Here is a 72,089-nt window from a genome sequence, read left to right as displayed (position 1 = left end):
GCCTCAGTCACCATCCTCAACAGGCCAAAGATACTGACAAGTAATAGCAAAAAGCAGAGAAAGACTTATTTAATGCACTCACTTTGGGAAGGTGACAAAGAAGATCAGTGGCTCCCTCTCCGTCTCCCCCATCCATCTTCGGGATCCTGACCTAGTGATTAAAGTCAAGAGGTATACATAATTAAAGCAGTTGTGGACAAGGTGTGCTTGTCCACTATGTGGGCTCCCGTCTCGCCTGAGAGGTGAGTGGACAAGTTGTCAGAACTGTGTGAAATCTCTTTCTGAGAGACCAAGTCTACCTCCACTGGCCCCAGGTTTCAGCCTTTTCCTTCCCCCAGTATGAGATTCCTGGGGAAATTTCAGTTTCCTGGAGGACCATTGTTTTAATTGTCTGACAGCCCAAGAGAAGGTGTCTCTATCTGCATTCCTGCCCAGAGAATGAAAAAGAAAGAAAGAAAGAAAGAAAGAAAGAAAGAAAGAAAGAAAGAAAGAAAGAAAGAAAGAAAGAAAGAAAGAAAGAAAGAAAGAAAGAAAGAAAGAAAAAGGAAAGATATGATTGGTCCTGGGCATGGTGGAGGAGAAGTTTGTTGATGTGTGGGCGATCATAGCCAGAGGCGGCAACATCTGGGAGAGTCCAGAGTGGACATGACCCTGAGCTGTGCCTTGTGGGGAGAGGGGAAGGGAGACAGAAGAGAAAAGGACCAGGTGGAGCAGCCAGGAGACCCAAAGGTACAAAGGTCGAGTAACCAAAATGGATGGATTATATAGCCAAGAGCAGCCTAGCCCCCTGGGCTGGAGAAGTTTGGTAAGGGAGGGATGACAGCCAGGAGAGCCTTGTAACAGGTAGGGGCTGAGGGATGTTGGGAGACCGTGTTGGCCAGGTCTGCTTTGATATACTAAATAAGCGTCTCAGCCCTTTGTCCCGGGTTTGAAACCTCACAAGTAGGACAGAGGCGGGGCACACACAAGCTGCTGCTGCCCAGGAGGAAACACATGGTATCAGTATCCGTGGAGCCCCGGGGGAGGAAGTCAAGCATGGGTCTCACCTCTCCTGAGGGGGCTCTGAAGCCCTGCTTGAAGACCCACTGGTTTAAGTAGCAAGGGGCTTTAAGTGAAAACTGTTGGGAGGCACTCTACCTTGTCTCGGAGTGCCGCGAGCGAGCCTCACACTTCTCCCTGCGCACTGTGCAGAAAGCTTAATTCCTAATTGACCGTGACCTTGACACTTAATTGACGATGATCAGAAGCACCTATCGTGGGGCTGCAGAGTCGGCTCAGCAGCAAAGAGCACTTGCTGCCCTGGCAGGGGACCTGGGTTCTGTTCCCAGCACCCCGGTTTGGGTCCCAACACCCACTGAGTGGCTCACAACTTTCTATAATTCGAGATGCAGGGGATCGGACACCTTCTGGCCTCTTCAGACACCATGCACATATATACATATAGACAAGCCCTCAACACATAAAAAATTAATTAAGTAAAAAAGCACCTGTCTGAGGGAGCCTGTGAATAAGTAAGCGCTTTTATCTTTGCTTTTGTTTTTGTTGCTTTTTTTTTTTCCTTTCCTAGCTGAGCTCAGGCAATTTACAGTATTAAATGTCCCCTTACACTTTGGAAAACTGGAATTGATTTTTTTTTCTCTTGAACTGCTCATTGAGTTGCTTATAAATTTCTCCAGATGTTCTTATCAAGTTGTAAATTACAGTTATGAGCAAAATTGCAGATCGATTGCATCATTCTGAGGAAGGGCCAGGCCTGCGTAGGAGCTTTGAACAATCATTCATGAATGTGTGAGGGCCTGGGTTCCATGCCCTGGTGAGACACATCAGTCAGCTACTACTGGTCCTCACCAGACAGCTCCTGGTTCCCTGCTTCGTTTCCATGCCTCTTTTAAACCCAAGCTAGGACACGGGACTTGTGGCAGTTGAAACTTAAGCATGAAAATCACATGTCAGAGGACTTGGTAGTAGTGTGTTAGCCTCATATGCACAAAGCCCTGGGTTCCATCCCGAGCACCTTATAAACCAGACATGATGATGTACGCCTATAACTTCAGTACTCAGAAAGTAGAAACACAAGGATCAGATGTTCAAGGTCATCCTCAGCTACATGGTGTGCTTGAGTCCAGCCTGGACAGCATGAGACGCTATCAGAAAGAATGGTAATAGTTGTGAAAGAACCAAGCAGACGCCATAACGGTCTTCTCTCAGAGATCAGGCCTCAATTTCAGTTTCCTGAGACTTGAGCAAGCAGTTTCTGGGAGGGCCATAAACAAAAGACATAGTCCTTGCAGTAGCTCCCTTTCTGCACTGCTCAGAGTTCAGCCAGTTGTTTACTGTCTGGGACCCCTCACCAACTTAGAGCTACATGCACGGGTCAGTATGAAAGCCTAGGCCACTGAGCCAGGCCCCACAGTCAGTATGTGCTAGGCCAGCCAGCCTCCATGACAGCTCAAGGACAAAGCCTGGGACTTGTCCAGGCCTGCCCCAAAATGGATAACTGTAACCCTCAATAACCCTAGCCAATTAAAAGTTACTGACATGATTGCCACTGGCATAAACCAATCCTGAGTCTGTTCCTATGTAGTCTGTAGACCCCCAAGCCCCCATTGCTACTCAGGGTCTCTCCTGCTCTGCTGCTGTGTCAGACAGATGGAGAGCCCCGAGTTAACATGCAATAAAATGACTCTTTGCTTTTGCATCGGATTTGGTCTCTTGATGGTCTTTGGGGACTCTGGGTACAACAGTTGGAGAGATGGTTCGGGAGTTAGGAGCACTCATTGCTTTTTCAAAGACCTGGGTTCAGTTCCCAGTACCCACATCAGATGGCATATAACCACCAGGAACTCTAGCTCCAGGGGATCTAATGTGTCCCCCCCCCCCCGGGCCTCCCTGGGCACCTTGCACATATCTCCCCACAGACACATGGGCACATAATAAAATAAGTATTTTTAAAGGAAAAGAAAGAAACACACGCTGTTTCCAGACAGCTGCTTTAAAGTAAGGTATCAGCAAATTTTCACTGAAAAGCCAGACATAAGCTTTGTGGGCCAGATGACCAGAGTCACAACTATTCAACCATGAGTCTCTGGCACCACAGTACCACAAATACCACAGAATCAAAAGTGTGACTACATCCTAATACAACCGCATCTATAGATGCTCAACTTGGGAATTTCATGCTCTTTTGATGACACAAAATACTATCCTTTTGATTTTTTTCTTAACCATTTCAAAATACAAACATTATTTCTGGTTAGAAAATGTACAAGAACTAGCGACAAGTCAGACTTGGCCCAAAGACCACAATTTGTGAACCTCTATTTTTAAATATATATATATATTTAAATTTATATATTAATATTATATATATATATATATATATATAGTGATTTTCTGTGCCCCTGTCCTTTGCACAGATGGCATAGACTTCTGTGGAGGTGATGGCCTCGGTCAGGCCAGGTCCCCAAGTCCTTTGATGACCTCAGGACTTTGCCAACAAATTCTCCATGTCAGCCGCTTTTCTCACTATGGAGGCAAACTCCCTCATAGAGGCAATTTACAGGACAAAGTGTCTATTGTGGCTCACAGTGTGTCAAGGAAGGCAAGGGTGGCTTGAAACTGCAACAATAAGAGCTTGAGGCTGTTGGTCACATCTCTACACACAGGAAGCAAGCTGAGCGACACACCTCAAGGCCCACCCCACCAAGAATCACACTTTCTCCAACTAGGTCCCATCACCTCACCACACAGCACATCAGTGGAGAGACCGAGTGTTCAAACAACTGACCCTATGGGGGCATTCTACAGTCAAATTGTCAAAGACCCTACCGCTCTCCACTGGCCATGCCGAGAAATAGAATTTCCTTTGTTTAAGCCCTTGAGACCTGGGGGTGGAGGTGTCCTTGTCCGCTTCTCTGTTCCTGTGATAAAACACTGACCAAAAGCAACGTGGAGAAGAAATGATTCATTTCATCTTAACACTTCCAGATCACAGTCCATCACTGAGGGAGTCCAAGGGAAGAACTCAAACAAGAACCCGGAGGCAGCAATTGAAGCAGAGACCATGGAGGGACATTGCTTACTGGTTTGCTCAGTCTTCTTTCTTACACAACACAGGACCGCATGCCCAGAGGTGTCACTACCACCGTGGGCTGGGCCCTCCCACATCAATCACTTACCAAGAAAGTGCCCCCCGAGACTTGCCTACAGGCCTATCTGCAGGAAGCAACTCCTCAGTTGAGGTTCCCTCTCCCCTAATGACTCCAGATCCTATCAAGTTGACAGGAACTAGCCAGCATGGAGAGCCGTTAACTGCAGGGCCCAGCTTCTAAAAATGGTCGAGGAAGTATTTCTCTAAGAGACTTAATGGAATAAACCAAAAAGAGTGATATTAAAGGTGTGTTAAGGAAAGAAATGATTTTAAACACCTTTTATACCACCATTTTCAATAAAGTCATAAATTATGCATAAGTGATTTTAATCTGCTCATTAAAGCAAATCCTTAATATGCGAAAACATGACAACATCTCCCAAGTCTGCTTAGCATCACAAAGGGCTGATTTCCAGCCGTGACTCTGCATTGCTTTGGCAAAGACGGTCCCCTTTGGACTGGCCTCTCTCCCACCCTGTCCCAGCAGTGAGGAGGTTCAGACCCGCCCAATCTTTCCATACAGGAGGAGGAGTTCAAGATGTTTCCAGACAGAATGAACACCCCCCCCCCATGTTTCGTTTGCTTCTGCATGTATATATGCGTGTGCTGTGTGCGTCCACAAGTTTGTAGGTGCACAGATGTGTGAAGGCATATGCTCGCATGTGTGAACATGTGTGTGGAGGTCAGAGGTTGGCATGGGTATCTTCCTCAATTGCTTTCTGTTTTGTGTGTGGAGGCGGCCTCTCTGGGGCTCGCAGCTGGTCTAGCTAGCCAGCTTCTCCGGGGATTATCTTGTCTCTGCCTGAGTGCTGGGGTGCCTGCAGCCTACACTCACCTGGTTTCTGTTTACGCGTGTATTGGAGATCCGAACTCCAGCTCTCACACCTGTGCAGCCAGAGCTGCACCCACCATCTCCCCAGCCCCAAATCCCACACTTTCACGACACGTTCATGAGGAAGCGAGTGGCAGACAGAGACAGGAGAGCACATCCTCCGACTTGAGGCCAGGAACCTTGATCTTTCTGGGCCTCAGTTTCCTGCCTGTCAAACTGAAAAATGGAACAAAGGCCTCTACAAGCTCTGGTTAGAGTTAGCAGTTCTGAGTCCAGGTGCAATTTCCAGGAGACAATTTTAAATAAACACTTCTGGGTTTGACTACAAAAAAAAAAACAGAAAGAGTCTTCATACAACTCGCTCTAGTTTGTACAGGAACCTTCGCCTGAAGTCAGGAACAGCCTCACTCGATTCTGCAGAACTGACCTAGACCGTGAAGCTAATGAAAACAGACCTACCAGGGACATACAAAGATGGGCAGCCTCAGCTAGAGGTAAAGTATCAAAACTGGTTTTTAATTTTTTTATTCATTTTACATACCAACCACAGGTCCCCCTCTCATTCCTCCTCCTCTCTACCCCTCATCCCCTCCTCCTAAAAGGTAAGTTCTCCCATGGGGGGACAGCTAAGCCTGGAACATTCAGTTGAGGCAGGACCAAGCCCCTTCCTGCTGCATCAAGGGTGAGCAAGGTGTCCCACCATAGGTAATGGGGTCCAAAAAGCCTGCTCATGCACCAGGGACAGATCCTGATCCCACTGCCAGGGGCCCCTCAAAGAGACCCAGCTACATCTCTCTCTCCCCTATGAAGAGGGTCTAATCCGGTCCCATGCAGGTTCCACAGCTGTCGATCTAATGTTCGTGAGTTCCCACGAGCTTGGTTCAGTTGTCTCTGTAGATTTCCCCATCATGATCTTGACACCCCACCCCCTGCTCATAGAATCCCTCTTCCCTCTCTCTGACTCTCTTTCCTCTCTTTGAGCCCGGCCTGGGGCTTGCCTGTGGATCTCTGCATCTAAAGCATCAAAACTTGAAGTTCTTTTCTATCTGCTTGCTTAGCAAAGACTTGTACCGTGAACCATGCCCAGTGTGGGTGAAAATGAAAATGAAGAGCCCCGTGCTCACGGGAAAGAGAGTCCCCTGTGGCTTCTCTAGAGCTTAATACACGGTGTGACTTGAAAGCCATAAACATGGACTCGCCCTTTTGTTAGCTTTTCCATTGCTGTGACTACATCCCTGAAGGGGATCCTCCTCCCTTAGGAGTTCCTCCCGGGAATGTCATCAGAGACACATGCACAGATGCACCTTCCACATCTGGATGACCCTCGAGCCAATCAAGTTGATTATTGAGGTAGACCAGCATACCCTTTGGCTGGCGCTTCTCCTGCCTTAACATTTTTTTCTGGAGAAAATAAAGCCTGCATTTGTGACACACACATACAGAGATACAAACGCTGGGTGAAACTCTGTTTCCAATGACAAAAAAAGAAAATTAGAAGCAACAAATGACCCACCATGAGGAGCCACATAAATAAAAGATGGCAGCTTGACACAGTTCCACGCCATCAGCCATTAAAACGCTGCCCTGTGTAGGTGCAGCCTAATAAAAAGTAAAAATTGTCTCTATGTGCCAAAGAAGCTGGGAATTATTTGCCACAAATAGAGGGACCATTTTAAGAGATGCTAATTTTCTGGTCTACATTTTTTACATTTTTCATGCTATTAGAGAATTTGAAAAAAAAAAACAGAAAATAGCACTAAAAATTTAAAAAGTATAAATTGGGGCTGGAGAGATGGCTCAGTGGTTAGGAACACTGGCTGCTCTTACGGAGGACTCAGGTTTGTTTCCCAGCACCCACAGGGCAGCTCACAACCATCTTTAACTCAGGGTCCAGGAGATGCAGGACCATCTTCTGGCCTCCACAGGTACTGCATGCATGTGGTGAACAGACCTTCATGCAGACAAACCACCCACACACATAAAATAAACTAAAAATGTTTACAAGTGTAAATATATGTATTTGCTGGTTTTAAAATATGCCCTTAATACAGTTAAGGGTATATTTTACCCTTGGCATTTAATTTACTCTCTACCTATATAATGGGTAGACCTTAACTAAATATTTCCTTCCTCCTGCACATCCTGAATGGCACATTTTCAACATTTTAGTTGAGAAACTAAAAAGCTATTAAATAATATGTGTTCATAGTCTGTTTTAGTCACCAAGAAAGCCAAAAGGAGTGTAGTTCTGCCTCAGGGTTAAGACCATGGGTGATTCGTCTCTTCCTGCTGGTCTCTTTCTTCTGAGTGCTCAATGCTGAACTTAACTTCAGAAACTTTTAAAAAATGAAATGAGAAAAAAAAATCCAGCTATTTCAAGTAGGTTTGCTCCCAGAACTAAGTCACCTAGACCAGCTCCTTGTACATACATATAACAACCTCAGTGGTCCTGGACTCGATCGTTACTGATTGGAAAAATGGTGTCACGGTTCATCTTACATTGCTATAACAAAATATCCAAGGCCGGATACTTGATAGAGAAAATGAAGTCTGTTTGCTCACAATTCTGGTGGCTGGAAAGTCTAAACAGCACGAGGCTGTTTCTGGTAAGGTCCCCCAACTGTATAACAACAGGGAGAGACGACTTCATGGTGGGCGCTTGGTGAACAGAATGAATAACATGTACAAAAAGAGAAGGAACGAAAGAGCCAGGTGCTAATAACCGCCTGTGCTGGAGAGTAACCCTGACAGCTGGGCCTGCCGCTACTTAGCATCAACCCATTCGTGAGGGGGCACCTCTGACCTAATTATCTCAAAACATCCACTGCCTAACACAACTGTATTGAGGAATTAGGCCTCCCTGTGAGTTTGGAGTGACAGACCATGTTCAAACCACATGAGGTAGACCACCTAGAGGAAGCCCAGGCTATTCAGGGGACTAAGGACACACCTTGGACTATTGCTATACTCTCTCAAGGGTCCTGATCCAGATGCTGGGCAGAGGCAGGGCGACATCTCACAGCCCATACCCAAAATAGATGCTTTCTTCCTGAAGTCGGTTTTGACAGATGTTCTGTCCCAGCGATATGGAAAGCACCTACTACGCCCCGCCCCAGGCTCGCTCAGCAGCTGGTTCTAGCCACCCCACAGCAAAGGAAACCTATTCCTCACTCTAGTCCACCCTTGTTCCATCCGGAAAGGCTAGTACTCACAAAGCAGAGTCCGCTAACTCCACAGTCCTACAAGATGTAAACTTCTATTGTGGGATGGCTCAGCAGGTAAGGGCGCTTGCCACCAAGCCTGACTGCCTGAGTTTGATCCCCGGGACCCACACAGCAGAAGGAGAGAACCAACTTCTGCAAGCTGTGCTCTGACTTTCCCATCCTACCCTCACTACATAAACATAAAACTTAGATTTATTTTTTTTCCTGATAATTTTATATATTATTTCTCTTCTTCCAGATTCATAATGCACATTATCATAAAGACTTTGAAAGTCCTACTACAAAGAACTTTAGCTTTGTTTCATGTTTTATGAGCTTATTTCATCATGGAAAGTGGGTCCAGGGAGTTATCTTTTTCTTAACTGGATACCAACTCCCATTATGTGAAAAAAAAAAAAATGTATAGAATGCTCTAACACGGCCCAGACGTCCTCAGATTGTTGCTCTCATCACAGCTCTTGTGGGACTACACACTGAGTTGTGCACAATAAAGCATTCTGCTTCAAATTGCCTTCTGGGCGCTAGGTCATGGCCCACCACCCTCTCTTGCTGAGCAGGGTACGTTTCTGAGTCTCCCAAAGCAATGCTGGGCCATGTTCCATTTTCCAAATTAGACTGATGGACGCATCAACCTTCTCTACCTGCCAGTAACACAACAGGAAGTTTTTTAAAAGGCTTTTGTTTACTGTCTGCCAATACCCATGGGGCCATTAGCCAGTTGGCAGGCCTCGAATGTGCTGTGTGTCTGCCAGCCTGCAGTGGGCTGCCCACCCCCTTGTGAAAGCCACGATCAATGCCCCTCTGATGTTAAAGGATTGCAGGGGGGGATGGGAGGAGCCAGGTGATTGGATGAAGGGGAGAGAGACAAAGTCCCCCTTCTCACCTCCTACTCAAGGCCCTCCGCAGGCCTTGCTGCCTGTCTGCTCTACCAATCTCTTGATAATTCGGATGGGCTTTCCCATTGAGCACTGTGTTGTTTAATAAAGCAAAGACAATCGACTCTTCCCTGCGCTATAATAGCCGCTCCGTGTGTTTACTTGAGAACAAATGCCGTTATAATTTCTTTGGGGAATCAATATCTTCCCATGCATACGCACTGCCCTATTGCAGGTTCAGATTGTGAAAGGAGAGAAAGGGAAATTTATTGCCTTGTAAATGCTGGCAGAAGGTAGTCGGTTTAGTGAGAGCTGTAATTAAAGTTTTGCTGATAATAAAAAATAGAGGCGATAAACAATCACCCAGAGTTTCCGGTGTTCAGCCCCAGAATGGCTGAGCCATCTCAGGGCCCCAGATCCTTGATAAACTCTGATCAATTAATTTATGAAGATGACAGTCTTAGGGTCCCCAAAGGCTGACAACCGCTAGGCCCTTGAGATGCCCTCCATGTGCTCCAGGGCCCAGGCACCCACAGCCGTTCCCTCTTCCATCTGCTTCCTTCAACACCAAGGGCAGCAGGCAGGAGAGCCAACTTCTACTTCACTGACTGCTTCTAAAGATGGCTCTCCACAGCGGGCGGCTGTCAAGTCAGAAGTGTACTCCAAACAGACCCTGGAAATGGAGACTCCATCGTGGAGGTAAGGAATTGGACTCCAAAATGTCAATTCTCCTCTTCCTGCATGGGCTCACACATCTCCTAAACCTCCTAGAACAGCACCTTCAACTAGTGACCAAGTGTTCAAATGAACGAGTCCTGGGGGACAGTCTCACACAAACCACAGCGGAAAGGAAGGGGATAGGAGGGGAAAAGGCCTTCCGGTGCTCACAGGAGGCTAAGAAAGGCAGGCTGTGGCCTTGGGCACTAAGACTCCCTGCCGCAGCAAAGGATTGCCTTCTCTCCCAGAGAGCCCTGGCCACATCCCATCTCTAGGGTTTCCTTGGCACTGGGAAGCAGAATGAGATTAAGTGTGCTGAAGACCAGACGCCCTCTCCACCAGACCCACCCCCTAAGTGTAGGACTAAGCATTTATTGAGCACCTACTGTTTGACTCACATGATACTGCTAACACACAGCACCAGATGCCTGCAGAAAGAGCAACTCAAAAACTGACCTCCTTATATGCCAGGAAGTTTTTCTGAGAGTCAGAAAATGCTTTCAAGAATTCGTAGTGTGCCCTATACTGAGTGCGCCCCATATGCAGAGATGAAACCCCTTTATGTGCATTCATTCATTCATTCATTCACTTTCTTTGGGTCCTTACTGCTTTGTCCCTGTGAGTTAGAAACGGTGGTCAACACTAGCCGCTGAGGGCCGTAAGGCTTACAGATGTCAGTCATCCATCTAAGGTGGACATCACGAGGCCAGCACAGTGGAGGGCTGAAGGGCAGCCCAGGTAGTCGTGTCCCCAAGCCCACATTCTTTCTCTTCATTACCTGTGCCCCAGAAGCTCTTCTCCTCCCAGAATGTTCTATCTGGCCTGCTGAGAGGGAGCTAGAGGTGCAAAGAGATCACCCCCAAGTCCGTGGGAAGACCAGGAAGAGGCAGGGTTAAGTAGGATGCTGAGTAGAACCTCCCCAGAAGCAGGGAAAGGATCTGCAGCAGAGCAGTGTAAGTGCTCAAGTGTCTGTCTGTCTGTCCAGAAGCAGGCCTGGCTCCCACTGCTGCTGCCAGCCCTCGGGGGTTCTGTCTGTCTTCTTTGTCATGGTGCTAGGATCAAACCCTACTGTGCAGGGCAGGCAAGTACTCTACCCCCGAGCTACACACATCCTCAGTCCTCCCCACCCCCACCCACCCACCGCCCCCCACCCCCCCCACCCTCACCCCTATCCCCCCACCCCCCCACCCCCCACCCCGTCTCATAACCTAGCCTCTAAATTGGTCAGAGGACGAACAGCTTGCTGGGATCTTAACTATTGGTCCTTTGCCAGAGGCATGCTGTACTCCAGAAAGCCAATGAAACTCTGCCACCCAAGGCCCCTCCCGCTCAGGGGCCCCTCCTCTCCAGATGCCCTTTGCTCCAGGGTTCCTCCAGCCAGTGCCAGGTGCACCCATCCCTCAGCAAAACTGGGAACCTGAGCTGGGCGGTGGTGGCGCACGCCTTTAATCCCAGCACTCGGGAGGCAGAGGCAGGCGGATTTCTGTGAGTTCGAGGCCAGCCTGATCTACCAAGTGAGTTCCAGGAAAGGCGCAAAGCTACACAAAGAAACCCTGCCTCGAAAAACCAAAAAAAAAAAAAAACTGGGAACCTGGATCCATTAGGCCCTGGACAAGACCAAGCACGGATGAAGTGTCCAGTCTGGCTGTCCCCACAATATAAGGATCCTCTAGGTGTCTAGCCTCCTTGGAGAAACCAAGTACTTGCAGGCATGTCCAGCTTTCTGACATGGTGACACCATGTTGCCATCCACAAAGTTCACACTAGAGAACTACACAATAGAGTTACAAAAATAAATAAATAAATAAATAAATAAAATTAAAAAAAAAAGCAAGGAAGATCTCAGAATGGCAACAAGATGAAGTACTTGCTACACACGCATCAAGACCTGAGTTCGGATCCCAGAATTCATGTAAAAAGTCAGGCATGATGGCATGAATCTTTAACCCCAGCCCACAGAGACAGGTGGATCCCTAAAGTTTATTAGCCAGCCAACCTAGTCAGGTCCAGCGAGAGATGTTACCTCAAAAAAATTAAGGTGAAGGGCAGTGCCAGAGGCCATTCTGACTGAGACACACACACACACACACACACACACACACACACACACACGTTGATGGACTTTGTGTTGGCCACATTCAAGCTGTCCTGGGCACACGCAGCCCATAGGCTATGGGTTAGACACACCTGTGAGTGAGTCCCAAGTCATCACTACACCATTCTAACAATGGCTCAACAGGCTCTCTCTTCAGACACCCCAGGACACCCACTGGCTTTGCCTTCCTCCCGTCTAGGCAGACAAGGACTCACCATGTCTCTTGCCAAGGACCCACCCACAGGAAACTCAGGGAGGTTGGGGGAGGGGTATCAAGTAAGTACCAGGTCTCTATGACTTTTCCAGGAACCCCAGATGAGAGGGTTTGGGCTCAGACTGCTGTGGGAATCATGGGCTGCTGATCGTTCAATAAAATTACCAGCAGGCCTTAAATCTATCCTCAGTTAACACAGTGTCTTTAATAATAAAAAGGATTTTGCACTGGGGATAAATACCATGTCTCATTTTCTCACTCTCCTTGGTCTTCTGTCACTGTGCACTTATTAATACAGTTGCTAATATACGGGTCCCAATCAGCCACTAAAACGCCGCTGTTATTCCTGCTAATTCAACAATAAAATGTGGCTGTGCTGGACATAAAAGTGAACTGTCATGTGACTCTCAGTAGCTCTGTGCCACAAGACCACAGGGAGCTGAGGCACCATGGCCACCAGGCAAGTCACATCCTGGCCATGGCCCTGCAGTTCCCAACTGCCATAAGCCCAAGTACCATCTAAGCCGACAAGTGTGACCACCCCTGTAGTCAATGTCTATTCCAACTAACAAATGATCACGAACCCAGCAGTTTCAAGTCACTCCTGTGAGATATCTCGCAGTTCTGTAGCTTCCTGGGTTCTCCGCTCCAGAACACTATAGACTACAGACACTGGAGGCCGCAGACCAAAGTGGTTGTGGACTGTGTTCTCAGCTGCAGACTCAACAGTAAACCTCACTTCTGGGCTTACTCCCACTGTTTGCAAATTCAGTTACTTGAACCCCACCCTGCTGGCTGACAATAAGCGGGGTTCGGTTTCAGCCCCATGGCAGCCCTCGGGCCCCTTACCTCTCCAAAGCCAGCAGAGAATCTCCCTCCAGTTTTGCACCTCATGTCCAGGGAGTGCTGCCTCTCACTCCTTCATCTTCCTCTGTACAGTTCCTAGTCAGCAGCTGAACCTTAATCTAAATTCAGTCCCCTCTCCCCACACCAGAGAAGAACCTAGACGGTCTGCCAGCTGCTCCCCACACCAGGCCTGGGCTCCCGGCCCAGGGGAGAGCAGATCGGAGAACTGTCAGTGTGAGTCACAGAATGTATGAGGGAGGTATTGAAGCACACAGAGGAATCCATCACTGAGGAGCTCAGCATGGCTGGGACATTTCCCCATGCGGCTTCTTCACTTGAGTGGCTATGATTCACATTCAACCAGAAGGAAGTCCTTCCTCAGACCTCTCAGCTCAAAAGATCTCCAGGATGACGGAGGGGATACAAACCCCACCAACCACGGGTCATGTCCTTGCCTGGTCCTAGACTCTCCGGAGCAGTTCTTCATAAGGAAGGTAGCAAGGTTGATGGCTAGTCCCAAAGCACTGGGGAACAGTGGGGACATACGGGTTCCCAGGACCTCAGATCCCGGACCGCCTTAGCAAATCCCCCAGCAAGAGTGTTCCCAGGGCTCTGAGGGAGAAGTCCTGTCTGCTGTCAGCTGCTGTCAACGGGCCCTGCAAGCCCAGAGAGTGGCAGAAGCTAGTTGGCTCTAGGTTCTAAGGAGCCGGTCTGTATGGAAATGAGTCCATGAGAATTCAAACGTAGACCCAGATGGCGTTTAGAGCAATACATCCCCATTCCTACCCACTGATGCCCAGGTCTGCACAGGAACCTCTCACTGGCCTTATCATCACCCAGGGCCCATACCCTTCTGACCCTTTGTCCTCCACACCCCTCCAGCTAGAATGCCCTGCCCACCTTCTCTCCTTCACTATGCATTCTCCACCTACCCTGCTTGTCTTCTGTCATTGAATTTGCACCAGCAAGTCTGCAGGTTTCCCCACACCCTCCCATTAGAGAGGTGACCTACCTGCTTCCATGTGAGTTGGTGCGTGCGACCTGTAAATCTTCACGGTCAACTTGACTGGACTTTAGAATCACATCAGAGACACATCTCTGGGTGTGCCTGTGAGGGTATTTCTAGAGAGGTTTAACAGAGGAGAGGGAGAGCCACCCCGAATGTGGACAGCACCAGGAATCAAGTCCTAGGCTGAGAAAAGAGGAGAAAGTGAGCTGAGCACCAGCATCCATTTCTTTCTGCATCCTGACTGTGGATGTAACGTAATCTTCACATCATTCTCCTGCATCCATCATGATGGACTGTACCCTCAAACTATAAGCCAAAATAAGCCTTTCATGTTTCTGGTCACAATAATGAGACTGTAACTAATACAGCTGGTCAGTGAGTCGCTTCTGATGAATGCAGGATGGGAAGAAAGGGAAAGAAGATGAGGAGAGAGGCCCTGTAGGGTAGCCTACCGTTGGACCATACCGAAAGAACTGAAGCTCTACCCTGAGCTTGCCCCAGACTCAGTGTGTGACATCGCGTTGTTTTCCTCATTGCTGTGACCCTCACAAGAAGCACAAGGAGGACACAGAAGTTCACTTCAGCTCAGTGTTTGCAGGGATACAGTCCATCATGGTGGTACTCATCCCCATGGTGACAGGAGCATGCCTGCATGTGTGCTCCACCTCCTATCCTAAGGTCCCACAGTCTCCCCAAATGGCACCACCTAAAGAGTTAGTAAAACATTGGCCCTCACTCTTTCTATCTGCAAAATGGAGACGGCAATGCCTGCCTACCACTGGACCCTGAACCCGGGGAAGACTGCCGTGGGAGGGGAGGGCTCAGTAACAGGCTTCAGCCGGACAGAAATGGACTCCCCATCAGTGAACGCCCGGCCTTGCAGGAGTGGGAGTCCGTGTTCACACAGAGTCTGCTGAGGGGCGATCCCCCTCCAAAGCCACCCGAGCCATCTGGGAAGGGCACTTTGCTGTCACCGTGACTCGAGGAACTGCAGGCAGACAAAATTAGTGCCGCCCACCCATCCCAAGCTGTCGGCGGGGCTATTCTGAGCCCCGTTGAGTTCCTCTTCACATCTTCTGCTCTGACTTTTTCCCGTGATGAATTCAAGAGCTGAGTCACCAGAGAGGTGGGTCCTGGTAGGCGTTCCATTCTGGCCGCTTGCTGGGTCCCAGACACCTGGGAGAAAGCTGGGAGAAGGAACTCTGAGGAACACAGGAGCAGGTGGGGACAGAAGGCTTGCCACATACCCTGTGAATGGCACATTTAATGTTAGCTACCCACACTGCACAGCTATCAGAACTGAACATGAGGAGGAGGAGGAGGAGGAAGATGAAAAGGAGGAGAAAGGAGCGGGTGGGGGTATAAAGCCAGACCAGGTAGCCTGACAATAGAACCAGCAAATGCTGTCCAGGGCCCAAGTTTTCTAAAAGCTGTTCCTCCTCTGAGGCCACCATCCCGCCAGATGTAGGTGAGCCTCTCCCATCCCTGGCTCCCCTTGGGGCACGAAAGGGGCACCGAGGACTGGCCTCCAGGATGCTCAGGGAGCCTACTCTCCAGTCCCAGGATGCCGCTCACTCAAAGGGTAGAGAATCTCATCCGGGACCCAGACTCCTCCAGGCCAAGAAGCTTTGTCGCTCTCAAGGACACCACAGAGCTGAGTCAGCGGTCCTCAGACCCTGCCTGTCTCCATGTTCCTGAAAAGGACACCTCAGGCTGCCCCCCGCGCCCCCAGCCAGGAATCTACACACCCCAAGCCCTGGAATAGCCATGTCTATGTTCAACAACGACAAAAAGAACTTCTGGGCCCTTGTATACCGCATAGGAAGAGAAGAGTACCTGATTTCCCGGTGACCCCTGAGGGAGAGGAGGGTTCAGCAGGGGAGACCATTTGGGACCCTATATTGTCCCTGTGTCGCCCTTGATATGGGTTACTCACTGACATTTCTTGGCTGTTGCAGTTAGTAAAATAATGGATTGCCTTCCTTCCCAGAAAGCACCTCTTCTCAGCCAAGTCTTCCTCTCTGGGAGGTGTGACAGCCATTTGTCCCACCCATGTTGTCCCCTAACTGGTCCAAGAGTCTGAGGACAAGGAACACCCTGTCTCCAGCCCCACCCCAAACTGCCTCACCATGCCAGCTGGACTCTGGAGCCAGCCGTCTGCCCCTGTCACCTCCACAATCCTCTGAGCTACTTGGGTCCGGCCATGTCTCCACCCCACAACATTCCTTCCCACAATGCCAGGCCCTCATGAGACAGACCCAGTGCAGGAGAAAGGTCCCCATCTGCTCATTTTACAGTGCCCAGATGAGGTCTCACCTCCTCTTGGAAGCCCTCATTTAACTAAAGTGGGTACCCCTCTTCTCCATACCCCGGCACGCTACCTCCTCCCTCAGTAGAATTTTCCATCCCACCGAACTGGGGAGTGACCGGGCATCTGTGTGTGGCCAGCGAGTCTGACACAGTTGGGGCTCGGTAAGTTCCGGCTTATAGAATATTCAAACTGGCTTCTTAAATCCACATGGCCCAGGGCATTCCTACCTACAAGACAAACTCAGCAAACACCCTCCTGAGTCACAACAGGAGAAACCTGCTCATGGAGCCTTTGAAGTTCAAAGAAAAGATGGGCAGGTCCCTCCAGCCTTATTGGGGGCCCGGAGGTGGAGACAGACCCCCACAGGTACCATACTGCCCTACCCCTCCCCAGCCACCCCAAGGAACTTATACAGCCTTCTCCAGAAGAGAAGAAAGCAAAGACAGCAGCAGCCTCCCCGACAGACAGCCAGACCACCCAGAGGGTTCTAATGGAATTAAAATAATCTTGTCACAGTGCCCCAACCCCAGATAGGAACCATCCGAGAGCGCAGAGCAGCTAACTGCTGCTTTGAAGACTCTTTACCCAAAAGCTATTTGTCCTCTGTAAATGGGATTTTAGGTACACAGCTGAAAGGGGGAGGCGATGGCCTCCAAAGCCTCAGTGTGTATTAGATATTTAAAAATAAATAGCGATTAAAAGGAAAGCCACAAATGACTGAAGAGAGTTCCAGACCCTCCGAGGCCTTCGTGAAAATATCTCGCTACTCTCTCGGCTCCAAAAATCTGGGACAAACTGTAATCATTTCTCTGATTTTTAAAAAGTGTTGGCATCCAGCTGCTTTGGAAGGGTTGGGCTCAGTCTCTGATGGAGCTAGGGTCTGAAGTAGGATGCACACAACAGGTCTCCAGCACTGGCATCAGAGGGCATCCCAGAGCCAGACCGCTGCGAAGGCCAGTGCGCATGCTCACCAACCCTCCTTACAGCCCACAGCTGTTTGTCTGAAGGGCTGAAGATTGAACCTGAAGGACTGATGATAGAGCCTCGAACATGCTAGACATGCACTCCATCCCTGGGTTACATCCACTGCAGCCCCAATGACTCATTCTCTTCATCATCATCATCATCACTACCACCACCACCATCATCACCACCACCACCACCACCATCATCATCAGAGTCAGTGATGGTTAGAGTGTTAGCCCTTTGTTCTAAGCCTTTAGTCACCAATCAATAATTCCTTGGAACTGTGCTAAATTTTTCAACCTGCCCTTTTTCAGAGAAACAACTTACCACTTTAAAAAAAAAAAAAAAAAAAAAAAGAGGAGCCAGGCGGTGGTGGCACATGCCTTTAATCCCAGCACTTGGGAGGCAGAGCCAGGCGGATCTCTGCGAGTTTGAGGCCAACCTGGTCTACAGAGCAAGGTCCAGGACAGGCGCAAAACTACACAGAGAAACCCTGTCTCAAAAAAACAAACAAAAAAAAGAGGAAGGAAAGAAAAAGAAGCTAACAATCCACATGCTTTATTCAAATTTTATTGGTTTTTGTCTGATGCATTCCTATTCCAGGGCCTGACCAGGACACCAGTGACACTCAGCTGTCAAAAACCACTCCTTCAGGTTGTGAGAATCCCCAAATTTCTCCTGTGGCAATGACCGTGATGGTTGGGAGAGGCCCTGCTGGGGTACTGTGTAAAGTGTCTTTGGGGATATGGCTGGTGTTTTTCTCATGAGTATGGTTGTGGACTTGGGGGAGATAAACCATAAAGTGGGGTCCATTGTAGCTGGAGTTGTTTTGGTCCTGTGGGACCCAAGTAAACACACAGAGGCTTATATTAATTAAAACTGCTTGGCCATTAGCTCAAGCTAACTATTGACTAGCTCTTACACTTAAATTAACCCATAATTTTTATTTTTATTTATGTTTAGCCACATGACTTGGTACCTTTTCTCAGTTCTGCCTTCACATCTTGCTTCCTCTGTGTTGAGCTGGCAACTCCTGACTCTTCCCAGAATTCTCTTCTCTGCTTGTCCTGCTTATACTTCCTGCCTGGCTACTGGCCAATCAGCATTCTATTTATTAACCAATCAGAGCAACACATTCACAGCATACAGAGCGATATCCACAGCAGTCCATCCTTGATGCTGACCTTGATCAACTGGCTGACACAGTATTCTTCCCATTTCCCATAAACTGTTTTCAATTACATCCACTTATTTGCAGGAGGCAGGTATGAGGAAGTCAGAGGACAGATTGTGGAAGTTTGGTCTCAAAGCCAGGACAAAGTACCAAGGTACATATTAAACAAAGCGAGCAAGCTGCCAAGTTCTCCCAGCATCCCTCAGTCCCTTTTACCTTTTTGCCTTTGGGCCACCATTCCAGGTTCCCCTCTCTCTCTCTCTCTCCTCTCCCACCTCTTTATATGGCTAGCTCAGTTGGCCTGTCATATTCAGTCTGGACCGTTCCAAAGAGATGTCTCTGCCTCGGGCTGTGCTCTCCCTCATAGCTACAATAAACCTCCTCCACACACCTGGGAGCAGGCATGTCCTCTTTGGACTCCTTGTTTTCACTCACCTTCCACTGTGGGGATACAGCGGTCAAACCCAGGCTATCAGCCTTACCAGCAGGTGCTTTTACCCCTGAGCCATGTCAACAGAACTTTTTTAAATAATTTATTTTTATTTTATGTGCCTTGGTCTTTTGCCTTCATGCATGTTTGTGTGAGAGTGTCAGATCTTAGAGTTACAGACAGTGGTAAGCTGCTATGTGGGTGCTGGGAATTGAACCCAGATCCTCTGGAAGAACAGTCAGTGCTCTTAACCTCTGAGCCATCTCTCCAGCTCCCCAGACCTAATTTTTTTTTTTAGCACGCTCCTTTTAGGGACTTCCCTGGGTTGCACAGGGTTCTCAGCACTTGAGGCACATCTCCAAGTGTGTCACGTGCCTGTGAATCTACACTCACTCATCTCCCCACTTGCAGACTCCCTGAGGGCTGGGACTTCATACTCAGTATCTATCCCATATTATACAGTGATTTCTTGCCTAGTACTCACGGAAGGCTTGGTACATGCCGAGTGCTCAGGTACTACCTGGCTAGAACCCAGAAAGGGCAGATCTCTCGTGACCACCATCCTACAGGCAAGGAGACGGCAGGGAAGACTTTGCAGTCCCTTCCTTCGCCTCTTAGGTCTTTAAGCTTCTGCCCTTCACCCTCACTGACTAGCTCAGGAACACGCTATTCCAACAAAGATAGAAAGGTGAGGCAGGGTGAGTGACAGAATCCAGAGCAGACTACTGTTATAAAGGGTTCAGGCTTGAAGTTCAAGGGAGACACTGAGGCAGGATGTCCTTTCAGTTAGAGAGTTACTAACAGAATTATTAATGCCATAGACAGACAGGCATGATCAGGGCTGGGGAGAGTTCAAACCCATGATGCACAGTGGAGGGTTCCATCCTAGGGTTCTCAGAGGAAAGGTGCTATTTCAGGCTGTGGGGCTGTCTTTGATTCCCTGGCCTGAGGCAGGGGGGGGGGGGAGGGAGCTTCTTGCATTGCCAGGAAAGAATACGTAAATAAGAGGATAATGTGAGAGGGAGGGGCATAGAGTGGTAACCATTACCCTGGCTGCCATGTGATGTTCCAGAGGCTGGCAGCCTGGGCCTGTAAACTTCCTTAGGGCGGTGAGTTTGTCTGTGAGGGACTAGAGATTCACATCTTAGTTGAGGGCCCACCATTTCCTTTAGCTGTAAGAAAGAGGTGGCAGGTGGGCGTGGCCTGAATAGCAGTCTGGACTGGAGTCTGACACTGACTAGTCTAATGACTTCTCCAGCAGTATCAAGAACGTGACTGTGGCCCAGCCTCACTGCATCTCAGCCCTAGTGAGTGCGTAGGGGCAATGCCACCAGCTGGTCTCGAGCCCATCTCCGGCCCCACAAGCCATCAACTGCCACCGAGCCTTTGACTTTTGACATGTAGAGGATGAGAAGCTTGGCTGTGCGGAAAACTTGCTTCGTCAGCAGAAAGTGGAATGATGTACACAGAGCTGGAACCTCCCCCCATGGATCTCATTTTATTAAATTTTAAACTTTAATAAAACAATTACACATTGCAAGTGCCAGCCCTGGGCTCCCCATCCTTACTACCCCTCCATCACAAGCTTCCCAGGAACCTGCTGGCTGGTAGGATCTTCAGTTTACAAGGCTTTCTTGGGATGTTAGCATAGGACCCTCAGAGCCCTAGGTGGGAGATGGGGGAGAAGGGGAGCCAAGAGAGGGTAGGCCCTTCAGCAGATGGGATCCCGACAGCACACATGATCCGGGTAATTAACATGAGATTTCTGGTCCTTTAAGACAGGACACTGGCATCATGGGCTCTACCCGGGAAGACACTGGCTGCATAGAAAACCAGCTCTTAACACTAGGGTTAAGAGCTGGCACCCCCAAGTTTCCTAGCCAACGCCCCAGACTACCAAGAGTCAGAGCGCCTGGGACATTTTTGGCTGGTTTACTCTTCAGCCACCCATTCCATGGTGATAGGCAGGGTGCTGAGGAAGATAATCCCATCGTCCCTTCCCAACGTTTCTCAAGTACTCCCTCGCCTTCTCTTCCCAGGCTGCAAGCCAATCTCAGACTCAGCAGGCAGCCTCTCAAACCTTTTTTTTTTTTAATATAAGAACTAACCAAGTGTGGTTAGTTTAATTTCTGACTTGACATAACCTAGACTCACCTAGAAAAGAGTCTCAGTAAGGATCTGTGAGTGATCATCCTAATTAATTAATTAATGTTGTAAGACCTCAGCCCACTATGGGTAGCATCAACCCCTAGACAGAGGGTCCTGAACTGTCCAAGAGTGAGAAACTGGAGCTGAGCGCAGCAAGTCAGTGAGCATAAGCGCATTCATTTCTCTGTGCTCTCGACTGAGGATGGGATGTGACTAGCGGTTTGCAGTTCCTGCCTTGACTTCCCCACTATGACTCATGGTAACCTAGAATTATGATTCCAAATTATGATCCTTTCTCCCTAGGGTGATTTTTCTGTCGGGATATTTTACCACAACAGGAACAGAACTAGGACACCAAGTCGCTCCCAAACTGGCAACATCCCCAGACTCCCCTCCTCCCGTCTCATGGTCCAGGCTCCTCATTAGTTCTCCCTCCCTCCCTCCCTCCTCCTTGCCAGACTCAACTAAAACACCCTCTTCTAAAAAGTCCCCTGTGAAATCCTACAGAGGCCCAAGGAACAATCCCTTAACCCCTATAGCCCTCTGGAGGTTACAGAAAGTCCCTCTTCGGGAATCCTCATCACCCCCTGCTAGCACAGTCAGCCTTGGCCATGCAGCATTATCTTTGCTAACTAGCAAGCTCGCAGCCACTAGGAACATCATCTTGTCATTTTGTAACCCTCCAGCCAGTCCCACGCTGCCCCGCAATAAAAGCAACACGGCCGTTTGACAGGGAGGTCAGAATGGAGAGCTTCCAGGAGAAGGGTCCGAGAACCAGCTGCTAGGACCAGACAGATGCTAGACCACACTCTAGGGCAGTCAACCTCCCCTCCTCTCCATCAGCAGTCCCCTCTCCTAGGGCCCTGTAACCATCTCCCTTCAGACCTAAATTCAAAGCAGGAAACCAAAGAATCAGAAGCCCGGGATTCACTTCTCCAAGCTTCTCCTGTCCCGATCCCACCACTACCACACTGGCTCCTGTCTGGGGAGATGACGGCATGGTTGCACTTACACCAGGAACAAGGGAAGTGAGATCCTTGTCCATGGAATGTGGTAGAGCCTTCCAACTCTGCTGTCACACAACAAGGCTCAAGATTCCTAGGTCCTAATCCCCAAGCCCACGTCTCGTCACGCTCTGAGTCACACCCTTGCCAATTTAGACTTCTATGGAACTGCCCTAGAAACAAGCTGGCGGGCTGGGGATGCGGCTCATTCAGCAGAGTGCTTATCTAGAACACACAAGGCCCTGGGTTCAATTCCCAGTTCCACATAAACCAGGCCTGAGGATAGACGCCTATAATCCCAGCACTTGTGAAGTGGGGGCTGGAGATCCAGAAGTTCAAAGCCAACCTGGGAAGCGTGAGACTCTGCCAAAAAGAGAGGGAAGGTTGGGGAGGAGGGGAGAGGAAGAGCCAGATGAGATCAAAGACTAGTACCCAGGAGCATAGCAGTAAGCTCTGAGTACAGGAGCTTGCCAGGTTTGCCGACTCTCTCGTGATCTGCCCCATGTGCCCGGGCCCCCAACCTCACGCTCTCTATGGAACTCGGAGCTTCTCAAGCACTTCTTGCCACAGTATCTTTTTTCTTTCAGGCCAAGGATCTTGTTGAAAGAACAACAGAAGAGAGAAAGCTCTGTCAGTCTCAGCCCGCATCCACGGTTGCTCCATCAACCTGTGCGCTTCCACAGGAAAGCTGTCCCCTGGCTCCCAGCACACAGACTAACTGGCTGAATTCCACCAACAAAGTCCCAGGAATCCTTGTTTACACTATCAACACCCCCAACCACTGGGTGAGAGTTTAGGGGACCCAGGGATGGCTAGCTCCCTACACAGTAGGCCCTGCTCTTCACTTGAAAACCAAGGCTGTTTTCTTCGCTTTCATTCTAAGCCCTTTCAAGGATGAGTTTCCTTCAATTCTCTGTGGTTTTCAAGGATAAATATGGGTTTTGTTTTTTTTTTCAAATTAAGAAAGAGTCCTCTCTGTTCTTTCTCTGCACCAAAGGGCAAGAATGTTTTACACTGGGGAGAAGCATGGGGAGAAATGGTTCAATTAGATTTACGAGGTAAACCCACCAAACCCCCTCTTTTGCAATTGGAAGTAATGAACTTTAATAAAAAGAAAAAAAAAACACAGCGAAGCCCCTTCAGTGTTGGATCAGATGTCATGGAAACTCATTTGAGCACTGTCTTTCAAGTTTCGCTCCTTTAGGGCATTGTGATATGTGGGAGGCCCAGGAGAAGTAGAGGGGTTAATAGCCCTGACTTTCTCTCTCTCTAATCCTCATCAGGACAAGATGCCTAACCATATCCACACCCCAGGTCTCTGCTGCCCAAAGCCAGTTCCAGCCTTCAAAGTCACTTTGTTGATTAATCAGGCTGGGAACACACACACACACACACACACACACACACACACACACACACACACACAGGACTTAGGGATGCCAGGCTGCAGGGCCCCCAAAGTCCTTCTATCAAAAACAGGTAGTTCCCAATGACCTCTCCAGCCTCAGAGTGCTCAGCCTGGCCCAGGACCTCAGGAATAAGTTTCACTCAACACAAGGTAACACACCTTCTAGTATCTTCCACCCCAAACAGTAGCTCTTCCTGATTTCCCTGGTCTTCTTTTCAGTGTTTTTTATTACAAAAGTAATGGATGCTCATTATAGAAAATTCAAAAATACAGATAAGCAATAAGAAGAAAATGAAAATACCTCATAACATCACTGTTCCAAAATCGCATTAGCACCTTGGTTTATAGCCCTCCACGCATTTCTCTATGCATATAAAGACAAATTTTTGTTTTCATGGGTTTTTCTTCTTTGTGCAAAGAAATGAGATCAGAATGTGGACTTTTTATATCTTATACTGTTAAGGGGGTATCAATCCCATGACTCTCCTCCCTGATGAAAGTAATTTCTGGGTGTCACTGGACTTGGGGTATCTCCTTCAAGTGTCCTTCATGGGCCAGTCTCCTAGCCTTGCAGAAGTGTCCAAACCCAGCCCTGAACTCTCACAAGGCTCCACGCTAGTCCAGGTTCCAATCCTAAACAGGTCAGAGAGGGTAATTGGCTCTGGTCACCATATGTTCACACTGTGAGCATGTCTGAGCCAAGTTCAAAATCAGCATCCTCTCTGAAGTCTACATCCATCAGTCACAGGGACGGGCTGATGACAGTGCATCCCAATGACCACACAGCCTTGGATAAGTGTGCAGTCACCACACAGTGTCCAAGACGCAAGTGTTCAACAAACACACAAAGCCAGGATGCTCTCAGGGAGCTGAAGCTGGAGGATTGCTTTGAGTGTGAGGCCAGCCTGCGATACAAAATGAGTTCCAAGCCAGGCTGAGCGACAGAGTGAAACCATGCCCCCCTCAAAAAAACATCCAAACCAATTGTTAAAGCAAAAAACTCTCAATTTTCTCAAGCATTATGGATATTCCTAGGTCTACACACCGTAATAAGTGATTTTTTTTTTTAGAAATATCAAAAATTTGTTAGAATTTAAAGGCAAAAAAAATCAAGAAATCTAAATTATCTGAATCAAAGTCACTTGGAGAATATTCAAACACTCAGAATTTGGGGGACATACACCAGAGTTTCCAATTCAGTAAGCCTGGGGGTAGGGGCTGGGAATGTGCCAGGTTAAGGAGACCCAGAAGGGGTTAACAGGGCTGGTACCCAGCCTTTGGGTTCTGGTACCTAGCCACTGCTAGGTAGCTTCTAGCAAATGGTGTTTATGAGCAAGGCACACTAGTATGATGAACCCAGAAAGGGGAGATCTGTGTCACCACTGTGGGGGGACCTTGACCTGGGGACTCTTCTATCTGTCCCCCACAAAGGAGAGGTCTCTGGACAGTGGACACTGCTCCTCTGACTTACATCCAGGGGACATTATACCCTTTTTTTCCCTACAATGAAGCCATTAATTAACCTTGGGCCTTAGACACTGCTTTTTCTCACACTGTACCACGGCACTGGTTGGTATCCAGGAGATGAAGGGCTGTCAGGAATGCAGCCAAGCTGGTGAGTGTCTGCAGCCCTGGGAAAGCCACACCGAGTTAACTAAATGCAGGAAGCAGACATCTGTCCATGCGGCCCTCTCTGTCCCCCAGCCCCTCACCCTGCAGCCCCATGTCACCTGGGTAGCTCTCTCTCTTCAGCAGCACGTCAATCATTCCTTCTTCTGCTGTCTACCATGTTGTCCCACCATGCCAACTTAGAGAGCAACATTAAACCACGCACAGTGATGCTAAGCAGTCCGTGCCAAGACAAAGGGTACACCAGGGTCACAGGTGCATCTATGAGGCATTCAAATAAGACTCAAGGGTGGCTAATGTAGAACATAGACTCTATCAAACAAGACAGAAAAATGGTTAGGGATGTGGACCTTGAGCCCCTGGAGTTGGATAAAGGTTCTTGCTGGGCTTAACTAACTCAACCTCTCTGGTCTTCTATTATCCAGAAGGGAGTGTATTTCTCATGACTGTAATAACATGCCTGACAAAACCAAGTCAAGAAAGGATGTATTTTAGCTCGTGGTTCAAAGGAACACAGGCCACAATGGCAGGGAAGGCCTGAGTGTGGGAGTGTGACCCCACTCGTCACATTGTATCCACGTTCAGGAAGCAGAGAGAGACAGTGTTGCAGCTCAGCTCATCCTCTCCTTTTGATTCAGTCCAGACCCCAGCCCATAGAATGGCAGGAACACACGATCATGGTGGGTTTTCCCCCCTCCGTTAAATCTCTCTGGAAAAGCCCTCAGACATGCCCAGAGATGTGTCTCCTTAGTGACTCTACATCCCATTGTGATGACAAGATTAACAATCACAAGAAGGTAGGCAGGTCCTGAGACTGACTACCTGTGGTGCATCTGCCTTCAAGATTTGCACTCCTGTGAATCCTCTGCATAGGATGCTTTGGAGTTTGAACTGTTTGGCGTCATTTGTTACACAGCAGTAGCTAACTAACACAGTGTAGCTAGTAACAGTGCCTGACTATAGAGGCCTTGCAAAAACCACACAGGGTAATACAGGTAGAGCTCCTATACAGAGTGTGACACACTAATTACAGCCGTAATTGGAACAAAGTACACCTGCTTCCCACAAGTGGGAAACTCCAGCCTGATGACTTCATTTGGAATAATACAGAGCCGCAGGGAGAAAGATCTAGAACCCACATGACAGCCTCCTAATGTCACCATAACAAATGACAGCAAATTTATTTGCTTGAAATACAATATATTCCCTCCAGCGCTTAGGAAGTCACCAGTTTAAAGTGGATGACGCTTGGCTGGAATGACAGCATGAGCCCAGCTGCATCCCCCCTTCAGGGGTCATCCCTCTTCCAACTCCTAGAGGGTACCCTCGTTCCTCAGCTCACAGCAGCCTCCCCCTAAGCCCTCCTCCTGCTGCCACACCCCCTGCCTCTGACACTCCTGTCTCTCTTTAAAAGACCCCTATGACTTCGGGAGGCCCACCTGGAGAGATCAGCACACTCTGCCTGTCTCGAGAGTTTAGTTAATCACCTCTTCAAAGTCCTTGGCCAGGCAAGGGTGGATAGGCACAGGTTAGGGACCACGACAAGGTATGGGTTGGCCTATCATATCCGAGTGGGGTCCCCCACCTTGTTTTCTGAGTTTCCCTTTCTCCAGGCAAAGCATCTCCAATTCCAATGCCTTCATCCATAGTCCCCTTCCATGTTTCCCAGCCTCGCTGCCACCCGATTCCATAAAAACCAAGGTGAGAGAGAAAAATCTTGACACTGTTTTCCCACAGGACTGAATTTAATAAGTGAAGACTTGGATTCTCACACATTTTCCAACACTTCAGGAAAACAAACAGCACAGCCTGCTTCCCCCGCTAACATCGTTATCAGCACGAAAACCACTTCCTATTCCAGTCGGTGCAAAGTTGCTCACATGAAGAAAGGTGAATTATTCAGTGCGGTGTTTAACCGCCATTTAATATTTGATCCATTAGCATCCTTTGATCCGTTTCCTCACAGTGGGGGGTCCCTGGCTGCCACAGCAGGGTGAACTCAGCTTGCTGTTGGGGTGCGTGTACGTGTGCACGCATATGCATAAATGGAGACAGAGGCTCATACACCGAGTGCATCTCTGTGCACACCGGAGACCCACGGGAGGCACACACAGCACACAAGAGGCACATGTGAGAACAAGCAGAAGCTTGCCCTCAGTAGGTAGCCATCTCCCTGGGAGCCACCACCACACTCAGCTGAGAGCGGTGGAGTTCTCCATGGTCCCTGTCATCCTTCCACAGAGTTCAACAGCACGGAGCCTGGCACTGGGCACATGACCAGCCGGGGTCAAAGAAACGGATGGCTCAGATTTGAGGACCCAGGAGAACCTCCAGTTCCAGATCGCCTGTAGGTTTGGACTCTGCACAGTGCCTCGCCTCCCACCTGCAGCCACACAAGGACTGTGGAGGAGTTGCAGATCCTAGAGAGAATGTTCTTTGTCCTAAAAAGGGAGTTAATTAATCCCCCTCAGGCAGACTGTCTTCTGCTCCACCAGTTTGTCACTTGCCGGAACCGGATGCCCAGATCCTGAGTTTCTGAAATGGGAATTCTGCAAGAGGGGAACACTGTGTGTGACTGAGTAGGGAGAAGCATGGCTCCTATTTCAAATATACGTACATACACATACATACATACATACAGAGAGGGGGGGGGTTAGACACAGATATTCACAGACATACTTAGAGACATATATATGCAGATACACAGAGAGAGACAGACATACAGATGTACACAGAGAGACCAGAGAGGCATATACATAAGCACAGAAGCACAGAGACAGATATGCAGATAAACACACATATAGACACATCGTTTCCTAGCCCCATGGCCACCTGATTCCATAAAAACCACGGTGAGAGAGAAAAGGCACACAAAGGCACAAATACACACAGACAAAGGCACGCAGAGAGACATAGACACAGATACACATATACTGGCACTGAAGCAGAGACCCTCATGTGTAGGCACAAACACAGAGGCACAGAGAGAGATACAAAAAATACATAGATACGAATGCACAGAGACACACAGATATAGATGTATATACACAGATGTACATAGGCACATACATGTACATACAGGCACATATGTACACACATATACATATGCTGTATATACATAGAGACTTATATATACATATAGAGATGCATACAGAAACAGCTATTTAAACATACAGAGCTACACAGACACATACAGACACACACAAGCACATGCTCAGACATATACACAGAGATATACAGACATACATATATATAAACAGACACACAGCGTTACAAGGATATACACAGACAGACAAAAATGCAAACATATGCACACATACACTGACACAACATAGGTACATACATGCACAGAGATACACAGGTAGGCAGGCAGGCAGACACACCCCTCCAGAACCCACACAGCCATGCCCAGGCATCCGGGGAGCTAAGAGGAATGACCCCCACAAGTCCCCAGGCACCCACAGAGCTTCAGCTCAAGGCTTCTCACAGAAAGAGGATGGGGGAGTGGGGGGAGGGCTTCCAGTCAGATGGGGCAGGGACCTGGTCATGCCACCAGCACCCTTCTGTGCCTTTTAACATTCCCACAGCCACAGGGACCTTTGGGGGCCACCTAACAAACTACATTGGCACAGGCGAGGTTTAGTCTTTGCAACTGCCATTGAGATGTGAATTTCTGGGTATCTGTTTACTTGTCCCCAACTGCGAGAGGCAAAGAGGCTTTTGCTGGTTGGGTGTTATTAAACACAATCATCAGCCACCTTCTGCATCTGTCATTGATGGAGATAAATGAACTATTTTTTTTTCCTAGAAAAAAAAATGGGCACCTAATTAAGCCACTTTGGTGCCACATTCTCCACAGTAGAGGAAAGTGAGAGACAATTCCTCGGTACCCATTATTTTAATTTACGGAGAGCAACCCTGGCGCCATTTTCAAGGGTTATTGAATTTTCATGGGCTATCATCAGCTTCCACATTCTCCCGGGTAATAGAGATCAGAATTCAGGGAGGTTTTATGGCCTCCTTCGAGAGCTTCTTTCCTCCAGATTCCTCAAGAAACCAGACTGACAGAGAAGGAAGGAAGCAAGAAGTCAGCAGAAGGGAAGAGAGAGGAGACAGTGCCTGTTCTCCTCAGCTGAAGCTAAGCTGGGAGCCACCCCTGCCCAGCAACCCACGGATCTACACTTGGCCTCTCTGCGGCTGTGAGCTGAGCCGGGGAGACCGGGGTAGGGGTGGGGGTGGAGAGGGAGGGGGTGATTGCACAGCCTGCCTCACCTTTTGTGCCGATGGTCCACCCCCTTTTCTCCACAGGCCCACCCCCGACTTGGGACAATAAACCCAGAGCCTCCACTTAATGTACTCTGAGAAGCCCCTCAGTGTGAAAACAACTGAGTAACAACTCCAACAGGAGACCCTCTCTACCCCGCCTCCCAGGCAAGGCCCAGGCTCCTGTGGCCTTCTTGCTTCGGTGACAGCTGGCCTGAGCTGTACCACATTTCCTGGTGGTTGAGTGAGAGGTGATCACAGAGAATTTCTCTCTTTCCTTGTAGTGGAAAAACCGAAGCCCCGAGCCATTGAGCTTCCTCAGGCTAGACCACAGAATGCTGGTGGCTTCTGCAAATGACCACTAACAAAGCGAAAGGAATCAAGGAAGTCCAAGCCCCGTGACTCCGTGGATGTGTTCAAGAACTCACAGCAGGCCGGGCGGTGGTGGCACACGCCTTTAATCCCAGCACTCGGAAGGCAGAGACAGGTGGATCTCTGTGAGTTTGAGGCCAGCCTGGGCTACAGAGTGAGATCCAGGACAGGCTCCAAAGCTACACAGAGAAACCCTGTCTCGAAAACCAAAAAGAACTCACAGTAGCTGTGGTCGCCTGCACAACATCAAGCCGGTCAACATTCCAGCATGGGGAAGGGGTACATGAGGCCACACCCTCAGCTGAGGAGCTATTGGCCACTGATGGCTACTGGGGAATTTTTCTTCAACCCCTTGGCTAAATATGTTCGTTGCTCTTCTTATTGCTCTGAGAAAAGCACCTGAAGGAAGAGTTTGTTTGGGCTCATAGTCTGAGAGCACAGTCCAGCACGGAGGGAGGAAACGGTGGCAGGCACTATGGTAACCAGTTACGTTGAGCGGTAGTCAGGGAACAGAAAAAGATGAATTCTGGCACTCAGCTCCCATTCTCGTTTATTCACCTTGGGAATAATTCCTACTGACTACTTTGTCCCAAACTTGACTGGGATAATGCAAGGATGTAGAAAATAAGGTACATGGCCTTGGTAACTTCAGGATCACCACAGAGGAAGAACTGGAGCAATCACACAGGTCTCCAGAGACTGGATACTGCCTGCTTAGCACCGACTCTTTGAGGATTCCCATACAACCTTATCTGTGACCCGAAAATTGTCACAATGTATCCTCTTCAGCCTCATTCATTCTCATCGTCTCAGCCCCCAGGCAAGGCCCTAAAGCTGCAAACAAAAAGAAAAAAGAAGAGAAGAGGGAGGGAGGGAGAAAGGGAGAGAGGAAGAGAGGGAGAGAGCCACTCAAGATACCCAAACATCTAACAGGAGAGGCAGAGACTCAAGAGACTGGCACATGTGTGGTGAGTGTTGAGGTGAGCCCTGTTGGGGAGAGAGCCACAACTGAAGAATTCTCTAGGTCAGATTGACCTGTGTGCATGTCTGTTGGGGACTGTCTTGGTTGTGAATTGATGTAGGAAGATCTAGCCCATTGTGGGTGGCATCATTCCCTAGACAGGGAATCCTGGACTACAGAGGACAGGAAAAAGCTAGATACAAGAAGAAGGCAACATGAATGCATTCCTTTCCCACTCCTGTGAATGTGATGCAATTAATTGCTTAAGTTCCTGCCTTGACTTTTCCTCAATAATAGACCATACCCAAGAATTGTAAGCTAAAATAACCCTGTTTGTTCCCTGTTGCATTTGGTCAGGATGTGTATTACTTACCTCTTGTTTCTATGATAAAATACCATACCCCAAAGTGACTTACAGAAGAGTTTATTCGGACTTACAGTTCCAGACAGGGCATCCATAACATCAGGTGAGGCCTGGCAGCAGGCAACTGCATCAGGAAGCTGAGAGATCATGTCTTCAACCACATGCAGAGAGTTAAGAGAATGAACTAGAAATGGGGTGGGGTTATAAACTCCCAAAGCCCATCCCCAGTGACATGTCCTCCAGCAAGGCTCCTCCCAAACAGCATCCCCAACCAGGAACTAGGTGCTCAATGACACGAACCTGCTGGGAGCGTTTTTTCATTCAAACCACCACAGATCATGTTACCATGGCAACAGAAATGAAACCAAAACACAGGGGCCACAGCTCTGATGAGCCAGGTGAGCCTTCTGGGAGAAAAAGGGTACTGAGTCAGGACTGGATCGCACAGGGCACTGGAAACACAGAAGGCTGACGGTGAAAGGAGTCCAGGGAAGCCACCAGGGATGGACCAGAGATGAGAGTAGGCAAGACCACAGTGTGAGAGCCTGAAGCAGCCTTACGGGGGTCTTCTGACATTCAGTTAAATACTATGGTGCCATTCTGCCTTGACTCCCCAAGGCTGACAGTGGGTGACAGTGGCCCATCATTCTGCTCTTTGCAAATCCCTGGCCCACTCAGGGGTCCTTCCACGTGCCCATGCATGGTGAGGGGTATTTGTTTCCTCTGTTCTCTTCCAGAATAGGTCATCCTGCCCTGGATTTCTCTAACCTAAGCTATAGGAGGAAAAGCATCCGCCTTGCAGGGGGGGGGGGTTGGGGGGGCGCACGACACTACACATAGACACCCAGGCTCCTACTTGTAAGCAAAGGCCGGAGTCCACCACTGTTCTTCCACCTCAGACAGCACCCAGACCGGACCTGCGCTTCCCCACACATGGGTTCTGTCTGGGCCTAACCACCAGCCTAGAGCTCCAGGAGCAGGGCATCTTCTCTGGTACTGACCCTGGACGTTTGTAATGAGTGAGCAAGGATTCTCATTTATACACAGCATCCAAAGAGATGCGGCAGCCTAGTGTGTTCCCTTTCTGGATCTCGACACCCCCAGGTCAAGGTCACACAGACCTCAGAGAACTCAAGACCCATCAAAGCTGAAGACACGACAGCCACCACGGCAGCCCCTAGTCCCCCGGAGAGACCGTTGGACCTCCTCAGATCATTCCTCCTTCCAGAACAAGGTTCTGTGTCAGAGGGTGAAGCCGGACTTTAGGCAAGGCCTCTGGTCTTCTGTGCACTTCTAGAACTCCCAGCCTTTTGTGGGGGTGGGATGTCGGCCCAACCTCAGGAGGCCATTTGCATTCAGTCACCACCCCATCTGAGCATACCCGTTTGGCATTCCAGCAGGAAGAGGAAGGGCAGAGCCTGGTTCTGGTACCTCAGGCACTCTGAGATCTGGCCTAGAAAGTATAATAGATTCCCCTTTCTTGTACCCCATGAATCATACACACTGGATCCTCCCTTAATAGGGCTACATTTTCCCACCTCCCAGCCATTATCCTTACCACAGCAGCAGCCTAAAATGCCTTCCCCCTGATAGGTAGACACTGGTCCTACCTGATGTACGAACTGGCTCAAAACTCCAGTTCACATCTGAGTTCCCAATGTCCCTGCTCGGCCTGAGGACACAAAGGCCTGATGCGGCATTTGAACTGCATGGCCCACCTGACTCTGACCTCTGGTTCTTCCACTGGATAGGAGCTCAAGGGAGCACCCTCCCTGGTGAGGGTGCAGGGCCTTCCTTGGAGTCGTGCCAGATGCTTCACAGTGTCAGGGTGAGCACACAGGTGGGATTCTGTCACAGAACCCCTCCCTGCCGGTCAGTACCACAGATCTCAGACACAACTGCTCCTCTGCTTCCTCGCTTGGCAGCAGGGGAATGGCCTTTGAGGGGGAAGAAGCAGCCCCTTTAAAGAGAAAAACCTCGCGGAACTACATCTTGGATCAAAGGACACAAAGGGCAGAAATCAGGGCGTCACCTGCCTTTCTATGGAACCCCAAACCTCACTCCTGCTTTCTGCCCTGACCTGCAGCCTTCCTCCCGTGACCGCATCCTCTCCTCCCCTTGTCGCGCCTGCCTCCTTCAGGAGCCATCCTTGTGCCTGTGGTCCAGGAAGACTTCCCTCTCCTCTGCCTTCTCACTAAGCCCTCCAGAACCACAGGGCTGCCCCTCAAGTACACCCTAAACCTATGACTCCCAAAGGTGGCCCATGTGGCAGAGTAGTGCCTGCTGAGGATCTGGGTAACCCCCAGTCTAACTAGTCTCTCTGGCTACTGGTCCCATAGGTTAACAGCCCCTGACCAACCTGGGGTACTGATGCTTTCAGGGATGCCAAGTACTGCCCTGGCAGTGAAGGGACAGCGGGAATCAGAAGCCCTGCTCCCTAGCCCACAGAACCCACGGAGCCCACGGGGCCCACGGAACCCACGGAACCCACGGAGCCAAGGGCCTAGCAAAGGTGACTGCTGAGCAGCAATGTAGCGCTCCAGCTGGGAGTGGGGCATGGCCTCGCGGCTTCTCCCTCTGCCCACTTTGGGGAGACTTGCAGCGCTGCCACCCCACAATCTCATTCAACTCCCCCGGCTTGCAAGGAAGTGCCTGGGACTTAAAAGGCTGCAGCTACACTCCTCAGCCAACCTGGACTCGCCTGCGTGCGCGCGCGCACGTCTGAGTGCGCGTGCGCGTGTGTGCGTGTACGTGGCACATCCCTGAATTTTCAGAGATTTCTTTCAGCTTTGCAAAATAATGAAGTCTCTCCCATAAAAATAGCCCATCGGCTTCAATCTGCCATTATATTTTTCCTGGGACCCTGGGTGGAGCGCGAGTGTAATCTGTAAGATAATATAAGCACTAATAATGTCTTCCAGAGACGCATTGCTCAGCCTGACAAACACAAACTGCTATTAGGGGTCCATTTGTTAGCATTGATGGGGCCTAGATCACCCCGATTTGGCAACAAGACGAAAACAGGCTGATTTTTTTTCCCCTTCTAAGCTGTTCAGCTTCTGAAAAAAAATTAGCATAATGTGTTGAATGTTCCACACAAGTCTAAATTAGTCTTAAAAACTCCTTTGTGATTCCTCTCCCATTAAAGACTTTAAATATCGTTATCCTTCTTTAATAGAACAATTCATCAATGTAGGCCTCTAAAAGGTAAGCAATAGAGATGGATTAGATGGGGTGGGGGTGTGTGTGTGATATAAAGAACACTCCAGCAGAATTAATATGCTAATATCATACCAGGCACTTAGTAGGTGCTTAATAAATGGACATTCTATTCACTGACTGAAATTCCTTTGTGTCTACAAAGTAAGTCCTTTCTGTGTTGTTTGAAGATTTTAAAAGTCAGGAATGCTTCATCATCGTTTTCAGTTTTCTTTGAGGACTTGGAGGCTCCCAGGAAAAGCTTTTTCTTTCCAGACCCAAGCTTCAGACTTTGACACAGCGCCACCTACTGCCGGCGTGTGGCCACCTTCTCTCACACCATCCCCAAAGCCCTACAAGAGCACCAAGACATTTGTTCGCCAACATTCTACCAGACCCTACCGTGTGGGACAGACCCTGGACATCTAAGTATGTTCAGCGGACAAGAAACATGACCAGAGACTAGAGACTAAATGGGGTGATGCCCACCACAGATGCAGGCCCTAAGCCCTCCCCTCTGCCACTCAGACTCCTACACACACACCCATCACAGTCCTCGGGCCTCCCTTGGTTCGACTTCCCTGTGTTGGAGTGACAACCTCTGGTCTCTGGTCATAAAGGCAGCTCCAAATTGGAGCACTAACAATGCTCTGGCAGGTTCTCAGCTCAAGGTTGTTCTCCTTACTGCAAACAGGTTGTATCCTCCTGTCAACCAGAGATGCAATTAAGCTATTGATCTGACTGTAAAATGGGCATTGATAAATCAATGCAATCCGGTGCCATAGATAAACATTGCACATCATCAGGAGGCACACGTGTGAGAAGGATTCCACATGGGCTGGTATCGGGGGTCTCCCGCCTCAATATGGCTGAGAATGCCAAACACCATTAGGATGTACAGCGGCCTCTTCTGCCCTAAATTATTGCTAGTCTCTCATTCATTCCACAACCACCTTTTGTGTGCCTGGCTATATACCTGGCCTGGGGACACTGGGACAACTGAGCCTCCCACGCTGTTCCCAGGGGCTCAAAACCTAGAGAGAAACTGGCAGAATCTTACTTGTGACAGGGGACAGCCTGGTTCAAGAAAGCCCCTGGGGTGTGCAGGTTGCAGAGTTTTGCAACCTCGGTGACTTAAGTGGCCCCTGACATAGATCTTTGTCCCTGGCTCAACTTTACAGCTGAGAACACAGAGGCTTAGAAAGACTTAGAGTGTGGAGGAGGGGATGACTCCTGCCAAGTATGAGGACATGAGTTCTGATCCAGGACATCCATGTAAAAAGCCAGGGACAAGAAACCCTAGGTAGCCCTAAAGAGGCAGAGATAAGAGGTGGCGCACGCCCTTTAATCCCAGCACTTGGGAGGCAGAGGCAAGCGGATCTCTGTGAATTCCAGGCCAGCCTGATCTACAGAGCGAGATCCAGGACAGCCAGGGCTACACAGAGAAACCCTGTCTTGAAAAATAAAAATAAAAATAAAATAAAATAAAATAAAGAGGGCCCTGGAGCTTGCTGGCCAGCAAACCAACCAGTGATTGAACTCCTTACTTACTACTTAACTGGTGAGTGAACTCCTGAGTTGGTGAGAGATCCTGCCTCAAAAACCAAAGTGAAGGGCCAGTGGCATGGCTCAGTGGGTGAGGGCACTTGCCATCAAGTCTGGCAATCTGACTTTGATCCCTAGGATCCACATACGGTGAAAGGAGAAAACCCACTTCTGGAAATTTATCCTCTGACCTCTACATACATGCTGTGGCATGAATGTGTGTGCACGTACACACACACAAATAAATAAAATTTTGTTAGGGTAAATAAGTTAAAGAGCAATAGAGGAAGACACGTCAATCTACCACTGGCCTACACAAACACATAAATACACACACACAGCAAATGTTGAGTGGGAATTTGAACCCAGATGGCCAACTTTAAAACCTATGCTCCTCCATGGCAGAACCAATATCTTGGATCTGATCTTGGAACAAGGTTTCCCTACATCCACAGACATCATCCCACCCCAGGGCAGCCAAGTACCACCAACCACAGAAGATGGAAAGTCATGAGGGCAGCATTGCCTGACCTTAACAGCCCAGGTCCGAGACATCCTCTAACAGGCAGGTGGTCTGGGTACTCAGACACTGCCAAGCACCTACCCAGCGTCCATGACCACCAACCTCCTTATGATCAGAGACCTGGTGCCACGAAGGCACTATGCAGTGAAGGGCTGGCCCATGTCCCAGCCCCGCCACAGGATGTAAAACTGGATTAACTTCAGACCAATTAGGATGATTTTGTTCCTTCTGTTGATGGATGATTTAGGAAGAAATCCATGACAAAATTCTGGCCAAGGAGACATTGCTCAGAAACACAGGACTGCTGGAGGAGCAGCCGGGAGTGGTCTCTTAGCACTTAAATAGAGATGCACAGAGCATTTTCATCCACCCAATTGGCAAGATACCAAGAGCCTGAGAACACATCGTGCTGGTGTGGGGAAGTGGGCCCTTTAAATACTGCTGACGGGAGCGTGAACTGAGCGGATCCTAGAAGGGCAATTTGAAGATCGCTGTCAAGGTTACTAATGTACATCCCTCTTGCCTGAGCCATTCCACCTCTGGGAATTTATCCTACAAGAATACTAACATATTTGCAGAATTGGTTATAATAGTAGATTGAAAACAACCTAAATATCTATCAAAAGATGACAGGTTAAACAAATAAGGTTATATCCACAGAATGCAATATGACACAGCTATAAAACCATAGTGCAGGTACATTTTATATGTCAAAATATTTCAATAGGCAATAAAAACAAAATGTCAGAAAATGCATACAATATGCTATTGTTTGGCAAAATAGGGGTAGGATAGACAAAACTATACATTCATATTTTCTTGTTCATTGTTATATAAAGTAGTTATGGGAGAATATGAAGCCCAATTTACAGACAGATAAAGGCAGGAATAAAAGGGACACATTCTATTATGTGCCTTTTAGATTTGCAAACCTATGTAGATAACACTTACTCAAACAATTAGGTATCTTAAAAAGAGAGTGGAGGAATTGCTCCAGACGGCTTAATCAGAAGATGCTTACTCTGCAAGCATGAGGGGTTGGATCCCCAGAATCTGCAGAAATGATCAGGTGTGGGGGTGCAGGCATTTAGAACCCCCAGAGCTGGGAGCAGAGACAGGCAGACTTCCAGGCCTTAATGGTCAGCCAGACTAGTTTATTTAGAGTGTTCAAGGCTAGGAAGAGACCATCCCTCCAAAAATACAGCTTTCTGAAGAACAACCCCTGAGGTTGTCCTCTGTTCTCCACATACTGTACACACACACACACACACACACACACACACACACACTCACTCACACACAGAGGGGGTGTGCACCAGGCATTGTGGTACATGCCTGCAGTCCCAGCACTCCAGAAGCAGAGCCAGAAGAATTGCCACTCACTCCAAAACAGCCCGGTCTACCTCATGAGGTCTAGGCCAGCCTGGACAGATGGACAGCAGAGATTTTCATCTTTTCTCCCTGAGGACATCCACGTGTAAAAACATGGGCCGGCAGGAGCAGCTGGCATCTGCAAGAAAACATTCCTTGCTGGACGTAACAGGGCCATGGCCCACCCAAACTCACAGCAGCTCTAACTGCTCAGGAGGGAGCCAGACAAAATCCTAGCATGGGCAGAGAAGGGAGTCATCAAGCCCCGTCCCTGATGGAGGAGATGGTAGTAACTGGCGGCTGCAGAGGGTGGGAGAGTCAGTTTGCTTCAGAGATGAGGTCCGTGCTCCAGCAGGTAGCCTGACCCCCAATGCACATGCAGGCAGCACTAAGTGAATACAGTGGGATTAAAAGAGAGCACATGGGGTTGGGAGGGGGAGGAGGAGGACGACGAAGGCACAATTGGAAAGGAGGAAATGGTTTGCTGAAAACACACTATATGCGTATACTAAATTTTCAAATGATAAAATAAAAAAAGCAAACAGTTCTGAAACAGGTAGGAAGAAAGGAAAAGAATGTAGGCTGGAGTACTACTCAGTAGAGAAAAACAATGAAAGCATGAAATTTGCAGGCAAATGGATGAACTAGAAAAAATCATCCTGAGTGAGGTAACCCAAACCCAGAAAGACAGTCATGGTATGTACTCACTCATAAGTGGATTCTAGATATAAAATAAAGAACAATCAGACCACAACCCATAGAACCATAGAGGCTATATATATAGCATGGAGGTCCCTAGGACGACTGTGGCTTATAATAAATTTCGGTTTTACTCAATTATTGAAAAAAAATAGCCAAATGAATGGAAACACATGAACTATGAACCAAAGGCTGAGGGGCCCCCAGCTGGATCAGGCCCTCTGAATAGGTGAGACAGTTGATTGGCTTGATCAGTTTGGGAGGCTACTAGGCAGTGGGACCAAGTCCTGTGCTCACTGCATGAGTTGGCTGTTTGAAACCTGGAGCTTATGCAGGGACACTTGGCTCAGTCTGGGAGGAAGGGACTGGACCTACCTGGACTGAGTCTACCAGGTTGATCGCAGTCCTCAGGGGAGGATTTGCCCTGGAGGAGGTGGGAATGGGGGGTAGGCTGGCGGTAAGGGGAGGGGGTGGGAGGGGGGAGAATAGGGGAACCCGTGGCTGATATGTAGAACTGAATGGTATTGTAAAATAAAATTGAATTAAATTTAATTTAATTTAATTTAAAAAAATAAAAAACAAAGAATATTTTTTCATAATTATTGTCACAATACAGTTATAATTTCACGTAATTAGGAATTAATATGTTTAATGATAACCATCTAAACTGTAAAACCTGTGAAACATTAGTATATGTTGAGTGAATGATTACATTAATAAAATTTTAATGTATTTAAAAAAAAAAAAAAGAATGTAGGCTGGTGTGACCGCAGGAGCCATTTTGTGATCGTGAAGGAGATCACATGGAGTGAGGAAATAGAAATGAACGGTGCCTTGATGTCGCTGCTGAGAATCAGCCAAAGCCAGACCCTGCCGGATGAGACAATTCTACTGGTTAAACTATTTGAATTGGGTTTTTAGTTCAGTATACAACAGCATGCTATCGAGGAAACAGGATCCTCGTGAAAAGATTCTGGAAGTTGGAAAGCAAAGAGAGACCCGAACTTGATGGCTGAGCAGATCAGGTCCAGATGAAACCTAATCCTGGTTTTGTTTGAGGGAATTCATTCATGACCTAGATTCCCAGGGATTGGGATGGCTCAGAAGCATCAATAACTCCAGCGCCAGGGGATCTGGTGCCCTCTTCTGGCCTCCGCAGGCACTGCAGGCACACGATGCACAAACATACACGCAGGCAAAACACCAAAGATGAGCAGGAAAGTGGTGGCCATCCCAGCTTTCACCCTCTCCCAAGGTCGCAGAATGCAAGGTCACAGAGGAGGATTATAGACTTGTAGAGGGAGCAAATACTTACTCTTGCCCGAACCTCACTGGGGACAACACTTTGTTTTGTTTTGTTTTTTCCATTAAGACTCTTTCTGAGGGGCAGACAAGATGGCTCAGTAGGTAAAGGCACTTGCAGCCAAGACTGACTGTTGTGTTCAATCCCTGGGACCCACCTGGTGGAAAAAGAAACCCGACTCCCAGAGTTGTCCTCTGCCCTTTATACACAAGCCATGACACACATACACCCCTATGTATGCACACACGCGCACGCTTTCTGCCACTCTTTCCCTCCCCTCCTGCTCTCCCTATCTCTCCCCCCACCCCTTCCCTCTCCTCTTTCCAGCCTTCACTTTCAACCATTCTCCTCTTTTCACTTTTTGAATACGACGTCCTTTCCCTTTCTGTCACATACAGATGAAGTGGTACCCATCCCAACATAACACACAAATCTCAGCACAGAATGTGAACAGACAGAAAGAAAACACAAGGCAACATGAACGTTACAAGAGCTGGTCTTCCAGCAAGGGGTGTGGAGGGCAGCTGGTCCAGCTTTGACCTGGAAGTACTACCCCCATTGAGGCTTCCAGTAACTGTCACGCCTAGACAGGAGCCCTTAAGACCTGAGATCCAGATGTGCTGCTCTCTCGGTTCCTGGTAAGCCTGCATGTTGGATGGTAGACCAATCAGAGTTCTCCAGAGAACACCGCTGGACTGCACTTCACCTCTCCCGGACCCTGTAACCTATCCCTTTACTTGTTGTAAGTAAACCCCCCAAAATAAACCTCCCTTTTAACTCCCAGGAGTTGCCTTAATACTTCCACCAATAAAGGGGCTCCAGAGATATGGATGTGGATGGAGTGTTGGAGAGAAAATCACATGATTTTTTTTTTTAAACATCAGAGGACTGGGGTATAGCTCAGTAGTAGGGTGCTTGCCTAGCTTGCACCAGTCTGGATTCAAACCCCAACACCAGAATATTTTAAAAATTAAAAAACAGATGGATGTGGTGGCTCATCTGAGCATTTGGAAGGCTGAGGCAGGGGGATGGTTATTAGTTTGGAGCAAGCCAGGGCTACACGGTGAGTTGGGGCTTTGACAAATAGTGTTCCAATGCAAGGGGCACTCAGATGGCATTGGTTGACCCAAGTAAGTCGCACAACAAAACCAAGTCATGAATCTGAGAGAGGGACAGGCGGGGGTTGTTCGTTGATGGGAATGGGAGAGAGATAAGAGGGGAGGAGGAGAGTAACCAGCATGTGTTATATACATCATGAAAGACTCAAAGAATTAATGTCTTGATCTGAGACCCATGTTAACGTTATTTAACCACAGCCTCATTCATCACAAGCATTTCATATTGAGTCCTTTGCAACCATTATATCATGGGTCATGAAGTTAGGATGATTCTGTAAGTCTTAGGCCTACATTTTATCATGTCTGTCATTATTGGTGATTTGAAAAAAAACTATTAGATTAGATCCAATATTGTCAAAGAACTTTTTAAAGCACAGCTTAAAGTGGGGCAGGAGAGTGATCGTGGGTGCTGGAGACATGGCTCAGAGACTAAGAGCATTTACTGTTTTTGCAGAGGACCTGGGTTCAAGTCCCAGCACCCATATCAGGTGTCTCAAAACCAACTATAATTCCATATAAAGGGGATCCAACATCCTCTGGCCTCTTCGGACACCTACTTATACCTGACACAGATCAACTCACACATATACATAAATAAAAATAATAAATCTTAAATAAATAAAACATAATGGAAAACCTCACCAACACACTAAACCAGGAAGAGGTAATTCCAGAGCATGTAGACAAAGCTGCCACATTAGACCATAAACACTAAACCACGGAGAGAGAATTCCAGAGCATGTAGATAAAGCTGCCGAATTAAGCCATTCAGACAGTAATAAAGGAACAAAAGTTGTGAACAAGACATGTAAGACCTCTGGGACACAATTAAAAGATAACAGGCATTTTTTTCTCTAGAAGAATTACAGACTAGAGGTATAGAACCCTAATGCTTTAGTCTGAATGTGAATGTCCCCAACAGGCTCATGTGTTGAAACACTTGGTCCCCAGATGTTCACACTGCTGTGGAACCTTTGCATTAGAGGGTCTGGCTGGCTGATATGGACCTCTAGGAGCAGATCTTGACAGTTATAGCACAGCATTACTTTGGCCCAAGCCTCCTGTTCCCTGATCCACCAAGATGTGAGCTACAAGTTCCTGCCATCCCAGAGAGAAGCTGATACTACCACCATATTAGCCATCTGTCAATATGGCCTGACAGTCTCTAAAACCATGACGCTGTGTAAACCTTCTCTTTGGTGACTTGTTTCTGTCAGGTTTTCCATCACATCAATGGGAAGGGACTAATGCCTACACACTGAAAGCATCAAACAAATTGCAAATTGAAAAAAAGATAGGACAGTCAGGTGTTTAGAATCCCAAACAGACATGACCTTAAAAGCACCTCCCCGTGTCATATTAGAGATAAAACACAAAAAGTGTAGAACAAAGGAAGAATATTGAAAACTGGCAGAGAAATACCAACTCACTTACAAAGACAAAGAGCCTGGGGTACTGATGAGTTGGTAGCATGCCTGTCCAGGATGCACAAAGCCTTGGTTTCAATCCCCAGCATCACACAAAACTGGCCATGGTAGCACATGCCTACAATCCTAGGACTTGGGAGGTGGAGGCAGGAAGATGAGAAGTTCAGGATCATTCTTGTTTATATGACAAGTTCATAAGACCTCATAAATATATATATATATATGTATATATATATATACATTTACTTATTTAATTATATTATACATGTACATCAATGTGTGTGTGTGTGTGTGTGTGTGTGTGTGTGTGTGTGTGTGTGTGTGTGTGTGTCAACAGAAAAGGCAAACTCACCAGGACAGCAGCAGATTTTCAACAGAAACTCTGAGAGCCAGGTGAGCATGGGCGGCATTATTTGAGCCTGAAAGAGAAGAGGTACAATCCAGATTGCTATCCCAGCAGTAATCCTCCAGAATAAAAACAGAAATAAAATCTTCCGAAGATAAGCATAAACTAAAGAATCCATGGCCACTAAGTCAACACCAGAGAAGATACCTGAAAACACCCTGTAGAGATGAGAAAGATAACCATGGCCACAACAGCACAGGAAAAAAAATAAATCCCACTGGAAGAGTAAATAAGCAAATGAAAATTAGGAAAGTATCATATCTTAGGAGCAAAAAATGGATCACAAGAACTAGTCTATACTTTTCAGTTGTAACTCTGAATAGGGATGCCCTTGATGCCCCAAATAAGAGGTACAGACTGAGCCCAGCATCATGGTACATGCCTGCAATCTCAACACTTGGGAGGCTGAGGCAGGAGTATTGTGCATTCAAAGCCAGGCTTGGGCTACACATAGAAACTCTGTAAAAGAAAAAATATGGAGGCTGGAGAGATGGCTCAGCAGTGAAGAGCACTTTAGTGACCTAAAGCAACTTAGGGGAAAAAGAGTTTGACTTAACACTTCCAGGTCACAGTTCATCATTGAGGGAAGTTGGGGCAGGAACCTGAAGCAGAAACCATGAAAGAATACTGTTTACTGGCTCACTCACAGGCTCGCTTTCTTATACAGACTAAGACCACCTGCATAGGGAATGGGGCTGCCCATAGTGGGCTGCATCCTCCAACATCAATTATCAATCAAGACAATTTCCCACAGACATGCCCACAGGCCAATAGGATCTGGGCAATCTCTCAACTAAACTCCCTCTCAGATGACTCTAGGCTGTGTCAAGGTGACAGCTCTAACTAGGACACCAGCCCGTGCCACTGAGAGGCTATGGAACCAACTTCATGGGGAAAAGTTAGGTCATGTAGGACAGGCCCTTGAAGAAGGTATTAAGACACTGTCCCTTCCTGTGTGTGGAACACAAGCCCCAGGGGATACCCCAAAGACTGTGATGAAAAAGCCCTACAATGAAAATCTGCTGGAGAACAATGGTCCAAATGGGGAGACATTGGAAGCCTCTTTAATGGCTGCACCCAAAACAAATAAAGAAAGCAGATTTCCTGGTGTAGTTGAAATATTCAGAGACTGTCAGTTCCGTCATGGAGCTTGGGAAATAATCTGTAATCGGTACCTAGAAAGCAAAACAAATGAAAGGAGATGGAGCAAATATTAACTTCTGAGAACATTAAAAATTGTAAAAGAGAGAAATATAATCCTAGTACTTACTGTAACATGTGGCTCACGATGAAGAATGGCTACATGTACATAATCATGTAAACACTGAATTTGACCTGAATACTGATTTGACCTGAATAAAGATTTAATGTGCTCCAGAGGATGGGGGAGGGGGACAGGTGTTCTGGGGAGGCAGAGAGGCTGTGTCCCCTTCCACAAACGGAAACTCAATGAATGGATCACATCTAAAAACTCTTAGAAGTCAAGAAATGGCTGTTCATTTAAGTTGTATAGAAATGTGGTGAAAACATAAACAGCATAATAGAAATGCTTAAATATTGGAACAGGTGCTTCTTGGAAGCCGGAAGCAAGTGCCAAGATGACAGGCACTGTCATCTTTTATTTTAAGTCCTAACTCCAGCGGCCATTCTTAGGTACTCATATATCTAGAGCCTGGATCGTTAAAAAGTAATGAGCTAGAAAGTGGCAGATCTCTGAGTATGTGAGATCTGTTTACATTTCCCGTCAGCTGTGACTCCACTGAAGACCCAACACCTGACCTCAGGAACTTAAAATCCACCCAACACTCAAACTGGCTGCCTTTCCTGCTGCACTGTGACATGGGGTACAGACACTGATGGACATTCTCTGTGTCATGTAGGCTGCAGAGCTAGGAGCAGGTAGTTTAGACAAGTGCATGCCCCCGACACACACACGAGACTCTGTATCAGTGCACATCACTGAGGGACCCGGTCAGATTATCAGCAGGCCTGGAGGTCATTAGGATGAACCTTCTCCCTCATAATCAGAAGATTGTAAAACCATAAACTCAAACTATATAACTTTGATTACTGAGTCTTATCTCATCCCTGCATGGAGACATGACCTTCTCAACTGCCCAAAAGATGGTAAGAATGTTAGAAGCTAGAGATATAACACTGTCCCCTTTTAAGAGTTAATCCAAATGGGCCTGCCAATCACCTAGACAGGAAGTGACCCCCAGGAAGTTGTCTGTTCCAGGAACTTTAAAAAGTAAGAGAAAGGCTACCTAAAACTGCAGGCTGTCACAATGGTCTCTCTGGTCACTAGCCACTCTCTGCTCCTCAATATTCCTTTGCCCGTGCCCACAATTGTCCCTTGAGGGTGTCCACTTTGTAATAAACCTTGTCTCCTACACTACACCCTGTGAATTCTTTTGACAGAGACCATGGGGACCAGGGAGCTGAGGATATTCCACAGCAAGATCCCAGTCACATTCCAACCAACAATAAGAGAAAATTCTACATAGTCCCTGCTGAGTCTTTCCTTCTCTTCTCACATCCCCCCACCCCCGCCACACACACACACCTCTTGCCCTTCTCTTGACACAGTGCCTCATGTAGCCCAGGCTAGCCTCAAAGTTGTTATATATGCCAGAATGACCTTGTCCCCAATCCTCCTGCCCAACCTTCTGAGTGCTGAAATTACAAGTGTGGACCTGGCTTGCGCAGTACTGGAAGTGGAACCCAGGACCTTGCATGCTACTCAAGCACTTCACCAACTGAGTTACATCCCCAGCCTCCTGACTCTCCAAAGTATCCTTCTCTTTTAAGTGTGTTCAACTGCCAACTGAAAGAATTACATCTTTTTTTAAATTTTCATCTTTACAATTACTAGCATACAATATATAAATGCAAATGCTGCAACAGTTCAAAATAATAAGGTGTTGGCAGGAAAGTTATCTCCAAGGTGTATTGTTTGGTAAGCTATGCAAGTTGCAAACAATTATATTCTATATTGGTTACTTTGCTATTGCTGTGATAAAACAGTGTGACCAAGACAGCCTATGGAAGGAAGGGTTTACTGGGGGCTTACATGGCAGCAGGCACAGTTGAGGGCTCACATCTCAAAACTGCAAGCAGGAGACAGAGGACACACTGGAAATGGTGTTAGTCTTTTAAAACCTCAAAGCCCACCCTAAATGACATGCCTCCTTCAATAAGGCCACACCTCTTAATCCTTCCCAAACAGTTCTACCAACTGGGGACCAACTATTCAAACATATGAGCCTATGGGGGATGTTCTCATTCAAACTACATGTAGTAGATTATAGAACACCCCTCTCTCTCTCTCTCTCTCTCTCTCTCTCTCTCTCTCTCTCTCTCTCTCTCTCTCTCACACACACACACACACACACACACACACACACACAGTATGTGTGTGTAAAAATTTGTCCTGGCTACCTTTCCATTGCTGTGATAAAATAGAAAAGTGACTTATGGGAAAAGGAGTTTATTTTGGCTTATGGTTTCAAAGAAATAAGAATCCATCATGGCTGCAAAGTGTGGCAGCAAGCAGCAGGCATGGAGACTGGAGCTGTAGGCTGAGACCTCGAATCTGCAGCCACAGGCAGGAAGCAGAGAGTGAACTGGAAGTGGAGAAAGGATGTAAACACTCAAAGCCCTCCTTTGGAAGCACTCTTCCCCTAGCAAGGCCATATCTCCAAAACCTCCCTAAACAAAGCCACCAAATGAGGACCAAAGTTCAAATGCCTGAGTCTGTGGGGGAATATTTCTCATTTAAACCGCCACAAAATTGATCAAGGTCAAGCTGTGAATTACGAAAGAGCTTCATGTGAGGCCTTGCGACTTGCAGACCAGGAGACATGTGTTTGGCAAAATGAAGGTGTGTTCCAAGAAGACAACAGGGGCCTTGGGTTTAGGAAAAGCAAAAGCCTACAACAGGCGGTAGAAGCGAGGGTGGAAGTCTAGGAGTCTATACTCGATGGGTCAAATTGTGGTCACAGCTGCAAGCCGCTCAGAGTCAGTCTTCATCGCCTGCCAGATGATCCCGACTCAGTCTTAAAATGTTCTATCTCTGACCAAAGTCATTCCACGAGTTCATAAAACTCCGGGAGAAGACTGAAATAAAACCTACCAAGTCGGAACTCTGGTCCTCTCTGCAGGGAGAGGAGGGGTGAGGTTAGAGGAGGGGACATCCCACGGGGGATCTTTGAGTTCTCTCAGGAACAAATGGAAGCAATTGTACAAGGATGAAAAATAATTTTCCTTCTGTCTTCCCAAGTTCTTAGCTGGAAACCCTGTAGCAAAAGGCAGACAAAGCAGAGGAAAATCAAACAGAAGACCTGAGCCTGTTTGTCTTGTGGACACACGGGCAAAGAGGTGTCAGGTAAAACTCAAAAGCAGCAGCTTAGAACTCTGGCTTCCATAGCATCCTTACCAGAGAAGTGTGAAGAGTGGCAAGAACCTGAAGTCTCTAGGAATGGCCAGCCATGGAAGGGAAATATATGGAAATCAAGGGGTTGATAAACCGGCAAGGTTTGCTATATAGATGCCCTCAGTGTGGGCTGTAGGCTGGTAAGGATCTAAACTTTAATCTCGGGTGGTCAAATTCTGTCAGAGAGCTGGTATTGCATTTGTGTATTTGTGTGTGTGTGTGTGTGTGTGTGTGTGTGTGTGTGTGTGTGTTTGCATGTAGGTACGCATGTGCATGCATGCAGGTAGAAGCCAGAAGTCAATCTTGGATATAATTCAGGATACCATCTACTTTGTTTCTTGGGTATTATTTTCACACTTATTTATTTACTTACTTACCGGGGGGCTGCCACATATATGCACAGCATATGTGTGGGGACCAATAGCAGGAGTCAGTTCTGCCCCTCCACCATGCAGGTTCCAAGTGCCAAACTCCGGACCTCAGGTTTGGCAGCAAGCACCTTCTCCTGATGAGCTTCTGACTTGTTTTTTGATAAAGGGGCTCTTACCGACCTGCAGTTTGCCAAGTTAGCTAGGCTGTCTGGCTGGTGAGGCCCTGAGAGCCACCTGGGTCTGTCTCCCCAGCACTGGAGTAACAAATGTGTTACCACCGTTCCCAGCTTGTATTATATGGGTTCTGGGAGATCAAACTGGGGTCTTTGTGCTTGCATGCCAAGCACTTTCCTGATTGGGCTCTCTCCCCCAGGGCTCTTCTCAATTCCCTTTAGCTGAAAATATATCTTCCAGAGCAGCACGTCTGTGGAGAGCACATTCTGGTGCTTCACAGGATAGCACAGGAATCAAGTAAGTAGCTCAGGGTCAGCCTGACCAGACTCTCAGCCCAGCTATGTGACCTCATGCCGGGCATCAACACACACACACACACACACACACACACACACACACACACACACACACACATATGTACGTATATTTGGGAAGGCCAGCTTGGCTCTCAAGGGAGAGACCCAAAGTGAAGGTCATAACACAGCCTCGAGTTGGATTTCTGAGCCTAGAGTCCTAGCATCGTCCACTCCCTTTCAAAACCTTTGTTTTCTCACTTGCTGGTTAGACAAAGAGAGTTGAAGCTAAATGGTCTCAGAAAAGCTCCTGGCCGCTGTCCTGGACTCACCTCCACATCCTATCAAGTCCTGAACCTTGGGTAACCCAACTGCCAAGTCCAGAGACTGCTGTGAGTCTGAATCCTGCCCCCAACCCTGACCCTTCCTGTGCCCACCTCTAGAGCCCCTGCCCCTCCTACTGATGTGTGAAGGCCCTGTAGCCTCCCGGGCCCACATGCCACCTCCCTTCCTCCCTCAGAACTGAGGCTTGGGGTATTGTTCCCCAGTATGGCAGAATACAAGTCAACCATTTCAACAGCCCTGGCTTTCAGAACACAGCCCCATCTGATCCCAGCCGGGTCCTGGTTGCCTCAAAACCTCTCCTAGTATGCTTGTGTTGCTCAAAGTCTACGTCTGGGCTCTGAGCCAAGTGGCAGCTGCCACCTTCTGTGGACCAATCCCCTGAGGCTGCCACCCACCTCGCTGGGAAGCAGGCTCCCTGTCGGGCCACACATTTCAGAGGCCACAGGTGTCTGCTCACCTTCTTCCCTCGCTTTAAACTATTCCACACAAAGCCGCTTTTATCTGGTTCAAAAACATGCCTTAAAAGCTTTCAAAGTCTTTGCAGTGGTGTCTCATGCTCTGGTCTCTTTCAGATGATAATAGTTTTAATTATAACAATCATTATAGCATAATACCTTCAATTTAGGCAATCAGCTCCATTCAGAGTATTCAAATAGAGGAGGCTGAGGGTGTGGAACTGTGGCTCATTCTGTATTGGTCCCAGAAAAGAAGCTCCTGAGTATGGCAGGTGCCAGCTGCTTCCTGGGGGCAGAAGACTACTCCGTGTAGAAGTGTCTGAGCCACCCCCACCTCAAAAACAGACCTCGGGGGGAACCCCTAGGGATTCCAAAATAGGAATCCCCAAACCTCTGCAGAATAGCCCTATAGGCGTCCTTGATACCCAGGGAAGACTTTAAGTCCTCAGTCTTCTCCTATCAGGCCCTATGCTCATCTTTCACAAGGTGCTTGCATACTCCATCTGCAGCTGGCCCAGCTGTGCACTCTCCCTGTATGTGAGACACAACCGGGGCTGGTGAGAGGGCTCAGCAGATAAAGGTGCTTGCCGCCATGCCTGAACACCTGAGTTCAATTCCCAGGACCTATATGGGAGAGGAGCAAATCAGCTCCCACAAGTTGTCCTCTGACCTCCACTCACACACCACAGTAAGCATAGTCCCAGTGGTAATAAATAAGTAAATGTGATTAAAGAAAGAACTGTCATGCCAATCAGGTACCATCTGGCACTAATAACCATGTGTGATGGTTGAACAAAAATGGCCCCCATAGTCAGGCACTGGTGGTGTACACCTTTAATCCCAGCATTTGGGAGGCAGAGGCAGGCAGATCTCTGAGTTTGAGGACAACCTGGTCTAGAGAGTGAGTTCCAGAAACTCTGTCTCAAAAAACAAAAGAAAAGAAAAAAAGACTGGCCCCCAAAGGCTCATATATTTGAATGCTTAGTCATCAGGAGTGGCACTACTTGAGAGGGATTAAGAGGTGTGGCCTTATTGGATGAAGTGTGTCACTGGGGCGGTGGGCTTTGGGGTTTCAGAAGCCCAAGCCAAGCTCAGTGTCTCTCTCTCTCTTCTTGCTGCCTGTGGATTCAGATATAGAACTCTCAACTACTTCCCCAGTACCATGTCTGCCTGTGTGCCACCATGCTTCCCACCATGAGGACAATGGACTAAACCTCTGAAACTATAAGCCAGCACCAGTTAAATGCTTTCCTTTATAAGAGTTGCTGTAGTCATGGTGTCTCTTCATAGCAATAGAATACTGACTAAAATATCAGGTTAGCAGGTTGACCAGTTGTCCCAACCAATCTGCTATTTCAATGTAAACTTGTATATTTTTGGAATCTCCCTAGAAGTCCCAGTCAAACCAAGATAGTTGGCCACCTGACTTGCAGGGCACAGACATTCAGCAGTGACCAGACCTTCCCTAAGCTGATCAAACTAGAGAACTAAAGGAAAATAACAGCCTATCAGACACTAATAGGGTTATCTAAGTGTTTTAAGGATGCTAAAACAAGTTATCATAAACAGGGTAACTTAGTAATGGGGTGATGACTCAGCTGATAACGTGCTTTCCTCACATGCATGAAGACCTGAGCTCCCCCAATTCTCCAGAACCCACATTTTAAAAATAAGTCACACATGGTGGCACATATTGGTAATCCCAGTCTGGAGAGGCAGAGGCCAAGGGAATTCTGGACTCCCTGGCCTAGCTTACTTGATGAGCTCCAAGCCAGAGAGACTGTCTCAAAAAAAAAAAAAAAAAACCAGTTGGACAGTGACTGAGGAATAATGACAGCTGAGACCTCCACAAGCACACACCCCAATACATGCACACCTGCACACATATACACAGAGAAAGGAAGAAAAAAAAAACAGAAATCATTCCCTCACATATTAGGAAGCCAGGAGTTCAAAATCAAGGTTGGCTGGTGTTTCCTGCAGTCTGTAGCAGAGCTAAGTCCCTCTCTTACTGCAGACAGGGGCCAGCCATCTGAGTGCTCTGGGCTTTTGGTCACATTACTCCAATCTCTGTCTCCATCTTGGCACAATCACCATCCTGACTTCTCCCTGGGTCTCTACCTTCATCTAAGACATTAGATGTCTTGGATTAGAAGTTATTTACTTTAGTACTCAACTGTAAACCCAGGGAGGTTTTCACCTCAGGATCCTTAACTAGTTACACCCACAACAGACCCTGTTTTCAATCAGCTCACAGCCCAAAGTTCTCATTGTACCTGGATTTGGAGGAACGCCACTTAACCCATTATAGGAATGAACTCATAAATGCCAGTTGGGGTGTTATAAAAAATCTAGTGAGACTCCAAAAGCTGGAGAGAACAGGAAAGCCTTACTCATTCATTCATTCATTCATTCATTCACTGCATAAATGTTCACCTACTTTACATCAGGCCCTGTTTACAGGAATCCCTCTACTTGGTGAGTGGGAAAAAAGAAAGGGTCAGGCCTGAGGTTAGCTCCAAGAGGGACTAACCAACAGCTTCCTAAAAACAGGACATAAGAGCAACAGGTAGTAGTGGTGGTCACTCCAGCTGGGCCAGGCCAAGATCAGGAAAATCAAATGTAAAGATACTTGGTGATGGTTAACTGTAGCTAGTCAGGCTTAACACCTTCAAAGACTCCCTCCCCAGGGAAGTATGCACAGTGTTACCCTTCACCCTGTGAACTTATCAACTTTAGGGGGTACTTCAGTCATTAAACGTATTTATATTACTTTTTTGATACTGTGATAAAATACCATAACCAAAAGCAACCTAAGGAGAAATGTGTGTGTTTGTTCCAGAGGGAGAGTCCACAGATTGTTCCAGAGAGAGGCTAGAGAATCATGGCGACAGGGGCAGGGAGCAGAGAGAGTACATCCCAACTGCACACACAAAGCACAAGGAGAATTAGACATGGGGTGAAGGCAGAAACCCTCAAAACTCGTCCCCAGTGACATGCTTTCTCTAGCAAGGCTCCCCCTCCTAAAGACTCTATAACCTCCCCAGACAGCGCCACCAAGTGGGGACAAAGTGTTCAAACACATGAGCCTATGAGGGACCTTCGTCACTCAAATCACCTCCATCTTACACATGTCCTTAGAACGGACTGGTCCAGATAAAATGAACCAAGAAGAAAAACAGGTGGATCTCTATAAATTTGAGGCCAGAGTTAACGATACCCTGCCTCAAAATTTTAAAAATTACACGTTGTATAAGTGTGTGGGAGGCACTGTGGCCCTCAAGCAGAAGTCAGAGGACAACCTGCAGGATACAGTTCTCTCCCGCTACCATGTGGTCCCAGGGATCAAACCTGGGCCATCCAACTTGGGGAGAAGCACTTTCACCTATGGAGCCACCTTGCCAGCCCCAGCTGCACTTTCTTACAGGTGGATTCTCACCCTCCCATCTCAACTAGACCCCCAAGCTATCCCCATTTTCTGTAGGAAAAAAAAAAATGTGTGTTTCCAGTTCTCTGACCTCCACGGTCAGTGTCTCAAACCCAGTCTTTCACTCTGGGCTTGGTAAAAATGCCCCAACCACAGACCTTTTAACAGACTGAATTCTGGGTGAAATGGACTCCTGAGAAAAGCATGCCTCCTTTCCCAGAAGTGCCCACAAAAGGGGAACAGATAACAAAGAAAAGAAAGATGAGCCACGTGCTTGTTTCTCCTGCTTATAACAGAATGAAATATTTCTTTCCCCCCTAGCCTTCTACTCTTAAATACATAGCAACCACCAACATACACACTGTAACCACAAAGGAACCTTTCTTTCTTTACCACCAACAGTTGCTCCCTTAGAAGGGCCAGGCGACCCGGGACTCATAAACCTCGGGTCATTACCAGCCAACACGTTTCTTTCCCCAGGGCTGTAATCTTTCCAATAGCCACAGCTGGGCCACAGCTCCCTTCGAGATAAATGTGTGTGTCAGGGTTAATGCATTCACCAATCACATGGTCTCAGAAGGAGCCTCACACATGTAACCTCCAGCTCTGCCTGGCCTCTTCTGCCGTGCCAGGTCCAGACCATTGCAGGAGCTAATGTGGCTTGGCTTTCCCATCCCTCTTCAATCTGAAAACTGACTCCTCCCAAGCCCACAGACAGCGCCTTACTTGAATCTTCTGCCCCAATTCCAAACACCGAGTCACCAAACTGGCCACAGGAGAGTGGCTTATCCCCTTGAGGACAATCACGTATGCAAAAATGGATGCACTTTTCTTCTCCATGTGTCCAACCCTGACAGAGCCTCCTGTGTCTTTAGACATGATTTAGACATGATTTAGACATGATTCCCCAGCCACCATAGGCCATATGAAACTGAGATGCACCCCAAGAAAACTAACACCTCCATAAGGAGTCCAAACCCTTTCCTCGCTCTTTCTTATACTCTAGCCTCCCCCCTCCCGCCCCGGGAAATGTCCCCCCAGCACTCCAGGCCTGGGAAGGTCAGGATGTCCAGAGTAATCCAGTAATTACTGCTTTCTTCAGTTTCCATTCTGACTTTGGTCTTTTCTGGCAAGGGCCTGTCGCCAGGCTGATCTGGTACTTGCTCTACAGCCCAGGCAGGCCTTAACATGGAGGCAATCCTCCTCCCAGGCCCCAAGTACTAGGACGACAGGTGTGAGCCGTTTGTTTCTTAAGAGGCAATCAAGCTGGGTTTGGTGGTGTGCATGTGCAATCTCGGCACTGGGGTTGAGGAGGCAGCAGGGTCTTGGCAAGCTCAAAGCCAGGCTAGTCCACATAGTGAGTTCTGGGGCTACACAGTGAGACTTCGTTGTTTGTTTCTTTTTAAAGGGGAGACAACAGGGGCCTGGAGAGGTGGCTAAGCAGTTTCTAGCACTCACCACTCTTGCAGAGAACAGGGTTCGATTCCCAGCACCCACAAGGCAGCTCATAACAGTCCACTTCCAGGAAACGTGAGGAGCTTCTGGTCTCTATAGGCACTAGACACACACATAGTGCATACCCATACGTGCAGACAAAACACTTATACACAGAAAATAAAAGTTTTTTAAAAATAATTTTTAAAAGAAGCCAGTGATTGACAGCAGGGCTTTGCAGCTAGACTTGGGATTCAAATCGTAGGTTCCTGTCTCAGGAGCTCTCTGCCCATGGACAAGCTTGCTGTTCTACCTTGCTCCTCTGTCTCTGTGGTAAACACCTTGTGCAAAAGCTACCTGTTTTTTTCAGCTTACATGTTATACTCCATCATCAAGGGAAGCCAGGGCAGGAACTGAAGCAGAACCACAGAAGAATGCTATTCACTGGCTCCCTCAGTCGGCTTTCTTATGCAACCAGGGACCACCTGCCCAGGGGCAGCACCACCCACAGTGGGCTGGACCCTCCCACACCCATTATTAATCAAGAAAATGCCCCACAGACAAACCCACAGGCCAACAGGGTGGAGGCAATTCCTCACTTGAGGCTCCTTCTTCTCAGGTGACTCTAGTTTGTGTCAAATTGACAAAAAGCATCCAGGACGCCTGCCAGCACACAAGCTGACCCTCTCTGTGCCTTGGTTTCTTCATCTGTGAAGACAGCAGGAGGCAAAAGGGACAGCTGGGTCCACTCCAGATGACTTGAGTCATACCAGGAGCCTTGGCATGTACCTGAAATCACAGCACTCAGAAAGCTGAGGCAGGAGGATCACCAGGACAAGTGCCAGACCAGCCTGGGCTACGGAGCAAAGCCCTATCTCAGAAGAAAAGGAGAAAGAAGAAGAAAACCCGAAAGAATGAGGAAGGAGGAGGGAACAATGGATGGAAGAGAGGGAGGCAGGTTGGTTTGGAGTCACTCTCTCAACTAACATTTTTCTCTTTCCCGTCATGCTCTTCACTTGGCCTTCCCAGCACTCCGTGTAGTTGGTAAGTGCCCATCTTCTGTATGAGGATTATTTGCTGACTGCTGAGGCGTAGGCCCCATGAGTGAGCACCACCCGATGCCTGGCGTGGTGCCTGGCACACATGGGCACTCAATAATGAACACTTGTTGATTAAAAAGTAATAATCGCCTGCTCTTTATGGCTGTAAGGGTCATTGTCCTGGTGACAGGGCTGTGCGGGAGGTAGGCAGTGGGGACAGCTTGGCAGTAGCTAGTTGAGACCCTGCCAAGGACAGGTGGGTAGGGCAGCCTGAGAGCCTCCCAAACACGGCAAGGGATGAATTCAGGCTGGAAGCGCCTCACCTTGCGCAGCCATGGACAGGTTTCTCAAACATTCTTTGCTCATGTTTCTTCACCTATAAACTTCCAGTGGGACACCTTCAAACTAGTTAAAGCAACCACCCACAATGGGAAGCGCAAAGAAAGGCTGGACCCCTCTCTGGCGGCTCACAGAGGCTCCTGGCTGTACCTGGCATCTGCAATGCCATCTGTAGCGTATGTAAATCCACACAATTAATATTCCCCAGAATCTTACTGCAGCCATTTTTCTTCAGGAGTGTGTTTGGATGCAGAACTGGCAGCATGTTCCAGAGACACATTTACATTTCCTTATCTCGAGGAGCTCAACTGCCGTAACTAATGCTAGATTAATACGTTGCTCATTGAACAACTACTTTAAGCAACATCACTTGCACAGTCTGGGAGGTGAGGGGGAACAGGGCCAAGGCTGAGAAGGGCCAGGCGAGATAAGCAGGGCTAATGTCTATGTCTCCCTCAAGACTAATTTCTGTGTCTCCCTCAAGAGACTCACTATATTGTTCTAGCTGAGCAATTAAGTCTGAACCCAAGTATCGATTTTCTGGCCCCAGTAAACCTGGGTCTTGGCCAGGTCAAGTCCATGGAGGACACCTGGAGGGAAGTTCCTAATCCCCACCCTCAGCAGGGCCCTGACCTACCCAGGCTCTAAGTCACCTTGCTCTGAAACCATGTGCGCCGAGTTCTGGACAAGGTGAGTCTCCACATACAGCCTTAAAGGAGCGGAAATCAAGCGGCATCAGGGAGGAGCCTGCTAAGGAGAAAGAACCCTGACTTCCAGCAGCTGCCCACCACTGGCCATACAGGTGTCCGGTGCCCTGGGGTCCTTCCACCCCACAATTGTCTGGGCTCTCTTGGGGCTCTGGGAATAGTGCCAGTGCCCATGGCAGGCACAAGGTGATAATTACCCAGAAATGCCTGAAAACCGAATGCTCAGGAGCACTTCTCCATTGCCCTGGAAGCAAGACAGAGCACCTCTGGGGTCACTCAAGCCCTGGGGAGTGGCAACCCCACCTCCACACTAGATACTACTTTGTGTTCCCTACACGTAATTTAGAAATCGACCTCAAGTCTCCCAGGACTTGAAAAACCCAATCACTACTATCCTCCTGCCCACCTGCACCCTTAGAAGCCTCGTTAACAAGATGTGGTAACACACCTTTAATCCTAGCACTTGGGAAACAGACAAGCCAGTCTATGTGAGTTCAAGGCCCACCTGGTCTCCATAGTGAGTTCCCTGCAAGCCAGGGCTACATGAGTCTCTATCTCTGTCTCTCTGTCTCTGTGTCTGTCTGTCTCTGTGTCTGTCTCTGTCTGTCTGTCTGTCTGTCTGTCTCTCTCTCTCTCTCTCTCACACACACACACACACACACACACACACACACACACACACACACAGCCTCATTTACCAGGAAAGGACTGAGGGTCCTGGACACGAGAAGTGTGAATTCTCCCTTGTGAAAGTGCCCGCCCAGCAATGCCTACTGCTCAACATTGCGTGGACAGTCGTGTGCAGCCAGACGACACGGGAACAGGAGGTCTCGCCCCTCCTCCCCCTGCTTGGTGATCCTAGAAAAGCTCATCAGGGCCTACGGCAGCACTGCTGGCCAGATCCCCCTGCAGTGTCTCAGCCAGGACCAGGGAGGTTAATAAAAACAGGAAGAGTGACTCCCGAGGGATGGTTCTTGGCCGCCTCTGAAGTTTACAAAAGCGTGGCTTCTGATGCCTCAAAGGCGCCTGTCGAGGCCAGGGTGAATTATTACGCTGCAGGTTAGCAGGACACTCTGTCTGCAGCGCCTTGGGAATTGGGTAATTGTATTTTATCTGTTTGCCAAGAGTTTTCAGTAAACTCTTTTAATGTACTTTAAACCTCAACAGCCCCAAATAGCAATGCGTGCCTTTCTAGCTTATGCACCGGGCACTGAATAAACACGGGGTGATGTATGGGGCTGGCAAGAACGCTATTTATATATTTACACCCTCTCCCAAAACACACATTCATCTTAATGACATGACTTACCACATGCCCAAAAAGGAGCCCTGTGAAGGTCACGGTCACAGATGCTTCTCCAAGATGGCCCCTCAGCTCTCAGAGAAGCCTCAAGGTGGCTCCTCTCCCCAGGCAGAAGAGGAAACCAGACATCCTGCTCTTGCCCTGTGAGCCAGAACCTGGCAAGAAAACCATCTCAGATCTCACTCCCCCAACCACGGGACCAGATAACACCCTCAGACCACACAGACCTCAACAACAGGACACCACACATCACATTGGATTCAACCCTCCCTATAACCAGGACACAGGAGAGAGAACAATGAGGAAGAGGCCAAGGAAGAAAGGGAACCTGAGGAGTAGACACCATATGGAAAGGATGTGAAGAGCAGATAGGACAAAGCTGAGCTTGTGTGACCTCTGTACTGCTACCCCGACCCTTCAAACCAAGGGTCCCATCCAGAGAGCAGAGGGAAGGAAAGCCAGAGACCAGATCTCAGGTGCCATCCAGAGAGCAAAGGGAAGGAGAGCCAGACCCCAGATCTCAGGTCCCATCCAGAGAGCAAAGGGAAGGAAAGCCAGACACCAGATCTCAGGTCCCATCCAGAGAGCAGAGGGAAGGAAAGCCAGAGACCAGATCTCAGGTCCCATCCAGAGAGCAGAGGGAAGGAAAGCCAGAGACCAGATCTCAGGTCCCATCCAGAGAGCAGAGGGAGGGAAAGCCAGAGACCAGATCTCAGGTCCCATCCAGAGAGCAGAGGGAGGGAAAGTCAGAGACCAGATCTCAGGTCCCATCCAGAGAGCAGAGGGAAGGAAAGCCAGACCCCAGATCTCAGGTCCCATCCAGAGAGCAAAGGGAAGAAAAGCCAGAGACCAGATCTCAGGTCCCATCAGCCACCTGCTTTTGGGAGGACTTGGCCAGAGTCTCCCCTCCTCCCCCTCAGATCTCCATCTGGAGCTCAGGGAGTCAGACCACATGACTTTTCAAACATCTTTTACTCTCAACCCACCACAGCATCCGTGTCCTGTCGCGGGTGTCCCTGTGCCCACTCTTACCCTCCCACAGCATATTCTCTGAAGAGGAGCCACATAGATCCCATTAAAATATAAATCAGCTGGTAGCATAGGTGGTAGAGTGACTGTCTACCAAGCGTGAAGCCCTAGGTTCAATTCCCAGCACTGCATACACAGTGCACAGTGGTCCGTGATTATTGTCCTAGCACTCAGGAGGTCAGCGTTCAATAGCACCGTGAAGGCCAGCTGTGGATACGTAAGACCTGTCTCCAAAAACATATACTGGGGGTCTGCTGAGCCCTTACCCAGAATGCCCCTCCTCACATTTCTCTACAGCCCCCTCCTCTGCCTTCTCTATAAAGCCATCACAGGTCACGCCATCCTGAGGCTTCCCCTCCCTTTCTGCTTTTTACTCTCTCCTTTGTGCTTATGATTGTCCACTGCTCCCACACTGAAAGTTGTTACGTTGTGTGTGTGTGTGTGTGTGTGTGTGTGTGTGTGTGTGTGTGTATGGATGTATGTGTGAGTGTGTGTATAGATGTATTTGTGTGTGTGCGTGTGTGTATTTGTGTGTATGTGGATGTATTTCTGTGTGTGTTTGGATGTATTTGTGTGTGGATATATGTAATGTATGTATTTGTATATGTGTATGTATTTGTGTGTGTGTGTGTGTGTGTGTGTGTACGCACGCACGCGCGTGCATGTATGTTACGGTGATTCTTAGGAGGTCAGAGGGCAGCTTGCAGGAGTTGGCTGTCTCCTTCCACTGTACCGGTGTTGGGGATCCCACTCAAGCCATCTGGGAGGAGTGGGTGCAGGGGGCCCTGTGGCGGAGACGGGTGCAGTGTCTCTACCTGATGAACCACTTCCCCACATCTTGTGTCTTCACTCTGCTTCTCCTGAATTCTGCCTGGCTTGTGGTCTCAATCCTACTTGCACGGGACAGCACTGAGCTGAAGGGAAATGTCACCTGGGGAGCAGTTCTCACCACCAGTGGGGACCACCCCTTCCTCTCTCCTCCACCCCACTCCCCCACCCTGTCTGAACAGCCTGCTTTTTATTCCTGAGTGGCACAGCAAGTGAGAGAGCCATACCCTCCTCTCAAGTCATGAGGCTCCGAGTGGCTCCTGTCCCCTTTGCCTAGGGCCTCAGACACTGGCTAGAGGGCCAGCCCTGCCTTCTCCAGAGACCACACGTAACCAAAGCCCTAACTGCAGAAGTCACTAAGCTGGGAGACAGAGTATGGACGGTGTGAAGCCCGGAGCCAGTGTCTCACTGTGTCCCCAGCACTCGGTGGCAGGAGCCAGGCTCCAAGACACAGGGTGTGGTTGTTTGAGAACATGACTGAGGTGTGGGCCACGGCATCTGGAGATGTGAGACTTCGTTTTAGAAAAATGAGTCCCGTGTTTCTGGCGCTAATGACTCTCGGATCTGCCACCCTTAAAAATATCCTCCAAAGGCGCCTGTTGTCGCTGCATTTTTAGCACATTTCGACTATTTCCAGGCTGAATATATGGGGGGGGAGTTATTGGGGTGCTAGGGTTCAAGTGCAACCAGCACTAGGAGGGATCATCGCTGAGCCAGCTGCTACCTTCCCCCACCCCCACCCCACGTGCACCCCGGGCTTCCCAGGGCTACTTGGTCTTGAGGGCCGCCTGAACTTGATGGGTTTCCTCTTCCCTCTGAGTGACTTGGGTTGGCGTAGAAAAGAGATTCAAAGAGTATAAGGAGGTTATAAGATTCAACCTCTCCCACAGCCTACTCCTCCCCGTCATGCAGGGGAAGACAATAGATGCTGTGGTATTAATATTATGATATTCTATATATTATAAATAGTTAATATTATATGATGACATAAGAATGTAATAGTTAATATTATAATATTATGAACTTGACAGGATCTAGAATAACCTAGGAGATAAGCTTCTGGGTATGTCTGTAAGGAAGTTTCTAGATTAGACCCACTGAGTTAGGAAGACCTACTCAATGTGGGTGGTATTATCCCACGGGCTGGGATACCTGGCTGAATATAAAGCAGACGGAGAACTGAACACTAGCATTCTTCCCTCTCTGCTTCCTGACTGTGGGAACAATGTGCCCAGTCGCATCTGACCTGGCCAAGACTGGGCAGTAGGACTGTGCCCACCCCTGCCATGTCCCTGGTTCTCAAGGTCAGAACGGGAAACTCCTAGTGTGGGCCGCATACCCCTCTCCCAGGCAGCTTGGTTTATGGATTTTTAGGATCACCATGGCTGAGGATGGTTGGGTAAATAAATCTGACTAAGGTAGATCTTCCAGCCCAGAAGGTCAGCGAGGAGTTAGCCCCTCAGCTGCCATTAACAGAGTATGTTTCAGCAAAGGCAGCTTAAATCGTGAAGGCCTTGGGGAGATCCTATGGGGTTCATGAATGTACTCATTCTAAGGGCTAGGTGGGAGCTGGAAATCAAAATGAAAAAGGTACATGCACTGGACAGAGAGGCCTCTGTCCAGACTCCTGCCAGGGGCTGCTGTGGCCATCTCAGCACGGGCCAGCAGCCAGGAGACTGGCATCATCAGACTTAGCTGTCCTGAGTATAGAGAATTGTGTGGCTGGTGAGGGCAGGACCAGAGACGGCCTGCCACAGGCTCACCATGGTCTTCCAGCACCTCCTTCTCCTAGCTCAGGAGGGAGTTAAGGCCTTCTAACAATCTGGCCTCTGAGCAAGTGAAGCAAAATGGTCTCTTTTATGTAACAGCTGCAGCTTCTCCAAGTCAAGGGTACAAGAGATCCCAGACCAAGAGGAGCTGCCTCCGAGATTTAAAATGAGATGCCCTGCTCTGTAGGGTCTGTGTTCCCAGGGAATTCTCAGCTGCAATTGGAAAGAGGACTTTGAGGTGTAGCTCACTCAGGAGTCTGAGGAAGAGAGAACAATCACAGCTGCTTTCAGGATCTCTGAGGGTAGTTGGGGCAGGAAGGGACCTGGGGCTTGGGAGAACTGAGACAAGAGAGAGAGACCACACTGTCCATGGCTAATCTCACCCTAGTCAAAAATGCCTGTCATCCTTGGAGCACAACCAGGGACATGGCCAGGAAGGGACACTGTAAATATCATAAAGAGCCCAGGACCGTGGACCGACAGCAGGAACTTTTCCATCTCTTGTCTCCTCCAGCTCTCTGCCTCTCTGCTTCCCTTGTGGTTTTTCCTTCTGCCTTCCCGCACTATTCATACTCATCCATTCATATTCACTCCTTTCTTTTCATTTTTAAATGACACTACTGCAGGCTTCCAGAGAACACGCGCCTTTTTCCATGTGCAACTGTGTGTACATGTTTGTATGTGTGTGCGCGCATGCAGATACGCTGTGCATGTGTGCCTGCATACACATATGCACAGTGTGCCTGCATACACACATGCACAGCGTGCCTGCACACACACATGCACACTGTGCCTGCATACACACATGCACAGCGTGCCTACACACACACATGCACGCTGTGCCTGCATACACACATGCACAGCGTGCCTACACACACACATGCACACTGTGCCTGCATACACACATGCACAGCGTATCTGCATACACACATGCACACTGTGCCTGCACACACACATGCACAGCGTATCTGCATACACACATGCACAGCATGCCTGCATGCGCACACACATACAAACATGTACACACAGATGCACATGGAAAAAGGCACGTGTTCTCTGGAAGCCTGCAGTAGTGTCGGGTGCAGCGGCTCAGGCTTTCTGCATCTATGCCGTGACATCCCACAAATAAATGAAATCAATATCCTACCCAACTCCTAACAAATCTCTTCTATAGTATTTACTGTGGCTCATGTTTTGTTTCTGTTCTTCCTTGTTTATGTATTTATCCTTTCTTTGATCAATTGGATGAATGGCTTTGTGGGTTTCCTCAAAGTCCTAGTTATTGGTTTTACCTATCAATTCTCATTTTTTTTCCTGTCTTCTTTAATCAGCTTTATTATTCGTTAGTTTCCTGATATTCCTGGCTTCTTTCTTGTATCTCGAAGACCTTTAGAGACTTGGGTCACTAAGAATATGTATTTTTTTACTGGGTTTATTTGTGTGTGTTTGTGTGCTTGGTGTGTATGTATACAATGCATGTTGACATGTGTCTGGGCACACGTGTGCAGGTGCACGTGCATGTATGTGAACATGCATGTGGAGGCCGGAGGTTGACATCACATGACTTCCTTGATCACTTTCCAGCTTGCTCTGAGGATTCCATCACTGCCTCTGGAGCCCTGGGATTACAGGCAGGCTGTCAGCCCCACCCTGCTTTCCCATAGCTTCTGGGGATTCAAACTCTGCCCTCACTAGTGCATGTCAAGCACTTTACCCCCCCCCCCCAGCCCTGATCACTGGATTTAATCCTCCCTAGCGACATGAGGCTTTAGAAGAACACAATTTTGCTAAATGAATTGTTTGGCAACATCCCATGTGTTTTTGTAAAGATTTGCTTTTATTTTGAATTATGTATATTATGTATATTATTATGAATTATGTGTGGCTATGTGTGCATGAGTGCAAGTGCCAGGGAGGCCAGAAGAGGGCGCTGGATCCCTTGAAGCTGGAATTACACACTGTTGTAAGCCATGCAAAATGGGTGCTGGGAACTAAACTCAGGTCCTCTGCAAACAGCAAATAGTTTTAAGCACTGAGCCATCCTCTCCCAGCTCTATACAGGCATGGTCTTCTTAAATCATTCTGATTTTTTTGTCCTGGATTTTCCCCCTGGCTTATGTGTCTTTTGGGGTAACTTTTTTAAAATACCCATGTAGTAAGGTGCCCAAAATTGCATCTTTCATTTCTGTCTAACCTTCTCGTGTGTGGTAGAGACCCATGTGCCCACCACAGAGTCCTGGGACCATCACTCCAGACCACCAAGGACACAGCTAGCCTTGACTCTATCTCCTGTGGCATCCCACCGGGCCGTGCTCCTCAGAGCACTCACTGGCTTCTGCTGTCCCCGCTAGCTCCCATAGCCACACATGCGTTTACTCTAGTGATACGGCCCTGCCTGCTTATACCACATCCTCACACCCAGAGAGAGAAGAGCTCAAGGTGAGTCCACCTCAGAGAGAGAGAGAGAACACAGGGTGAGTCCACCTCAGAGAGAGAGCACAGGGTGAGTCCACCTCAGAGAGAGAGAGCATAGGGTGAGTCCACCTCAGAGAGAGAGAACACAGGGTGAGTCCACCTCAGAGAGAGACCACAGGGTGAGTCCACCTCAGAGAGGGAGGAGCTCAGTGTGAGTCCACCTCAGAGAGAGAGCACAGGGTGAGTCCACCTCAGAGAGAGAGAACACAGGGTGAGTCTACCTCAGAGAGAGAATCTTGGTGTTCTCTCCTGCCTCTGGTTCTTGGCCTGTGTTTCCTGCTCAGAGCAGTCTGCCTTGGGCTACTTCTTATTCATGCCTCTAGGATTAGCTTCATAGGTGGGATGTGAGCAGGCACTAAGCTCCAGGCTCTCTGCCGAGTCCATATACACATTATTTCACTAAACTCTCACCATGACCTATGAGATAGCTCCCCCATTCCATTCCACAGATGCAGAGACTGAGGTAGAGAAAGTTCACTCATTCTCAGTCCCTCAGACTAGGGAACAGGGCTTTAAATCCAGGGCCACCTGACTCCAAAGCCTGACCTCTCCATCTTCAAGGCCTTGATGCCAGGGACCGGAAAGTCCACCTCTGCCCCTGCCCCAACCCACCTGGGTGTGTGGCTCTCCAACCACAGTCCTCCAACTGGACTGGTCTTTAGTTGCTTGCTCACGCTTTGCTTTGCCGCTAGATAAGGAGTTTTGGAAAGAAAAAAAATATGCTACTATATATGCATTTAGTAGCCGGGCAGTGCTGGCACACACCTGTAATCCCAACACTTAGGAGGCCAAGTAGATCTCTGTGAATTCGAGGCCGGCCTGATCTACAAAGCAAGCTCCAGGACAGCCAGAGCTGTTACACAGAGAAATCTTGTCTCGAAAAAAAAAAATGCATTTAGGTTGTAAAGGACATAGAACTCAATATGAGTTCAATAAATAGTGACTAGATTAATGGATAGATGGCGGGGGGTGGGTCAGTAACTAAATGAATAGATGGACAGGTGAGTAGGTAGACAGACTTATGCATAGATGAGTAAGTAGATAGATAGAAAAATAAATGACTTGATAGGTAGGTGGGTAGGTGGACAGACCTATAGATAGATAGATGAGTGAATAGATGGGTGGGTAGGTAGATGGATAAACATATGACTAGATAGATGAGTGAATAGATGGGTGATGGACAGGTAGGTGGACAGAGGGATGAGTGGACAGATGGAAGGATGGATAGAAGAAAGAATGGATGGATGGATGGATGGATGGATGGATGGATGGATGGATGGATGGATGGATGATGGATGGATAGATGATGGGATGGGATGGGTGGGTGGATGGTGGGATGGGATGGATGGGTGGATGGATGGATGGATGGATGGATGGATGGATGGATGGATGGATAAGTAGACAGATAGAGTTGGTGAATAGGTAGATAGATGCTAAATGCTGGAACACAGACAATGATAACACATTTCACCTCCTCAGGGAGCAGTCATTCTAGAACAAGAACAGCAAGTCAAGGATAAGATGCCAGTGCCTGGGAGAGAATGGAGCGGATGATAGCTCAGTACAACCAATTGGCTAGATGTTGGTTCATAGGCACATGCTCAGTGAGAGCTCCTCAGTCAAAGGGATTCCAGATCTGAAACTGTCCCTGAACTGGATGTTTCTTACAGTCTGCTCTAACCCCAAGATGAGAAAGTAACCTCCATGCCGTAGTCCCCTCTGCCTGCTCAGCAATCTGAACTACAAGACAGGATTATATTGACTAAAGGACAAGTGGGCCCCAGCAATCTTTGCAACACATGCCGCAGGTAAGGGGAGGAACATTCAGGTTGCCACCAGACCAGCACCCAGTGGAAGGGTGCCTTGCAGCCCAGGTTTGACTTAGCTGCAGCGATGAGAACAGAAGTTATAGGGTTGGGAAGCCAGTTTGGGGCCTTACAATAATTTTTAGAAAAAGGAGTTTGAGTGTTTGCAAGCAGGGAGATGCAGCAATGTACATGGAGCGGCGATTGCTATGGTTACCTCTATCTCAGGAGGCTATAGGTGAGGGGGTACACAGCAAGGTTAGGCATCCCGAGTCTCTAGCTAGCCACAGGGATGTAGTTCTTGTCTTCAATGGTCAGGTGCTCCCAACATACAAGAATTGGGAGTTGAATCCCCCGCCCCCAGGAGCTACTGCCTCTCTAGAAAAAGTCAGTAGAAACTCAGAGAAAATTCTGGGCCCTCGGGTGGCGGGAGTGGATGTAAAACGGACTGAAAATTACAAACTGTCAGAGAAGTTTTCTGCCTAGTTACACTTTAGCTATTTGGATCCCCAACATTAATTTGAATATTAATCATTTTGAAAAAACACACTCACGCAAATATTTTTTTTCTTTTAAACACCTGTCGCCAAGATCCTGATAAATGGTTTGCTCGGCAGCACTGCTTACCCCTGAATCCTGAACGGCAATCCCCTTTTCTGAGCACCCCACAGATTCCTCCTTCCACAGGGGCCTTGGAAAGTGCTGAGTCTCCCTCTTGGCAGGTCTGTTGGCCCATTCCACCCATGACTTCCCCCACAGGAAGTCATTCTGCTTTCCAGCCACCTCCCCGAGACATCCTCCCCCAGCCCTAACATGCCAAGCCGCTGGGATGTCTGTGGACCATTTCCCAGCCAGTGTAACCAAATATCCTAAAGATGTGGAGCTCTCCATTTCCCTGTATCCCTGGGCACATGTAAGCTGGGCCTGTGGGTCTGGTCCAGAGGAAAATGGAGACAGGGAGAATATCCTGTCTTAGAATCTTACTCCTACCTGGTCAGGGCTCGTAGGGGAAGTTCTACCATCTGGGGCAACTGAGAAGGTTCTGGATATTAACAACCATCTCACTACTGGGCACAGCGCTGATGATCCTGGTAGGCACGGTGGGTAGCATTTATTAAGCCTTCCTTACCTGTTAGGCCCTAGGCTACTGTTCAAGGGCCTCATGTCTTGTGTAACCAGTAGCACACAGTTCCAGGAGACCTGACTGTGTCTCCCCTTCACTACGCAGCTGGGAAAACACCTCTGGGTTTTGGCACAGCCTGGGAATGGCACACCTCTGGCCAAGTGGTGGCATCAGGAATGGACCTAGGTCTGAGCTGAGGGCTTGAGCCATGCTGCCCTTACCAGTTTCTCCGACTCCCATGATGCTTGGCACTCCAGCTTGGTCTACAGCCCTGGCCACTGGTTTATCCTTCCTGGCTGCCCTCCCAAGCACCTCTCCATCTGTTCCCACGAATAGAGTACCGTATTTCCCCATGATCTTACGAGCAGCCCCTGACACCCAGCTGCTGATCTCACCACCGCCCCAAAATCCCTACCAGCTACACTCACTTCATTCATAAGCTGAGCCCTGGCTAGAATCCACATGTAGATGAGGCCTCTTTCATTGGAGCAGGATTCAGAGACTGAGCTGTTCTTCCCAGGGATCCTGGGTAAGTACATGCTGTGACCGCTGACCTTCCTCTCTCATCCTTCTGGTCTGTGAGTCAAAGGCTGCTCTCTGATGAAACCTTGATTCTCCTGCCCACACCAATGGAGCATCTCAGACAGAAGTTTATGTCAGAGCCAATTTTACAGCAGGGGTCAGAAGTTATTGTCACAAGCAGCTAGAACCGCTCCTGGGAATAGCACACCAAGGTGGCGGGGGGAGGCCGGCAAAAGACTGAGCCCGGGGCATGCTGCCTATCATGTGATCTGAGGCTGGGCTGCCTTTTCTTGGGTATTTGCTGGGGTGGTAGGCCAGCACAGACTTATCCTTCCATCTCCACAGCCCTCTGTGATTTGTAGAATGCAATCCATCATTCAATTTCCTTCTCCCAGAAGCACATGCAGGAAGCAGACCCTGAAATAGTATGCCCGGCTTATAACTGAACAAAGTGAGCCTTATTGTCTTGTTCTGGCGATGGTGGTAGTGGTGGTGATGGTGGTGGTGGTAGTGGGGGGGGGGGGCGGTGTGCACACTCATGCACACGAGTCAACATGTGTGCAAGTGCATGTGGAAGTCAAAAATCAGCTTCAGATGTTCCTCAGGACACAATCTTCTTTGGTTTTTGGTTTGGCTTTATTTATTAGTAATTGTGTGTGTGTGTGTGTGTGTGTGTGTGTGTGTGTGTGTGTGTGTGTGTCACAGAGAGAGAGATCAGGTGCACACATGCCACAGCATGTCAGAGAACAGCATTCAGGTGTCATTTCTCTTCCTCCAGTTTGCAAGGTCTCTCTTGTCATTCCTACCCTGACACATGTGTCAGGATAGGTGGCCTGCTAGCTTACAAGGCAAGTCTCCTGTCTCTACCTCCCTTTCCACCATGGGAGTACTGGAATTACAGATGCACGGTGCCAGCTCTGTCTTCTTTTAACTCGGTTCCAGGGATCAAACTCAGTGCATCACTCCCCTGTGGCAAGCACTTTTACAAGCGAAGGCCTCTTGACAACCCTTGTGTTTTGAGGCAGGGTCTCTCACTGACCTGGAACTGGCCCGTTCATCTTGGCTGGCTGCCCAGCAAGCCCCTGGGGTTGTCTTGTGTCCAGGCCCCCAGATCAAGTGTGTGTCACCGTGCCCAGGGTGGAACCCAGGTCCCAGTGCGTGCAGGGCAAGCACTTCACTGACTCAGCTCTCCCCAGTTGTTTTGAAGACAAGACCCTGCTATGAAGCACACACTGGCTTTGAACCTACAATGCCCATCAGCAACTTCTCTGTGGTAACATAGTTCATAGCGTGAGGTCACTCCAAGAGTCTCTCTCAAGTAAGGTGGACACTTGTCTGCATTTGTGAGCTGGAGGAGTCATTGTTGCCCCTTACCAAGCAGCCACATTCACCTCTAATTCAGATTCGAGAGGGAGAAAACCAATTGCCATTTGTGACCAGCCCATTCCCAGCAGCAAGTGAGCTCCTCCATGACAAATTACAGTACTCATGACCCCCCCCCAACCCCAAGGCAGACTTGGTCCTTGGTCACGTCCTGAGTGGGACGGTGGCCTGTGCTGGGCCCCTGCTGCATGGCCAGGGCCTCCCTCTGTGCCCCATGGGATAGAGAAGCTAATTTATTTGGATATGTGACAGCTAACAGGCTTATCTAACTACAGTAAAATAATTTTCTGAATTATTCATGTGATATTTGAAATCATGATTGTAGGAACAAATTAGCTGCCCAAAAACTGGAGGTGAAGTCTCCTCATTAATAATGCATCGGGCAGGGCAGAGGGGTACAGAGAAGAGGACTCTGCCCGGAGCACACTGATGAGAAAGCCTGGCTCCCATAGGGCCCCTTCCCACACAGGCATCACACAGTCCCCAGCAGGGGTTCCTGAAGCCTGGGGGACACATGAATGTGACCTCTCGTTGAGGACGGGTCTCCTTAGGGGACCTTTTTCCCTTGCCTACTACCACCTGGACAGTGTTCTCAAGACGTGCCTTCCTCATCTGGCCAAGAGTGCTCCCTCTGCTCTCTTAGATGTCCCAAAAGCCAGGAAGACCTGGCTGTGTGCTTCTGCCGGTCCTTTGGAGCCACAGGTGTCTAGCTGAGAGTTTCCGCACCATGTCCCCCCTGCTCTCTTATTCTTCTCTTGTCCTGGAATATCTGTAGCGGAGTGGGGAGAATTAGGAGGGTGGGGAGATAATGCAGTATTTAAGAGTGCACCAGGGAGGACCAGAGATCAAATCCCCAAGCACCCGCACAAAAAGTCTAGCAGGATAAAGGACATGCCTTTGATCTCAGCACTGTGGGAGGTAGAGACAGGTGGATTACTGGTGCTTGCTGGATGCCAGCCTAGTTCTAGGTTTAGTGGGCAACTCTGTCTCAAAGCAGCAAAACAGAGTGATGGTGCAGGACATCCCAGGTCCTCCTCTGGCTTCCACATGCCTGCCTGTGGACACAAGTACCCACACAGACACAAGCATATATATATCTACATGCCTGCCTATGGACACAGGTACCCACACAGACAAGCATATATACAACACACACACACTTTCTCTATGTGGGCCAGAGACCACACAGACCTAAAGCCACAGCACCAACCCCTACTGCCCCTCTCCACGTCAGAGGAGGTTCACACGGGCTGGAGGGTGTTACATCCCTTTGCAGCTCTGTGCAATAAACTTGGTTAGTCCAACTTCACCTGAGTTTCCTTCTTTGGCCAATGAGACTAGTGACCCTTGATGTCAGGGGACCGTTGTAGACTGAACTAATGAGAGCTCAACCAGAGAGGCTCTTGGGTAAGTACCAATGTAGCACGGTGAATCAGTGTGCCCAATTCATTCATTTGCCTAATTATACTGTAATTGTCCCACAGCAAGCAGACAATTATAATATCAGTAATACTCTCTTTAGCCACAGTCTCTAGTGCCAAGTTACAGCTCGTGCGCTGGGTCTTCCAGGCATCCTAGATGGGGGAAATTGGCAAGGGGAAGTCTTCTTCCTTCTGCCTCCAGAGGCCAGTTTAGAAGACTGTGTGGTTCTATACTCATAGCCTTACAAATGATTAGTCGGTGCCCAGTCCAGCTATAATGCAAAGAATTTGCTAGAACCCCCTGGAAGCTGCATTTGCAGGTATAGCTGGAGCCCTTGCAGCTCCTCTGGATTGAGGGCAGAGAACAGAGCTGTGGAAAGAGAGGCAGTCATCATCTGGGGCCTTCCTTCATGCTGAAGAGGGCCTCACCCGTCCAGGTCAGATAGCTGGCCCTCCAGGGGGTCTCAGAGGATGGGAATGCTCTGTGTTGTTTGGAGTGACATAATCGTTACTGTCACTTAGAATGTCTGGAACCACTTCTAAAGGTCTCACCAGCTATGAGCCTACTGGCCACCTGGAGCCACAGAGAACACATGAGACACACAATCTGGCCACCCTTCCCCCCAGTAAGGGAGACGTCTCCATCCACAGGAGGCCACAGACAGGAAGGAGGGACAGCCATGCTCAGGTCAGCTTGCTTCTCAATAGCTCAGCTATGAAGGCACCTCCCTCCCAAGGTCTCAATAGCTCAGCTATGAAGGCACCTCCCTCCCAAGGCTGGTAAATAATCTCTGTGCTCATTCTATCTTTAAAAAAAAAAAAATGCCAGGCAGTGGTGGTACACACCTTTAATCCTAGAACTCAGGAGGCAGAGGCAGGTGGATCTCTTGAGTTTGAGGCCAGCCTGGTCTATGAAGCAAGTTCCAGGACAGCCAGAGCTACATCAGAAACTCTGTCTCAAAAAAACAAGCAAACAAAAAAATGTCAAGGAGACTGAGGGGACAGCATGGTGGGTAAAGTGCTATTACTTGATCATGGGGCCTGAATCCAGAGCTCAGAATCCACATAAAGAGCATCTGTCTGTAAGCCCTAAACTGAGGCAGAAACTGAAGGATGGAGTTGGCTGGATAGCCAGTGTACCCAAATCAACAAGCTTCAAGTTCAGTGTGAGATCTTGTCTCAAAAATTAAAAAAGAAAAGAAGGAAGGAAGGAAGGAAGGAAGGAAGGAAGGAAGGAAGGAAGGAAGGAAGGAAGGAAGGAAGGAAGCAGGAGGAAGGGCTTAGCTGTTAAAAGCACTGACTGCTCTTCCAGAGGACCCAAGTTGGATTCCCAGCATCCACATAGTGGCTCACAACCATCTGTAACTCCAGCTCTAAGGGATTCAACACCCTCTTCTTGCCTCCACAGACACTAGGTACACACAGGGCACACGGACAGACATTCAGGCAAAACACATATACATAAAATAATAATAAATAAGAAAGGAGGAAAGAAAGAGGGATGATTAAAGAAGACACCTATGCAAATGCGCACATATAACACACACACAAAATGATATCAAGAGCATGTCTGAAATCCATGTCAAATGGTAGCAGCAAGTAAAGGCATTTGCCACCAAAGTGACTGCAAAGCAGAGCGTGTACACCTGTCAGTTCTTCCAACCCCAGCCAGGCAGGTGACTTTGAAGGATGGTTTGAGCCCACAACAATGGCAGAACCCACGAGTGTTTAGGAGGCCTACTGGAAATGAACTGTTTTTGAACTCATCCTGGCAAGGTCTGTGGCACACCCACGGGACTCCAAAGCTAACAGAGAGGAATGGGAAAGGAATAAATAGTCAGAGACATGGCCCCTTGAAAATTCTAGTCCAAACTAACTGCAACTATGGATGGGTGGCATTTCCCAGCAGCCCTTGCAAACCTACTCATCTTTGTGGTGACATTGTGTTCCCCAAAATATTGTGCACCCTAATAAACTTATTTGGGGTCAGAGAACAGAACAGACAGATAGACATAGAGGCCAGAAAATGGTGGCACACACGCCTTTAATCCTATCACTTGGGAGGCAGAGATCCATCCGGATCTCTGTGAGTTTAAAGCCACACTGGAAACAGCCACACCTTTAATCCCAGGAAGTGATGGCAGAAAGCAGGAAGGTATATAAGATGTGAAGACCAGGAACTAGAGCTGATTAAGCTTTTAGGCTTTTGAGCAGCACAGTTTAGCTGAGAGGCATCCAGTCTGAGGAAACAGGATCAGCTGAGGAATTGGCAAGGTGAGGTGGCTATGGCCTGTTCTGTTTCTCTGATCTTCCGGCATTCACCCCAATACCTGGCTCCAGATTTGTTTTTATTAATAAGACCTTTTCAGATTCGTGCTACATGAGCGGCAGTGGCACATGCCTTTAATCCCAGCACTTGGGAGGCAGAGGCAGGTGGATCTCTGTGAGTTCGAGGCCAGCCTGGGCTACAGAGTGAGTTCCAGGATATGATTCGTGCTACACATTCATCAGATCTCAGCTCCCTCATCACCTCCTCCCTCATCACCTCCTCTGAGAAGCCTTCTTCCTATGTTCAGTGACTAGGCCTGACCTCCACACTGTGCCTCTGGGTGCCTCTCTCTTAGCATCCACCACCACCATAGATTTAGATCTGCTCAGGTGGCATGGAATCAGATGTCACAGATGGCTCATGGCACATGCTTAGTCCACATTCCTGCACTGAGTGAGGGAGAACTGAGTGCATGTGTCTCTGTCTTTTGGCTGTAAACAGGGCAGAGGCTTTGGAAACGACTGTAGATGAGGGATAAGGATAACCACAATGGAACTCCA

This window comes from Peromyscus maniculatus, chromosome 8 (genome assembly GCF_049852395.1).
Source record: "Peromyscus maniculatus bairdii isolate BWxNUB_F1_BW_parent chromosome 8, HU_Pman_BW_mat_3.1, whole genome shotgun sequence".
In the NCBI taxonomy this organism is placed as follows: domain Eukaryota; kingdom Metazoa; phylum Chordata; class Mammalia; order Rodentia; family Cricetidae; genus Peromyscus; species Peromyscus maniculatus.
Note: the sequence above shows the minus strand (reverse complement) of the source record.